Source organism: Protopterus annectens, chromosome 8.part0 (assembly GCF_019279795.1).
Source record: "Protopterus annectens isolate FY-2018-M chromosome 8.part0, PAN1.0, whole genome shotgun sequence".
Classification (NCBI taxonomy): domain Eukaryota; kingdom Metazoa; phylum Chordata; order Ceratodontiformes; family Protopteridae; genus Protopterus; species Protopterus annectens.
Window position 1 is genome coordinate 1,994,650,116 of NC_056741.1, and position 72,089 is coordinate 1,994,722,204.

Sequence of the window (72,089 nt, forward strand, 5' to 3'; positions counted from 1 at the left end):
CTTATTTATACCTTTCAACTGTACAGATTTTCACAGAATGTCCAGATTTTTGCCTGATATTTTTGTTCTGTCCCTTAAAATGTGTAGTTTTCTGGCATATCATTAAGGATGGGAGTTACTAAATAATGGCAGACTTCTGAGTTTCAGACATCATATCCTTCAGAAAATGCATGCTTACATAAGACCTTTTATTGTACTAACTTTCTAAGTTTATAATTAAAATTAAAATTTGTCCTTATTTCTGGGACTTTTGTCCCCCATAATTTCTGGCTTTGTCCAGATTTCATTGGCTAAGAGATTGAGAGGTATTTTTCTATTTTATTTATTCATAGCCTTTTGTAGAATATGCCACAACCTTCCACTTCTTGGAAATTTCTAAAAAGGAAACCCACAAACTAATAAAAAACTCATCTTATCTTCTTCCAATTTTAGCCCACTACAACACATATTTCTCAAAAACACTATCCAACACATTTAATCTTTTCCTTACAACAGCATTTATACTATTATTATTCCTCTCCTAACATCCCAAAATGCATGAGTTCAAGGACTACCAACCAGTCTCCATTCTTTGCCTATTGCAAAATCCATTGAGAAACTTTTATACAAGCAATTATTCCAAACCATCAGTGGCTTTGGTCTACTTTTGGATCGTCAGAATTGTAACTCTCTCAATACAACAAGAGCATTGTTTGCTGCCGCTGCCACTGTTTATAGTAACATAAATGATCGACTGAATACAGCAGCAGTATTTGTTGACATGGCTTGAACATTCAAGACAGTTAATCATAAAATACTTCTTAATAAATTTAAATGACAACACTTTGGAGGCAGTCCAAGCTACAGAAATTGTCCTCTGTTCTTTGCTTATGGTCTCATTCTGACGAGAAGTTTATCAGCCCCTGGAACAAAATGTAATTTTGTTTGCCTATACTCAAAACGAATTTCTGTTGCCAAGTACCCACATCAAAGACATGCAAGGTAACACTATTTGCATCTCAGAATACAAATATCTTGGCCTGACTTTAGCCTAATTCATATAATTTACAATTCACACTGATAATGGTATAAACAAGGTACTCAGGTTGCTCTATAAAAAATTCTCATTTATTGGCCACAATTGCAAGGACCACAGTTGCTAAAATGTACTTCTCCATACTCTCAAATACTGCTTTCCCCTGCTGAAATTAAATTCATCATCCTCATAAACTACAGATTGGTGAAAATAATATTTTCAGATTTGCACTTCTTGCAGACTCACACACTCAGCTGTGACTTGATTCATGACATCAGATGGTTCTCAGTTGCAGTGTTTCACTTCTGTTTAGCTCCCTGGTGTTTAAAATGGTAACATTAGAATAGTGACTAGAAGAAAACAGACATACCCTCTGAGAAGTAGTCAAATAAATAATCTTACGCTCACCTTGTTATGTTTAAAAATTGCAAATTTTGACAAAATATTCTGTTGTCCTGAAATGATATACCTTGTTTCATTGTAGGACTTATTTTTTTTATTTTTTTTTTTTTAAGAAATCATCTCATCAAAGAAGTCATGTAAAAATGATTTACAGGCAATGGCTAAATATGCTTTACAATGAATGGTTAAAATGATAGGACTGTCTATGTTTTCATGAAAGTAATATGGCAATCTACATACAGTATTCTATAATTCTTGTATATTATGTACGCACAACGCTTTCATGTTTCGTTATGCAAAACTATGGTGTTTCTTATATTTTAATTCCATATATAATCTTTCACTTTCTCTTAATTACTCTTTTACATATATTATGATCTGTACTGACGTGTGTTATTCTCTTCTTTGTAATTAATTGCATTTTCACTGTATTCTACTATTGCTCTGTGAGCCTGGGTTATAGTTGTAAAGGGTCAGTAGGCCAGTCCACCTACGTGATTTTCAGATATTAAGTAAGTGATTAAATAACTATGAAAGCCTAAGAATAAAACTTAGAAGAATATTTATGCTCTCAATTAACCTGCTGTTTGATTATGGCAAATAATTCCTGCATCAGTTTAGGATACAGTGGTACAAACTTCATGCTTTCACCTATTTATTAGCATTTTAGGCCTTATATTGTCAAAAACCTTGGATAGTTTAAAGAATGGCTCTTGATAATCACCGGTCACTGAAAACCGTATTTTGAAATCAGGCTGTGATTATCTTAATACTACTGATTTTTTATGTTTTAGCTTTTGGTGAGCTATGTGTTGCAGAATTTTAATCATGATGCTTCGGACACAAACTGACCTATACTGTTGCATTTGATTGAACAACTACACTTAGGAAAATGATCATAAGATAGTTGTTGTGTGATTCTGCCTCACCCCATTGCCTTCAGTCATAGTCAGTCCAGTAAGCTGTTGTAATAACCTATGAAAACACATAAGATAACAATAAAAAAGTACAAGTTTCTATACTTAGAACCATCAGACTTCTGTCCACACACAAATGCAATATAAAATTTGTAGTCTTACAAAACTGTGTGCCATATTAATAAATGCAACAATGCACATTCTTACAATTTGTATATACTTTTTTTAAACGGCAGTGTAGAGAGCTGTACAATAAGCAACTGCTTAGATATTTGTAAGAGTCTACTATATAAGGCTGGTATTGTTTCTATAGTGGGAGAAGTAAATCTGGAATGTAGATAATTGATAAAATAAAATGCAGTAGTCTTTATGGCTTTATGCAAAAGTACAGGTTTAATGAATGATTGCTCTTAAGTTTAGAGGCTTTCTGCATTTAACAACACTCCTTCATTCCACTTTTACTTCTACAAAATGACTTGATTAAACTATATTAAATCCACAATCTCCATTCCAAATGCATTATTATAAGACAAACAACAATCTTATGTAGTGGTCTTTATAGGAAGTTAACATTAGCATAATCTTTGTTATTACATTCATATCTTTTATCCTTTATACTGTGTTTATATTGTTTGCATATTCTGTGTGCTAATATTGAAGCTTTTCTCCTCGGGCGTCTACTGGAAATGGAAATACATCCAACTAGACTAGCCCGGTTAACAAATGTAAAATAAATAAATAAAATAAATAAATGTGCCATGCATTTTATTTAAACAGACAAAGCTGGAATAAACTAAGAAAAGCAGAAAGTCATGAAATCCAGGTTACATGATGGAGGTAGTGATAGCTTCTATGAGGTCCATAGAGAAGGACAGGAGTGACCTGAACTTGGTGATAGTGATGTATATACCATTCATTTGCTACCTTTTAGCACAAGTACATAATGAATGTAAGGTTGAGTAACACAAGTGGCGCTCTATTGGAAGTTCGAGGTTCAATAGTAAGAATCGAAAGTTATGAAAATATAAGTACAGTTTCTGAGAAAAAAAAACAGCAAACTATACAAGGACACTATCACATTAAAAGCATTTGTACAAGGAGGCAACCCCCCTGCACTGGTACCGCCACTAGTTGTATATGCTAACTGTGACATAACTGTACCTCAGATAAAAAGGGATCTCAGAGATATACTGGTTTCGGTGGTGTGCATTTATCTCTAAATTTCACATAAAGTTTCACATCTCTGATGCACGCACGCACATCCAGTCTTTGAACATACAATGGAATCTCACGAGAGTGATAGATCTGCACGGTACTTTATACTACATGCAATACAATGCCACTAGCATACCTCTTAGTGTAGTTCCAGTTAACTTCATTCCACTGAGAGACAACTCCTTTGTATTTTCCTAGTTGATTTTTCTTAAAAGAAGAAGACTACAGTATGATTTAAAACAATGATGTTTTGAGACTGCTTCCACTCATTTTATATTCCCACATTGGATTCCTGTTCAGTTCTTCCCAGTAAGTTTTCTGGCTGTTTATTTTCTAAACTTTTTTTTATATATTCTGTTCTGTTTCTCTTGGGCTAAGTTTTATGATATGTTACAGTCTTTCCAATCACTTCCATTCATTTGTTTTTTTTAACTCTTTCCCTTCAGATAATAGAGACTCTTTCTTATTGATAGCAATCACATTCATGATAATTTGATTTCTTCATTATCTCATGCTAAACCAGTGCCCTTCTCTCCCCCTTAAGGGGCTCTATGGCTACTGTTTGGGCATTACTTTTTTAACAAGGACCCTGTGGTTTTAAAACTCTGCATACTATTACAAAAGACAGTTGTACTGCAATTAGACAATGCCAAGTCAAGGTTGTGGACTTACACCCTCTACAGGCTCACATTGCACAACACTTTCCTCACTGAATTAATACATATCTTCTTTCTTATTTGCCTTTCAGCTGATTTAGCTGGATTTCTTCCTGCTCACTGTCGACCATAATATTTAAGTAATTATTTTAACCCCAATGTCATTTTCTTCTGATTCTGCTTTGTTTTACACATCTAGTATGTCACTATATTATAGCTGTATAACTCCGAAAGTATCAAATGTGGAATAGTTTAATTTAATCCTTTATACTTAATCTCACATTTACAATTATTGTATCAAGAAAAATCTTTGGTCATCCCTCTAACTTCTCTAAGTTAGCTGGAAATAATTAATTGTAGTGTCCAATCAAATGTATTTTATAAGATATTGTATGTTTTCCTATTTGCTGTAATTACCAAGTAATTCTCTGGTGTACTGTCTAAAACTGGTCTTCATTTGGCCATTCCATGAAGGACAAGTTGATGGAAGAAATGAAGACATAAATGTTTAGGAAGATATTTTTTGATCAGCATGAAATGGCCATGGCCTAAAAGACAAATGTTCTTTGGAATACTAATTCATCAAAGGAAGCAACAGCACAGAAAAACAAACAGTATGTCTGGCTTTAACTGAGAGTGACATGGCGCCAGCACTCCTATCCTAGTAACAAATGTAATCAAGACTGAGGGTATCACAACTTAGAAAGGAAATATCTGGCCATACCAACATATTTCTTCTAAATTGTGGAAAGCTATCAGTTCCTGTCTGTTTCAGATAACTTTCTTTTTGTCAGTGTTTGGCCTGTTGTTCTTAACATACTGTTGCTCTGTATGAGATAGCTTGTATCATGGTTGCTCAAGTGTTATGGTGTGATGGAATACATACTCCTGTCTTGTCACCCACTCCTCACAGGAATAACATGATATCATCTCTTTGGTAGTATGTTTTTTTTCCATATGTGTTCTTTGATATTAAAACTTTTCTGAGAAAGAATGAGGAAGGTATTTCACTTTGTCTTGTTGATTGTACTTTCTGGAAGGAGTAGCTAAAATGGAGTGAAAATAATAAAGTAAAGGGGGCAGGGGGATTCAGTGGGGTCTGTCTACCTGCAAACAATGTTTTATTTTAGGTCAAGTATATGTGTTATAAACTTATGTTTATTTGAAAGTTCAGTTTTTAGACATATTTGCAGAAAAAAATGTTTATCAAACCAGATTGTCTTGAGAATTTCTAGTAGATTCAATAAGTTGTGCTTCATTGGAACAAATTCTAGACGATAGCCCCCAAACAATGTAGGACAGCTGATCTCCCTTAAGTGGACATGAATATGGACACAATGGTTAGTCACAATAGACACAGCTGGATGTGATTAGCCTGGAGTTGCCAACTTTAACAAAGAAGATCAAGTGGCTATTAAGGCCACATCCTGCATTGTATTGTATGAGGAGCCACTCACAGATGGTAGGATGATGTATAAATCTTAAGAATTTTGCATTAGCTCCTTCCAAGTCTGCATCTTGTGTGTATTACCTCAGTCTAATTGATTTTGTCAGTTCAAACTGAGTGGGAAAAGCTTTAATAAATGTACATATGCACCAGTGTCTTTAAAGTTTTATGTTGTATGTCTTTATTATTGCCTTTGAAATTTAGGTAGTGTGGAGCAATCCTTTGACAGTGATGTAAGGTTGAAATCATTGAATGACTTGTGAATCTGAACTACTTGTACAATGTAAGTAGGAAAGGAGAAAAGGCATGAGTTAGGTAGGGATACTTGAGTTATAGACACATTCAAATTAGACAGGAAAGAAAATGAGGCCCATTTGGTCAGGGTTTCACAGACCTAAGATGTAGTTTGGAAAATGTTCAATAAAATTTTACACATGGGCAAAAAGTGTGAGTGCTGAGTGCATTTTCTGTTTCCCTTTAATCTTATCTAAATTGACATGAGGTGTTATGCCCTCAGAGTTAGCATATGAAGTTAATTATAAAGTTTAAAAGGCGTTGTTCCTCCCACGCACACTCATATGATGTTTCTTTGTGTATCTATATTTTGTGAGATGTGTTTAGATGCATTGTTACTTTCACTGTGTTGTGGTATGGAGAGATGAGCTTATCTACAAAACCACAGCTTGTAACTTAATTGGGAAAGCACATTCTAGAAAAGATGTACAATGCCTGAGTTTAGCAGGAAATTGATACAAATTTTATTGGACTGAAAAGATGGGGAGGGGGTGTTGGCTTACCTTGAAGGTTAGGATGAGAAGGAATTTCTTGTTTATCATTAAAATGTTTTTTTTTTAATTGTATTTTATTTATTTATTTAGTTGGCTATTCATTCATTTCTTATTCTTCATCAGGGCCAGGAGTTGGTAGGCAAGTTAGTCAAAGTTATATAGGTAGAAGGACAGATTTCAAAGAAAATATTAAGAAATATAGTGGCTTAGATTATATTGCCTTGTTCAAGATACCATTCAGCAAGCTTTCAGCAGAATCCATGTTAGTTACATGTTGAACTTTACTTTTTCAAGATAGCAAGGACATTTGCCCCTTACTCACATGGCTGAGCAATCACAAGGTTAGTATATTTAAAGAAACAGTGATATGGTGGATGCAGAAGGTATGTTCCCTACAAAAATAAAATGCTTAAATCACAGTTTTGACATTCTTTTTTCAATGTTTGGCAATTGTATTAATGTTGATTAGATACTATTTATCCCTGATGTTGCAATTCCATAAATTTAGCTCAAACCTACCTCCTTCAGTAGAACATAAGAACAGCTGGTCATCAATGCCACTCCATGCCTGTTGACACGGGGAGTCAGGGAAAACAGGTAGGTGATGTTCAGTATGAATTTTAAGAACACAGAAACAGTGCTACTCTCTTCCTGTACCATGCATTGTCAAAGCAGATAATGGATTTGAAGATTTTGCATATTGTTGAAAAAATTCTATAAAAAGATGGCCACAGCCTTGGGTCTTTGTTATTATAACTATTCAAATTATAATATTCATTTTCCAGGCAGTCTGCAGTCTTGGCATTTTTCTGTTAAGACATTAATTATACCATGCTTTGCTGTTATATTAATTGTCATACTGATTATGGAGTTTCCACAAATCAAGCTACGGTGATGTCAGCTGAAGAGTAGGAATTGTTTTTAAAATACTTTTTGCAGCTGTTTAATTATTTCTTTTTTTATCTCTTCTATAACTCTTGGTAATGAGTACTTACAATGGCAGAAAAATGTATTCAGTAATAAACTGTAACAGCTGTAACAAATTTTCAAAAGTCATTTACTGAAATACAGATTTATACAAACTCTTGAAATCTGTAATGTTTATGCATACTTTGTAATATCTTGTTTACCTTCTAAATTAAATAGACTATGCAATTTAAAAAACTAAGATTAGAGAGATTACTTTAGATGAAACTTTGTAACAATACCCACTGAACAGAAAATGTTAGCATTTTAGCAGAATTCGTATTTGCTATAAATTTCATGCCATCCTTCACTGTGAGCACAGAAGAATACTTAGCTCCTGTTAATGAATACCATTGAGTAAAATGTAATATGCCTCTAGCTGTACAGCTTGAATTTGGTTGAACGAGGTTAACTGTGATAAACAATTATGAAATGAATGAAGACATTCATTCCTGGTTATCTCCTGTGGGCTTAAAATAAAGCTGTTACTCTGTTTATAGTTTTGCAGAATGCCAGTCTTGCAAATTTAGAATATAACTGATCATATATTTCACAAATTGCTATTTGTATTGCACTTTTTGTTTAAGGTGAGATAAGAAACCTACAACACAGTAATCAGGTCATATGAAGCTTACTCTCTTATAAACATTTTATTTATTGTTTATATTTCAAACTGAAATATGAAGTGCTATTATTCATATGCAGTAATGTGATTAATGTCAACCTTTTACAAACAATTCTGTGTTCTGACTTTTGAAAAATATATGTAAAATAATCAATGACCAAATACTTTTCTGACATTTATAAATGCATGTTAGCATTTTCAGAAACTGTTTTTATTTTACTTCTGAATCTGCTATCGTCTGTATCCTTCAAAATCTCCTCCATCCGCCGCACAGAACACAGATTTTTACAGACTGAGTCATCCCCTGCAACCCTCAATTTAATAGAAAATCAGTCAGAAAATCCTTTAATTAATTCCTCTGCAACTGCCATATCAGGGAATTGTCTGAGCATGTGTCGCAATGCCCACACATTAATGTGTGTATGCATTCCCCGGCCTTCCCCTTTGACCTCAAAATGACACACCTCACCTCTTCCTCTAAAACTCTGAAATCTCTGGATTGATGGAGGTAATTCTCCCACCTCAGTTGAAAGTGAACCCAGATTGACCAAGTTATCTTCCTGGCGACCACACTGTACTGCTGAGTATATCCCCGCACACTTCGAACAAGTGTGCGACAACTTGCATGCTATCCATGAACAACACCCCACATTAGAGCCCCATCACACTCCTGCCCCTTCTTCTGTTAGCTTACTCCCTTTGCTAACAGCCCCAGAGCTATTCATCATAGTGGCCAACCAGATGTCAGGGTGCCTAACTTCCCATCGCCATGGCTGTTCCACTGCTTTCTACTTATGAAACCACTGATCATACCACAACAAGGGATTTCCTGCCCACAGACATTGTGCCTCATGGATCATGAGAAAATAAGCCAGAAGTGGTAATGCCAGGGAGGTCTTCTCCAACCAAACTGTCTTGTAGTAAATGAAACCCAACACCAAATCTTCCCATATACTAGCTCACAGCCTACCTACTCTCCTTTGCCCTAAAGCTGCTAAAGCTGCTAGAAGATCCTTGCTACTGGACAATGTCTGATTCCATCAGATGTTGAACCCCCTCAGCATTTAACATAAAGATATTAACATACTCCCCTTTCCCGAGCTTTTCTTTTACCAACACCAGTATGTGAGGGGTCAGAGAGACCCCCCCCCTTCACTTGACCTAAGGCCTGTATAGCTAACCAATCTCCCAGTCAGATCCTAAAGTCTAAACCCACCTTTTGTTGTTGCAACTCCTCTCTACCTGCTGACAATCTTAAATTCCAGATAGAAAACCTTAGATACCACCCTCACTGAATGTCTCACCCTTGACCTGCCCTGCTTCCCTATATCACTCCCGATCCTCTACAATGCTTGCCATTTCCCCGTGCTGCTGCAGTGACTCCCATACTCCCAGGCTAGCCCCAAACTGTAACAGGTCTGACCTGTCTACATGACCTCCCAATAATACATCATTATCTGTAACTGCTTTGTGTGTAGCTCCTCAGTTGAGGCTTCCACTGTGGTGTTATCCATCAATTTCCATGCCCACTTCTCTTGGCTCTTTGACCTGGTCTTCACAACCTGCCCTTTCCTTTTCTGACTGGTCACACTGGGTTCTTCCACCACAGGAAGCTCACTGGTTGGCCATTCCCAGAACAATTCTTCTGCCTGTGAGACAATGGACGCCCATCTCTGCCTCTGTTTCTGCACTCCTGCCATCTGCAAAAGAGATAACCAGATTAAGAACCTTGAACATATGGAAAAACACACACACACACACACACACACACACACACACACACACACACACACACACACACACACACACACACACACACACACATACTCACATACCAGCAACTTCCCCAGCACCACCTGGCTAGTGGAATATACTGTGGCATGACCCCAAGTGCCAAACTGACAGTGATAACTGCTGTCACCTTAGCTCATTCTGCTATCAAAAGCCCTCGCACCAAGCTAACCTGGACCCCCATCTACCAGTACACTACAGCTTCCTTTTTTTTTTTTTTTTGTAATAGTTCAAACCCAGCACCATGTATTTGTCAAGTTACTCCTTCCCACTTCACACCACTATGTCTCTCTCCTGGACTCCAGCCCCTGCTTTCTGTACCTCCTTCAACCTGCCTTACTACTCCCCTCACCCCCAACCCAATGGACTTCATCTAAAAATCTCCTTCCCAGCCTCCCTGACAACCTTGCAATGTCACAATTATCGCTCAGTACTACTACTCCCCCCCTGATATCTATCATTGGTCTCCTTCTGTTCCCTGCTTCTCTCTCTCTCTTTGTTTTTTTTTTTTTTTTATATAACTGCCTATTCTAGCTCTCTACCCACCTGGGCCAACTCCCAACAGAATATGTTTGCCTTACTTTAGCACCCACACCATTGAGGGATTACCAAACCTACATTAAACACCTAATTATCCCCTTCCATGAAAATCTTAGAGGGATTAAGAGGGACAGACATAAATTGCAGCACTCCCCACACCATAATTCACTGGGAAGGAGCTTCCTTCCAATAGACCACACTTTCCTTTCTATTTAATAAATCAAAAGCAATTCTACATGACAGATCAGCCAATCACATGGAATAAAAGGGATATGAAAGAATGCTATTAAAAAAACATATATGACTATACAACAAAAGAGCATAACATAATCTGCTAAGGGAGACAATGTTAATACTAAAAGGTTTTTTCTCTTGTTTCATCTCTTTTTTTTTTCTATTTTGTTACAACACTCCCACCAAAGCAGTGAGGTATTTCACACATGGACTAATAATCCAAGCTTCCCCATCGGCTTCCCTACCCTATAATGGTTATGCTTCACTTCACATGTGCGATGAGCGACCATTACACCAGGTAATTCGTGGCCCATTAAATTGACACTCGCAGCTTGGCTGTAAGTTCACCAACTACCAGATAGCTATGTGAAGTTATACCACCACCACCACCTCTGAACCTAACTTAACTACCTGAGGGAATCACCGACCAATGCGCATCCTAGACCAGGGACTGACTCACACCAGTGAGACCTCTTACACTGCATTTACCAGCTCAATTCACATAAGTAAGCTAAACTAGCAGACTGTTAACACGCTCTCCTTGTCCACCCTTTAATCCCCACACTAAAGTAAAGAAAAAACAAACCTCCCTTAACAAAAAAACACAAACTGCTGCAAATAAACCCTTTACCTATAAAAGACTCACAGTTAAGCAACTAAACCAGACAACACTGAAGTGGTTCCTCATAAATACTCCCATGAAAAGATTTGCCCAATAAGAGGGTGAGCCAAAAAAATTACTTCTCCATCACCACCAGCCTCCAAGCACTATTATTAATCCAAGGCCTACCTTTCAGTGAAGTACTTACAGGTCATCACAGACTTAAGCCTGTGAATACACCAAGTTCATGCCTAAATATGACCCTCTTACTCAACTACACTCACATAAAACCCCCTTAAGCCCCTCCTCACTCCTACCTCATTTCTTCTCCAGCCCTCCTCCCTCCTAATTTAACTCTTCCTTACCCATAGTTCTACCCGACCTCCTTCCAGTTCCTTCCCAGCCATAACCTCCATTCCACTTCCAAATTTTTAGACATCCCCCCTTTGACCATCTCCCCTTAACCCCTAAACTTCGAAGATGTCTGGATAAATTGGTTTGTTCCCAAACCTCATTTCTCATTCCTTCATTCTAAATTTGTTCTATTTTTTGATCATTTTCTATGGGTTGCTTGATTTAGCTTCTTCAGGCAACATTTTATTTTCTTCTTCCATTTGCAGTCTGTCTCTCTCACTTATTGGTGTGACTTACATGTTGTTGTTTTTGTAAAATGAGCCACTGTAAAAGTCTACTTCTGTGACTAACCAATTAAAACTTATTGATTTCCTGTCAGAGAGCCTGTTGTAGTATAAATACAACCCAGAGAAGAATTAATGATCATAGCTATACTCCCGAATGAAGAAGGACCAAATCCAAATGCAGTAAAGAGTGGATAATTAGTGATCCAGATCCAGAGATAAATGGATGTCCATCCAATTTTTGCTCAGACTGAAAATTTAGTTCTGATCCAACATAACCCCAAACAGGTGGTTCAGTTTTAGAGCTGGATTTGCCTCTTGGATATACCCATACCATCGATACACAGTCTTGTTCCAGATGTTGCAAGGGTCTGCAGACTTGTAGCCTTTTTTCTGGTAGATGCCTCGAATAACAACCAGACCAATCAGGTATGTTAAACACAAACACTCACTCTCCAACCAGAAAGAGTCAGGAATCAATACACTCTGCTCCTACTATCGTCAGGATCAGAATATAAGAACAGATTCCAAGCTGTCACCTATAAAGCAGTTATTAAGCTTTCTGGTGATCAGCAGTCTCCAGGAAATAATGTAACTGCACTCTTTCTCTCTCTCTAGGAGAAAACAGAAGCACTAATCCCAAGATGACTACTGAGAATGTAGAATGTAGGCAGTATGTGGGCTCTCCAATAACTGAACTGGAGGTCTTGCAATAGATGCTTAAAGGTAAGGTGAAAAAATGGTTTATCCTAAACACTGCAGTGTGATCTAGAGGAGTTAGATGTGAAAGCAGGAAAGTTAAGTTTTACCTGTCTAAAAAGTTAAGTTTTAGTGGAGAGTCACTATCTAAAACAGCAAGATAGATTGAAAGGGGGGGGGGTCACTTTTTTATTCTGGTACTATGGAATACAGTAGGATGGTCTATAAATTTAAATAGTTGAAGTAGAGTGATTTCACAAAATGATAATTTTGTGTTTACTCACACCAACCAGTAAAAGCAGAGAGGAAATGAGATATATGGTCAAATTAACATAAGGGGCAGGCAACTAGAAAGACAGTGATATTAAGAACACAACAGCAACCGGGTGAGAGGGTGGGAAAATTTTCTGTCTGACTCATAAGAGACAGAGCTGTAGTGTCTTTTCAAGTTTTAATATGCAGTTAAAAGCAGAATACAAATAAAACACAGTGCAAAGAAAACAAATCACAGTATACAAAAAAGAAAAAGGCAATAAAGCAATACAGAATACAACAAATAAAAAGTAAACCAACCTTTCCCTCACAGCAACTGCAGCAGAGTCTGGGTGAGCCTTTCCAGTAAAGACAACCACAAGGCATTCTAAAGTTATGTCAAGAATCTACATGGCAATACTCACATCTGCTCTGAGTTACAGCACAATGGCAATACAAATACAGAACCAACTGATATTGCCAACATATTGGCCGACAGGTTCAGTGCAAACTTTACCCCTCTTTCACCCCCTAAAGGGCCTATCACAATACCTGAGGAATGCCAAGTCCCTATTATCACAGCTACACAGGTAAAAACTGCACTGTCCAAAGCCAAGAATACAGCTTCCATGAGAACTGATAATATTCCTGGCTGTGTTCTACATGAATTATAAAGTGAACTGGAGCCACACCTGAGTACCCTGTTCAATCACAGCCTGATTTCAGGCTTTGTTCCTACCAAATGGCTCACTGCTAGGGTCATCCCACTCCACAAAGGGGGAATGACTACAGACCCAGGGAACTACCGCCCCATTACTCTGATGAGTCTGATATGTAAGGCTATGGAGCGTGATATCACAGACCTTATAAATAAGGACATAGGTAATCTCCAAACTCTGGACCCCACGCAGTTTGGGTTTGTGAAAGGTAGATCATGCCTGCTCAACTTGATAGAAGTCTTCGAGTCTGTCACCAGAGCTGTGGATGAGGGCAAGGTAGTTCACAAAGTCTACCTAGATCTTGCCAAGGTCTTCGACACCATCCCTCACTCAGGAATCATAGATAGTCTCACTAAACTAGGCATAAACCCCTATGTCATAAGATGGGTTGCCAACTGGCTCACTGATAGAACCCACACCGTGAAAGTAGTGGACTCCAAATCTGACTACCGACCAGTTACAAGTGTTGTCCTACAGGAATCAGTCTTAGTTCCTCTCCTGTTTGGCATCTACTTCTCTGATGTCCAAGCCAACACAAAGAGACTCTGGCTGACCAAGTTCACAGAAGATTGCAAACTGGGGGCCATTATTGATTCTCCAACTGATGTAGAATTTCTACAAAAAGGCCTCACTGACACCAATGACTGGTGCCAGAACCATGGCCTTAAGTTCAATGCCAAAAAGTGTATTGTCATTCCCTTTGGAACCACATAGGTGGTAGTCCACTAAACACTGAAGGTGTGATAAGAGACCTGGGGACACAGTTTGACAGCAACCTCTCCTTTGATAATCACATTGCCATTGTAGTCAGAAAGTCCTTCTATGTGGCACATCTCATTACAAAAGGTTTCTCATCCAGGAAGGAAGAGGTCATAATCCCTCTCTACTTGTCCCTCATTAGACCTATTGTAGAATACAAAGCCCCATTTGGTAAGTACCTCACTAGACACCTACAACAACTGGAAAGTCCATAAAAATACTTCACTAAGAGGATCTTAGGGCTTAGACACATGCCTGTATGGACAGACTCAAAAAACTCCACGTATACTCTGTCTCTTATCCCCTAGTTAGAGGTGATCTCTGATTGACCTACAAAGCCATGTCTGACCCCAGAGCTGCTAGATATGCTACACCTAAAGAAATCCCAATCCCTCCATGCCACACGCTCCAGGGACCTAAATCTAATTACCACAATAAACAGAACATGCTGGAGGGACAGGTTCCTAACTCAGAGACTTCCCATATTCTGGAATAAACTTCCCATTCACGTCAAGCATAGAACTTCACTGGCCCTCTTTAAGAGAAATCTTGAAGAGTGGATGGGCAATAGGAAGTTCACCCCAGGGATCACTTCAGTAGCCTTGCTTGACAGGGAAACTGGGAACTAACTTTAGGTGGCATGATGCCAGAGAATCTTCTTGGGCCAGGCTTATATAGGCACTGGTGCCATTAGCCTAGTACACACCTATGATACATGTCCAGAAGGGTCACAGCACTGCAATCCACTGCACATGTGCAGACACCTTCAGGACAGAACATGTGGATATAGGTGATTTGTAAATTGGAAAAAAATATTCACTGTATTTCCTAAACTCAGACATCACTGCAGTATTAATAACTGATTGTAAACAAAAACACTACATAGAATTACACAGCTCTAATGACAACTTTAACTTCTTGTGCAGTATAAAATTAATCAGTAGCATGACAAAAAAACTGTTGCATGTATATGCAGAGAACCCCACACACACAGATTGATAGATAACATTGGATATAGCTAGATGTGTCTACTTCAGGTTGTCACAACCCCATATAATCGAAGACCGGATCATCAAGAGGATAATATCAAAAATCCATTTCAGCGAATCACTGCAGCAATGAAGATCTTCCCACGGTAAGTAACCAATCATCCAAAAATTAAAAAAAACCTAAACCACACCATCACTAACTCGCCCAGGTAGGGGGCTGCACCCCCCACCCTCCTAACTAAATATACCAACTCCGAGATCGCACTACAGTTAGGAAAATGACTAAGTTCACCTTTTTGGCCAACAGATTACTTACACTGGGAAGATCCTCACTGCTGCGGTAGTTCGCTGAAATGAGTTTTTGATATTGTTGTCTTGACAATCCAGTCTTTGATTATATGAGGTTTTGACGATCTGTGTTATCATCACTTTGTCAGATAGTCACTTTGTTGAAAGAGATGTGCCTGGAAAAGTGCCACTTCATTCTGTCAATTGAGTGAGTGAGTGCTGTAGCTATTGAAAAAATACAACTGAATTTGTGTGGGTGCGTTTGCGTTTGTATGTGTGGGTAAGGTAAGTGTGGGTGTAGGATTTTAATACTGAAGTTTTCATATACACTAAATGTTTCATCAGTTATAGATGACAACATGTGTATGAGATTCTTTGTAGGTTAGGGTTAAAGTAAGGCTAGGGAATGGGACATACTTAGTGTTGTGCAACCCCCCCGCCACCAATCCTTACTAATGCGTGTGAACTCTAAATATGCCCTTGCTCCTAAGCTCAACCTTACACATTACCTTAGAAAATCACTTTCTGTAACACCGTTACTATTTGGACAAAGTATGTTGGATGTTAGTTATAGGATTTCCTTGACCCGTTACAAAAGCAAACTGATTTTATTTTGTGACTTTTTTTTGTTGCTTTGATAACATTTGTTTTTGACAACATGAAGTCTGATCACTAGTGTCAGATTAATTTCTGTTCATCCCTTTGACATACACCCTTATACCTGTATGTATATGTGTGTGCGCACATGTGCGTGTGTGTGTGTGTGTGTGTGTGTGTGTGTGTGTGTGTGTGTGTGTGTGTGTATGTGTGTGTGTGTGTGTGTGTGTGTTATTATTGATGTTGCTATGCAAGCACCTAGCATACCTTCTGTAGCAGGCAAGGCATGAATAAATGTGAACATGGATGCAGCTCAGTTTTTATTTTATTGTAATGCTCAAACCATAGTAATTAGCTTTGAACTGTAATTCATCAGGCATTTATACATTCATCTGAAATGTACAGGTACTATTTTTTTATCTGTGCCATAACTTAATGTAATGTAATTAGTTTACCTAGATACATTTGCTTTCTGCTTCCAGATGTGCTTAGATACTACATGCTGTTCAGTTGCATGTCTGGTTAGCACATACTGTTTATATTGCTGTGAAGTATACCAGCTTAGGCTGAATGGAATATCTGTTCTTTTTGTATTTGATTACCCATAATTAGTCTACTGTTTAATTGGTTCCATGCTTCCATGCCGTAGAGTTTTTCTGCAATTTTATTTGTTTCATTAATTCTTCATTCGGCTTAATTTGTAGAATATTGTCAATACACAGAAAATTCCTTTTGATCACTGGTTAGCACTGGTACATGTGCACTTAAGCATTGATATCATTGTTGGACTATGCCTGATCATGAATGGATTATATCTGTCTTCCTTTGCCCCAAAAAGACAGCATGAAACCTTAACCGCAGTCTTTGAATTTATACTGCATAATGTGTTTAACTGTATAAAATTTCTGTTACTTAAATACTTGCATGAATAAATGCTAATAGTTGAATTAGCAGGGAACATATTGAGTCACATGTGAAAAAATGTTGGTTATACCTAAGAAATTGGGTTAGATATCCATAATTTCAGAGAAAGTAACATTATCAATCCCTAATGTAAAAAAGATAAATGTAAAAAATGTTTAACATATAAAACAATTCACACAGCATATATTGATGGTATTAAATTATTTTCAGTGTTCACTCATTTTGATTTGGTACTGCATTACATCACATTTTGGAATTTTAAAACTTGCTAATGAAAGTGTCTTACTTTGAAAATCATATGAGCTAATTTTGCTGTACTAGCCAATTCTGTTGTAATATAATGTTTCGCCAGTGTGTATGTCTTTTGATTTATGACCAATTCCTGTTTTTCTCAAAGGCTCACTTGCATGTTTTTAAGCTCTGATGGCTGTTACATAATCTTATACAATAATCCAGCTTTGTAACTTTAGTTGTCACTCAGAAAAGCTAGTGAATATTTTCTAGTGATTCTGATTTTCTCTTACTTCACTGCAAAATTAGTCTTTTTTTTAATCCTCACATCTGTTTTAATTCATCACCTTCAGATGGGTAAAGTATGCCACTTAAATCTTCCATTTCCTGCAGAGTTTTGAACTGTAACTGATCAGGCATCTATACAAGCATCCCAAGTGGATATATCTGTGTCGAAAGCTTTAAACATTAGCATACAGTTTAATCTTGTGCAATTAATTTAGTTAGATACCACACCTTTCTGCTTCCAGATATGTTCAAATACCACATGTTGTTCCTTATTAATTTTTTAGCTGTGAATTTTTTCAAACTGCTTCACTTTTGGCAATGTTATTTTAGTCTTTGTCATAACTTTATTCTAAAAAAATGCTCAATAGCATCTCTAGAAGCAGATTCTTCAGAATCGTTTATGGAGGCATACCTCTCAAGTGTACCTCATTAAGAGGAATGTTCCTCATTTAGGGTCTTAAAACATTCATGTTCCTCAAAGTTCCACATTGAAAGGATCCATCACACATTCAGTGTTAGTAATTTTAACTGATATCCATCATAAATAGAACTGAATCATACTAATTATTTAAAAATACTATTACTTAATTAAAAATATCACATTTTAACCATAATATGAGCTTCCTAGATGAAGCTGTCAGTAAGCTGTTTGTGAGTGTTCCACATTTTGCCCATTTGTTCCACAGTATAAAAGGTAGTGTTCCTCATTTTTGAGATGGAAGGTAGAGCTATGTATGGAGGTTCATATTCATTGGTGCCTCTCTAATGTGATACCCCTTCCTGATCCCCCCAAAAGATGTATTTCGGCATAATTTGGGAATAACTACTGAAGTGCAGTACTACAATGTAATCCACATCCACTCTAAATATGAAAGAGGGTACCTGAATTTTAATGCCTCTCGACATTTCCTGAGATACTGATATAATTACCTTTCAGCCAGCAGAGCATTTTGGGAGCTCTAGTATCATCTCTTTCAGAATTTATTCAAACACTAATAATTCTATTTGAGGATAGACAGCCTAATAGATAACAAGATAGCTAGACAGAAATAGTGCTAATAGGTAATGTTCATCAATAACTGCAAATAATATTTTAAGTAGTGTATGTCCAAAGATCAGGAAAGAGTACAAAAACATGATTGTGCTTTAAGCTCTCATCATTGCAGTGTAGTAATTATTGCTACATCAAGTTTATAAGCCCTGGTGAAGGCAAATAAATTGATGCTATTTGATCTGAAAATAAACTAATCTCATCACTAATACTTTATATACTATACGGTTTTAAAATGACCTAAAACAAACTAATTCTCTCATTAAAGGTTTATATGTCATCAGGTTTTAAAAGCAGCTTTATGAAAAAGTGCGGTTAAAAGTCATATAAAGCATAGTCTGAATATTTTGTTCTGGGAGCTTGGAAAAGGGGTATTATTAACATTAAATCCACTGGCATGTATCTGTTCAAGTCTAAATAAAATATTTAAAATTAAAACTGTATTTTATTTTAATGCCAGAGGAAATAATACAACCACAATTATAATTTATGTTCCCTATAAACTTGCTTCATAACCATTTTGGTGAGCCATGCAGCTTCTTGGCTTAGGCAAGCCAGTGGACTGTTCTTTACTGACTTATTCTAGCTTATTAGTTTTTAGTAATGATGTGCAGAGGGTTATAATTAATTTCTAACCATGCCTGCTGATATTATGGGCAGGAATAAAATCAGTAAAAATTATAATCTGCCATTAGTTATACAGTATAAGACTTCAGTAAGGACTTGAGGAAAGCTTCTTACATGTTTTGATATGTAAAAGATTTCTTATTTAATCTGTTCTATCACCCATTATATTTATTATAGGGGACAGAAGAAACTTCACCAAAGCAAAAACATGCAAGCAGAAAATGAGTGAATTCAGGGCTATTCATCAAATTGCTTAGAAAGGCAAATAAACTAATATTGTAGCATTTAATTTCTAAATCTATGATTGAGCATTGGCTATAGGAAAATAATCAGAACATGAGTAGTGCTATTATAACAATAAATTACTTGAGTACGCAAGACAGTACAGCCAAATCTATATCATTTTTGATATACAAAAGGGAAAATGCTGTAATAATCTGAACACTACACATAAAAACTGAACTTGTTCAGATACGCCAATATATAGACAGAGCAATAGGAAGCATTTGATGGATGGGACAGGTGCCGCACTCAAAAAGTTGCATGACATGCAGTTGCTGCCAACTTGTAAACTATCAAACTGCTCTTTTCTCTTAAAATGTAGTGACAAATTATCGGATACTACATAATAACTCATCGCTGACTTAAAAATAATAAAACTCTGGGTTAATATATAAACCTGTATGAGCCTGTAAGAATAACCAAATAATCAAAACACTGCACTACATTATAACATTTAAAAAATAACCTTATTGATAAGAACATATGTAAAACAATAAAATAATTTTATTTATGCATTAGAGTACAAGTAAGTAATAGTTCCAAGTAGTGAGGCCTTTGATAGAATGAGAAAAGTCAGTGGGTTTGGGCCAGAATTTTAATCTGATCTTTCCTGTTGCTGTAGCAGAATAGGTTTAAAATGTAAAAGTGAATCAAAGACTTTTACTAGTATATGGGTAAGACAACCTTCATGGTTGTAAATGAGAAGGATGTAGTTTTGGAAATCTTGTCATATGAATTGCTAGCCCTATTTGTTAGAGGGGAGAGTAGCCCAAATGTTCTAGCTAATATAGCAGACAGCAAAGTAGAAAGTTAGATCATTCACTAGTAAAGAGCCATATAAATGCCACTATTAATATGCCAACTCCAAGATTATGCAAAGCTGGAAAAGGCTGAATTCCCACTTTCTGCTGTACTACAATCTCGCATTATTTCTGGGTCTATTTAAGGGTGTCTGCATGGCGCACCATGGTGCTTAGTAATGCTAACATATAGCTCAGTAGTATATGTGAAGGTATGCTAGTTTTCATAATTTCCAAGTAGTTAAATGGGTAGAAATACAGCCTAATGCTTAGTAGGTCCTGTTTTTGAGTCCATAGCAGTGATAAGATGTCTGTAATTTAATTTATTATATATGTATAATTTTAAAAACAAATTTGTGAAATATGGCACTGCTGAGCTGTGCTGAACACTGCTTAAGCATGCTAATGGCTACTTTTGTCTACATGGTGCTAAGCTTAGCTAAAACCTTGGTTGTGCGCATTTCTCACTTATTAGCTATGCTTAGCTGGATTGCATGATGCTAAGCAACCTGGCACTTTTTTGAATGTTGCTCAGTGGCATGTAAAGAGAAGAAAACAGCCTATATTAGGTGCAATATTTGGGAATTCTGCAACAGTCTTTGGAGTCTGATCAACTGGTGATATGGCAGGTGGTGCTGGTGAAGTTGTGAGATTTTGGCACAGAGATAGGGTGTTCAGGAGTCCAGGGTCTTTATTGGGTGCCTGGCACAAAATCATGAACTCAGGCTGCTGCAGGGTGGTTTCCAGGACTGTGTAAGGTGGAGGAGTGTAAGGTGGAGGCCTGGGACCAGTTGGCCAGGGAACTCACCAGTGTTACTGGTATCCCTCGCACAGGTGAGCAGTGTCTTCACCATTATAATGACCTGAAGAGTAGAAAGAGAGGAACCTTGGACACCTGGGTCCAAGATGCAAGAACTGAGAATGCCCCACAGGTGTGTAAGTGTGTTTTCCACTATTTTACCAATATGCAAGCTGAATGTCTGCAAAACTGGTGTGCATAATGGTGTGCTTCTCTCCCAACAGCTGCAGCTGAGAGGACTCACAATGTTGAGTTTCATGCCAGGTGCTTGGCCAGGTTGCACCGTGACTGTGGTATGTACAGATTTATTATGCTAACTGTAGTGGAATAAGCAAGAAAGAGTAAAGCATTTACTGCAATAAAGTATACACTATAAAAACTGTAGGGCAATAAATGGGTAAGTAGAACTGTAGTGCAATAAATGATCAATAACAACTGTATTGCAATAAACAATAAACAGCACCAATAACAATAATCAAAATGATGTTATCATAACCATTGCAGTACAGCTGCATGCATTGCTTGTCTATGGTAAGGTTGCTGCAGTTAAGTATAACACTATAATAGCTGTACAATGCTAAACTAATGGTGTGCAAATTGTATTGTTTAATGCATAGTATGGTCCACGTCTGTCTCCAGGCCAGTATCTGTCAGATAATGTTTTCTGTTCCTCCTGCTTCAGGTAGTAAAGGTATATGGGTGAGGTAGCCCACTCTGTGGGCAAATATTGCATGGACTTCACAGACATTTATCAGCAATACCAATAAAGGGATCTATATTAGAAGACCGAAGATGCAGTCTTTCGAATGCGTCTTGGTCGAACTAAAAAGGCTGAAAAAGCAAAATATCAAAGCGGCTGTTAAGCAAATTCTTTCCCTGGGAAATAATTTGCTTGGCCGCTTCGGTACTTTGCCGTTTTGGCACTGTAGTGCAGTCTCGGAGTTGGTATATTTAAGTATAGTGGGTATGGGGGGGGGGGGGTGAAGCCTCCCACTTAATGTAATGTTTGAAATTAATTTTTATTTTTTTATTTTTTGTTGGAACAGCGATTTTTTTTCCCTTGGAAAAAAATCGTTGTCCTGACACTTTGACATTGCAAGCTTTTGCTTACATAGGGTCGATCAATCACAGAAATGTGTTTTAATAAATGCAGTATGGCTGCATTCCATGCATGTGTGTTCTACTGTTACTGCAGTCAAGTATAGCACTGTAATAGTTCTGGAATGCAAAATGAATTCAGTCACATAATGCTGTCTTTTTCTCTCACTCCAGGAGCAAAAGGTATATGGGTGAGGTAGCCAATGTTATGAACAAATATGATTGTGGTTACATTTCACAGATGCTTATCAGCAATACCACAAAAGTACTAAGCAGCATTGTTGATTCCTACAGAACTCTGTTTCAAAAAGTGCAGTATGGCTGTATGCCATGCATGCGTGTTCTATTGTCACTGCAGTCAAGTACAGCACTGTAATAGTTCTAGAATTCAAAACAAATTCAGCCACATAATGGTGTCTTTTTCTCCAACTCCAGGAACAAATGCTATATGGTTGAGGTAGCAATGTTATGAGCAGATATGATTGTGCTAACATTTAACAGACACTTATCAGCAATACCAATAAAGTGTTAAGTAGCATTGTTGATACTTATATAAATGTTTATATATTCCCAGAATACATATTCTCAGAATGGTTGTATTTCTTGCATGTCTGTACTAAGCTGCTGCAGTCAATGTTACATTTTTTGCAGATGTCTCCTGCAGTCACAGCTATTGGGTTGTATTCCTATGTCTGCCAATTAAGGCATGACGGATGTCTAGTTTATGCACTGTACACAAAGATGCCTCTCAAGTGTCATGATTTCACGTAATGTAATTAAAACTACCTAATCCGTCTGTCACAGGATTACCAGAAAAATGATTACCTGGAATGCAATGTATTACCAAATCCACTTACAGAATACCTTGGTAGTTATAGAAGTCCACATTATGTGAAAGTGCTCTGTGTAGTTGTGTACCTTCATTTGTTATTGCTCAGCACATACTGACCCATGCTAACAGCTTGAAAGGTATGTACATGCTACATCAGCTAAAGGAGAATTGTAGTCACTGTCCTCAAAACTGATACTACACAACTGCAGAGTATTTATTATCAGTGTTTTCAGGGACATAGTCTGCTTTGTCATACTGGATTGTTCTCTCTCTCCCCACCCCTTATCTTCATTTATTTATTATTATGATTTAATATTAACATATTTTGTTAAACTAACAATGTTTTTGCAAAATGTGATGTATTATTGTTATGTGTTATTATGATTTAATATTAACATATTTTGCTAAACTGTTTTGTTGGCCATATGGTTTACGTTTTACTGGCTTGCTGTTAACATACTGACTGTTATGTTATCTACTGTTGTGTTACACATAATAAACATTAATATGTATTTGGATTAATTAAAATGATATTCCATTCTGTTAATACTAACAATGGTTTGGTTATTACTAACCTTAGCTTATTGCTATACCTCATTTACCACAGCACGTCAAGGTAGGTCAGTTCCTGCTGATCTGCCTACCTTGCCTCAATCGGCCATGATACCGGATCCCAGCATGTCTGGGACGCAGACTGGTGGTTCCCCCTCAGCTGTCCCTGCACTACCTGTGGTGTCAGGTAGCACCACCCCACAGGATGGGGCCCAGCCCCCCTCTGGGAGCGGTGGTGGAGGGGGAGTTATCATGCAGGATGAGCTGACGGTCTTGGTGTGCAGGATATTCTACCATGGGTTTGAATGCTGCCAGCACCGGATTGAGGGTATGCTGGCCAACCTGGTGGGACAGTCTCATCCCGGAGCCCAGCCTCCAGCACTGCTACCCCTGGGGGTGACGACAGTCTCATGGGTGGGACTGTGAGTCATGCTGCTGCTGTCTGGAGGCACATGAGACTTGGATTCCACAACACCCTCCCTAGCCAAGGTGTTCATCCCCCCCAAATGTCACATACTTCCCCTGTCTGCTGTCTTGTCTGCCTGAAAATCCATCCTCACCTACCCAAATACCTCCCACACTTAGGTATGTCCCTCCCCCAACATTCCACTCTCAACTTAAAAAAAATGGGCACCTGTCTCAAAAAAAGAAAAAAAATATTGTACCATACATTTATTTATTTATTTATTTATTGACATTTGTTAACCGGGTTAGTCCAGCTAGGTTTGTGGCCCATTTTCAGTGGAGACCCGAGGAGAAAAGCTCAGAGAAGAAAAATACAATTTAAGAATAAACAGTTTAAAAATAAATGCAAGGACAGTTTTACAATTCCATAAGTAATAGCTGACATATGGAGATATTGCAGAGAAAAAATATTTAAGTCAAGGGAATACACTAATTCTAATACTGTAGAGTACCAAAGTATATACAATATGTACAATAAAGAAAAGCATTCGGGCAGAATATATTTAGACCTACCATATGTAATAACTGACATATGGAGATATGAGACACACTAATTCTAATACTGTAGAGTACCAGGATATATAAAATATGTACAACAGGGAAATATTCAACAGATATATTTAGACAAACATTGTGCAAGTAGGCACATACTAAGCTGAGGAGAGCCTGTATAGAAGGAAAGAAATGAAGGAGTAGGAGTTAAGTTAATTTGGGGTTTGACAGGGGCATGTTTTGGAGTTAAGTAAATGAAGTTTAAGTTTCTCCCTGATGTGAGATGGGTGTACAATGCTACAAATGTCTCTAGGAAGTTTGTTCCAAGCTTGGGCCATGGAGTACTTGTAAAGGAGTTTACCTACTGCTTTTTTGGGATACTATATTTGTAGTAGTTGCTGATTTGATGTCTTAAGGGTACAGGGTGGAGAGTACTTAGTAATGAAGGAAGACAGAGCAGGACATGCTAGAGGTTTATGGACTATAGTTTGTAACATTTGCAGTTGGGCTAGTAACAATAAATGTGGGAATTCAAGCCATTTGAGAGAGTTTAGAGCAGGGGTGTCCAACCTTTTCACTTGCCGGGGCCGCATTGAGTCAACAGAATTTGTCTTGGAGCTGCATATAAAATATATCATATAGTTAACTGTTTCACTGTCGCAGGTGACCAAAGTCGATCCCCTGGCTGTATTGTAGGTGAATGTGAACAATGAATAAATGCCTAATATTTGCCCTAAAATTCAAATTCTCATTCTATTCAAATTCTCATTCTAATTCTTAAAATAACAGTTAATTCTGACATCTTAAGTTTATTTGTAAAAAAAAAAAAAATTTAACAGGTACAGAACCCTTCCATTTGTATGAGATCATATCTCTTGATTTTGCTGGTTTCTTAAAGATGTCCATGTCTTCCGTCATGTCCTCAATGTCCATATGTCTTCCAAAGTGCTCATGTATTCTTCTATTTCCAATTCCATTGCAATAGGAATGTCGCCACTGCTGGGATATTGGACCCCTGCTTTTTGTCCCTCTGTAGCATCGATGAAGTGCCAAATACTCTTCGGATGAAGCTGTTGCCACATTTGTTGCTGTTGCACTGCTATTTGGTGAGGCTGGTCTGAAGATGAAAAAAAGTGTATCAGTGGTGATGCGTAGCTTGAAAGAATGATGAGACCTACAGTTCTCTGTCCTTCAGTACTCCAAACAAACACTTTCAATCTGTGGATGGTTCCCACAGTTTTCTATTTGCCATATTAAATGGTATTATCAAACTGAGCACCCCTTTGGAAATGCACATTACATAACTATCTTCAGAATCTGTCCCTGAAATTATGCAAGACATGACTACATCTGGCACTAACAATATTTGTTGCTGTTGCACTGCTATCTGGTGAGGCTTGTCTGAAGATGAAAGAAGGTTTATCAGTGGTGATGCACAGTTTGCAGGAATGATGAGACCTACAATTCTCTGTCCTTCAGTACTCCAATCAAACAATTTCACTCTGTGGATGGTTCCCACAGTTTTCTATTTGCCATCTTAAATGGTATTCTCAAACTAAGCACCCCTTTGGAAATGTACATTTCTATCTTTGGAATGTGTTCCTGAAATTATTCAAGACATGACTACATCTGGCACTTGCGAGATTTGTTGCTGTTGCACTGCTATCTGGTGAGGCTGGTCTGAAGATGAAGGAAGGTTTATCAGTGGTATTCTCAAACTGAGCACCCATTTGGAAATGCACATTTCTATCTTTGGAATCTGTCCCTGAAATTATTCAAGACATGACTACATCTGGCACTAGCAAGATTTGTTGCTGTTGCACTGCTATCTGGTGAGGCTGGTCTGAAGAAGAAAGACGGTTTATCAGTGGTATTCTCAAACTGAGCACCCCTTTGGAAATGCACATTTCTATCTTTGGAATCTGTCCCAGAAATTATTCAAGACATGACTACATCTGGCACTGGCAAGCAGACCTCTCAACCAATCAGGTACATATTTGAACAGAATCAGGGAAAAGTCAAGAAAAACTCAGGGACAATCAGTGGCACCTTTAAAATATTAGTGACATTAAGTTGAAACATTGAGAGAATCAGAGCATATGAATTAATACACCTTTTCTGAAGTAAAAGTAGTGTCTAACTCTTAATTATTGTCATTATTCATTAAGTGTAATTCACCACCTTTCTGCCCAAAATCAGTAGTTTTAGGAGGGATTCAGAGGGACAGAGCTAAAATTTGGGTCAAAATTAGGGACATCCTTAAAAATTAGGGACAGCTGAGAGGTATGCTGGCAAGATTTGTTGCTGTTGCACTGCTATCTGGTGAAACTGGTCTGAAGATGAAAGAAGGTTTATCAGTGGTATTCTCAAACTGAGCACCCCTTTGGAAATGCACATTACTATCTTTGGAATCTGTCCCTGAAGTTATTCAAGACATGACTACTTCTGGCACTGGCAAGATGTATTGCTGTTGCACTGCTATCTGTTGAGGCTGGTTTGAAGATGAAAGAAGGTTTATCAGTGATATTCTCAAACTGAGTACCCCTTTGGAAATGCACATTTCTATCTTTGGAATCTGTCCCTGAAATTATTCAAGACATGACTACATCTGGCACTGGCAAGATTTGTTGCTGTTGCACTGCTATCTGTTGAAGCTGGTCTGAAGATGAAAGAAGGTGCATCAGTGGTGATGCACAGCTTGCAGGAATGATGAGACTTTTACTTCTTAAAAAATGAACAATTTGTATTTTTACATTTGTTCCACTGAATAACAGATGGTAGAACATGTTCAACTTTGGTTGACCCACTTACTACGGAGCCACAAAGAACATGATAATATGCGACAACACACTCTAATTTCACAAGGTTATCTCACACCTACTTTTTTGCAGTTGCCTCTCCAATATGCATGATTGCATATTTCAGCTGACGACTTGTACAGATACACCCAATGAGGCATAGCATCATCAGATGACTTGTACAGATCCAACCAATGAGGCGTAGCATCATCAGATGACTTGTACAGATCCACCCACTGAGGCGTAGCTTCATCAGATGACTTGTACAGATCCACCCAATGAGGAGTAGCACCATCAGATGACACCTTTTTGTACTTCTTCCTTAGATCACTAGATGTCTCCAACTTGAGTCGTTTCCCAATGTTTGCTGAAAATTTGAAAGGGTCTTCCAGTGTTTGTTACTTTTCACAAATTTCAACAAATAACTAACTTTATTAGTAGTGGCAATGTTTATTTATGAAAACTGTTCACAAGGGTGCAGCCAGGTACAGACCTTCAAGAATTCAAACATATTGGTCCTAGTTCTTGTTATACTTTCGTAAAGTGTCCATATCAGGAGGTTCAGGCTGTGAAGTCAAGATTGTTCTTTTGTGTAATAAACAAACATTATGAGCATAAACTTTTTAATGTGAACACTGAGCCTGTCTTTTTGATACCAGTGCATCTGTATCACTTTTGATAGAGGTAGTGGCGATGTGAAGAGTATTTTCAAGATGCTCATCTGAAATTTTAGTTCTGATTTTATATTTTGTATACTTCATACGAGAAAAAAAATTGCTTGCAAATGTATGTCCTTCCCAACAGAGATGTCATGAACAGGGCATGTTCGTGAAGTGACGAATATTTTTCTTTAGGCAGGTACAACTTATAAAAGTCCAATAAAGACACTTGCAAAAATGTTCAAGTTGTATATCTGACTGCAATTCTATGCATTCCAGTTGCAGGCTTGCAAGCAACATGTTGATGTCAACTGAGAATGGAGTAGCAAATATACTGAAATGCTGTTGGTGTTTTTTGAAGTCTTGAAATCTACTCACAAAGTCCTTTGATAAACTATTAATTAATGCATATTTTTTCAGTATTTACGTATCTTTACTCAGACAGTGTTTCAAAGTGAATGAAGTTATTATTCTTAACCTGACAGTGCCATAATTTCAGTTTCACTTCAAATGTTGTCACTGTTTGAAACATGTCATTTATTAGTAGATTTTCACCTTGGAGGCGCAGGTCGTTTAAATGAGCAGTGGTGTCTACTAAGAATACTAAATAAGCCATCCAGTTTGCATTTTCAAATTCGGGTACAGGCTTTCCTTTTGACTCCATAAAGCACTTTATTTCATTTCTCAAATCATAAAATTGTTTCAACATTTTACCATGACTTAACCACCTTACTACAGTAAAGTACACAATGTCTCCATAGCTAGTTTCCAAGGTATTCAGAAACTCTTGAAACTGGCGGTGATTTAATCCTCTGGATCATATAAAATTTATTGTTTTAATAACATTCATAACATTTTCCATTTTTAAAGTCTGTGCACACAAACTTCCTTGATGTATAATGCAGTGGCACTTCATGAAACTCACATTACTCATCTGTTTTGCATCATCTTCCATCAGTAAAAAGAATGCTGAAAACCAGAAATCTTGACCGGAAGAAATGCTGTACAACCCCAAACAATTGTAAAGTGAAAATTGCTGGTGTGTGATCCAGTTCAAATGAAAAAAACTTTCATGATAAATAAACAGTCCAAAAAGTGACAAAAGGAAAACAACTTTAATCCAATAATTCTTCAAACCACGAGCGCTTTCGCCTGGTATTACCAGGCTTTTTCAAGTGTAAAAAACAATAACAACACATGTTTGTTATATACTGCCTGGCTTAAACTCATTGGTTAATTGAATAAGGCTAATTAAAATACATTAATTGAATAAAAAAAATTAAAAACTTTTTTACATTGAACCATGAGAACCAGCTGCTTTTAAAACACACAATCTCCTGTAGCACTTATTTTGTGTGCAATGTTATAAACGCTTTTTTGCAATCTTTATAAAAAAGCCTTGTAGTCATGAAATATTTTAAAAAATACTTAAAAAGTTAGGAATGAACTGTCTGTACAGAATCCGTAATGTCAAACCTAAAAGCAGAAACAGCTGATTCTACGGGCTTTCCTGGTAACCAACAGCAATATGAAGAGAGGGAGTGTAACGGTGAACAACAAAGACATCCGGGAGGTACTCACACGTGGAAGCAACCGGTTATAGTGGACCATCTTATGGGTTCTTCACAGGGCAATTCGCCCACTAACAAAAATGACTGTCAGGATGTTCGCGCTAACAACAGCTTTAATTTTAAAGCGTGGACGGAAAAACAACCTCACTTTTCAGCAGGTACTGTGAACGCTCACTTTGAGCACCTTGATAACAAATTTGAAGCATTCAAAAACAAGTTGTATGCATACAGGAACTCGCAACTGGAAATTAACTATTTAAGGGAATGCTTAAAAGTTGAGAGAGTTCCTAAGGGGTTACGTTGTTTTCGTTTCCCCAACAATGCTTACATGGGCTCAACTTTGCATTCCCAGTTGACTGATTTGTTCAACAAAACTGGGTTAGAAATGTTAAATCTAATGGTGAATGATTATGTCAACAGGGGCAATTGTATTCTTAAAGAGCTTAACAGTTTGCATGATGTTATCACTGGTGATGATCGTTTTAACAGTTTTAAAAAGAAATATGATGACACCTTTAAGAAGGTTGATGCACATTGCTTTAAAGTGTTAGACAGAAAGGCCAAAAAGCTAGAAAGGGACTTGATTGAATATAGTGAAGGTAGGGCTTACCCAGCACCCTCAGGGAGGCAAAGAACAAACGGCAATGATTTAGGTTCTAGCGAAATGCAACCCACAAATGAGGATTCTGATTATACACATTCAGACATACCTAGGAGAAGTGAGCGACTAGCCCAAAAGGGAAGTAACAATGGACAGCAGGGTTTTCAAGTACCCCAGGGCAGACCACGGGGGAAAACGAATCATTTCCAGCAAAATGCATGGGGGAAGAGGCATTAGACAGTATTAATAAAACTCTGTTAAACACTTCACAGTTTTTCATTGAAGTAGAACAAGGTGAATGCAGAATTAAGACCATTAATAACTTTTCCATTTACAATTTCACTGAGTTGGAAATTTCCCCCCCTTTTTTTGAATTATTCACTAAAGGGTTACAATTTGTTCCACACAGGGCTAGTTTCCTTCCAAAACTTTTGATTGAGTTGAAATTATTTATCAGGAACTTGAATTTAACACTACTGTTTAAAAATCAAGGGATCCAGGATACAACTTTACATAGAAGTAGTACCTTTAATCCGCCTACCCATCTTACTCTCAAAATCTATGAAGAATTAATTGAAAACACACTGAGAGAGAATCTTGGTAACAAGCAGGCATCTCACCCTTCTAATTTTCCACAAAGATTACAATTAATTGTGGACACATTAAAAAGAGAAAGGATTCGGGTGATGAAGCCTGACAAGGGAGGGGGTATTGTATTAATGCACCAACTAGATTATGAAAATTACATACATGGTTTGTTACAGGATGAAAACATTTATGAATCTATTTCTTTAAACGAACTAAACATTGCTATTGCTAGAATGAAATATTATTTATACGATCTACTAATGCAAGGAGCTATTGATGAAAAGTCATACAACTACCTTTTGGTATCCAAACCAAAAACTCCCATTCTGTTTGGTATACCTAAGGTTCACAAAGGGGTTAATCCTTTAAAATTCCGCCCGATAGTTGCAGGAGCGCGGAGCATGACGGAACCCCTGAGTAAATTTGTTGACTTTCACCTAAAGAACTATGTCTCTGGTTTAACTTTTGTATGTAAGGACTCCTGGGAATTTTTAACCCACTTGGACCAAGACATTGACAACTCTAACTTGCTCATGGCAACGATAGACGTTGTCGAATTGTTTCCCAGCATCCCTCACAGTACAGGGTTATCATGGTTTGGCGAAATGCTAAGCAGGGAATCAAATTTGAGCAACGGTCTAATAAACTTAGTTATAGAATTTATGTCCATGGTTCTCTCTAACAATTTTATTTACTTTAATGGTGAATTTTTCCGTCAAAAAAGTGGAGTAGCCATGGGTGCGCCATGCGCTAGTGCGTATGCTAACATAGTGCTACATAAGTGGGAAACGGAGCACATCCACTCTACCAACTGGAATCAGTACATCAGATTTTACAAAAGATATCTGGATGATATCTGTATCCTATGGGAGGGCACAGAAGAGTTGTTCCATTCTTTCATCAATTACCTGAACAATACGACCACCTTTCTCAAATTTACTTATGCCTTTAATCACACCTCTTTGCACTACTTAGATGTCCATCTGACAAAAAATCCTAACAACAAGGGCTTCCTGTCTAAGGTGTACAGAAAGGAGACATATTCGAACTCCTTTCTTCACTTTGACAGTGGGCACCCTTTGTATGTCAAGAAAGGCATCATTAAAGGTCAATTAATTCGAGCATGCAGAATGTGCAGCAATCTAGACTTATTAAGGGAAGAAATTGATTTTCTAAGAGGATTGGATCCTGGATAGAGGGTACCCTCCCAGTTTTTTCCAGGACATCCTTATTGAGGTTCTCAGTAAAAAGGACAATTGTTACCCACCGTTGATAGGTTCAGGAGCTCCTTTTTCTAGAGCTCAACCCACCATAGCACACAACAATTCTAAGAGTTTTGTTTACACTTATTCAGCTGATGCATCACTTATAGAAAAGACCATGAAGAATTTTTGGCCGGTGGTTATTTCCCATGAAGATTCAGCTAGCTTGTTCCCTACTAACCTTTCCTTTGTTAGAAAAAGGAATACCAATTTGAAAGGCATTTTTGAACAAAGTCAGCTCAACAAAGACAACGTTGTTCATTCTAGTTCCAACAAGAGAAAAGGGACGTTTCAATGTGGTAGATGTCATCAATGCCCCTCCATTTCCAACACTCACAAGATACACATCACTGCCCGCAACATCACTCTTACAGCTAGTGATTACTACTCTTGTTATTCTTCGGGAGTGGTTTATTTAGGGTTATGTGTGGTTTGTACATCGTTCTATGTAGGCAAAACGGAAAGGGCATTGAAGCGTAGGATTTATGAACATCTTTATGACATCAAATGCAAAAAAGAAACAAATGCTTTTTTCAAACATTCTTTAGTATGTCCCAATATGTCCATTCGTTTCTTTGTTCTTGAAAAAGTTTGCCCTGACCAGAGAGGAGGGGACTGGGAAACCACACTTTCTTCTAAGGAATTGATGTGGCAAATTAAGTTGAACGCGACAAGACACCCAGGCCTCAGTGATAGTTTAAGCATAGGCAGTATACTTAAAGCAAATAGAAATGTTCTTTGAAGCTGTCTTACCTTTTCATCAGTTGGTTTATGCCGCGCTTTTTCTTTATTCCTTCTTTCACTTTTTTCTTTCATTTTCCTCTCTCTCTTCCCTACTCTTTTCACCCTCTTCCCTTTCTGTCCATCTCCTTATTAATTATGTGCAACAGCATTCCATTTTTTCATTTCATCTTTTTTATTTGCACTACTAGTTTGCAGCTTTGTCCTAGTTACACACAAGGTTTCCACCTTTTGTGGTCTTTAGAAAACCAGGGGTTTGCAGCAATCAATTTAGTTGTAAGATATTTCTGCTTTTAGGTTTGACATTACGGATTCTGTACAGACAGTTCATTCCTAACTTTTTAAGTATTTTTAAAATATTTCATGACTACAAGGCTTTTTTATAAAGATTGCAAAAAAGCGTTTATAACATTGCACACAAAATAAGTGCTACAGGAGATTGTGTGTTTTAAAAGCAGCTGGTTCTCATGGTTCAATGTAAAAAAGTTTTATTCAATTAATGTATTTTAATTAGCCTTATTCAATTAACCAATGAGTTTAAGCCAGGCAGTATATAACAAACATGTGTTGTTATTGTTTTTTACACTTGAAAAAGCCTGGTAATACCAGACGAAAGCGCTCGTGGTTTGAAGAATTATTGGATTAAAGTTGTTTTCCTTTTGTCACTTTTTGGACTGTTTATTTATCGTGAACATTTTTTTCATTTGAACTGGATCACACACCAGCAATTTTCACTTTACAATTGTTTGGGGTTGTACAGCATTTCTTCCGGTCAAGATTTCTGGTTTTCAGCATTCTTTTTTCTTGGTTTTTGAGTGTTTAACTTTTTTATCTTCCATCAGTGTTGTTAGCCATTCCTTCTTTCCAACCATAGCTGGAGCACCGTCAGTTACTATGCCAGACATGTTTTCAATGGTCAAGGAAAATCTTGCGAGTGTTGCTTTTAGTGCTTCATACAGGTCAACAGACTTTCTGGTATCTTGTGGAACCAGAGAGGCCAGTTCTTCAGTAATACTGAAATCGTTGTCAACACCTCGAATAAATATGGCAAGTTGTGCCGTATCTGTAACATCTGTGCTGTCATCCAAAGCTATGGAGTAAAACTTCAAAGTTGCACACCGAGATTCCAAAGTATTTTAAATATATTTGGCTAATCTTCCACACACCTAGTGATTGTCTGGTGTGATAGACTTATTTTAGAAAAATCAGATTTTTTTCTCAGGACAAATTATGTCTGCTACACTTTCAAGGCATTCTTTAATAAATTCACCATCAGCAAATGGTTTGGATTTTTTAGCAATTAAATTTGCTACAACATAACTTGCCTTCACTAAGGAATCAGGTTGAGTAGCTGATTTTCAAAACAGCTGTTTTTGGAATGTAAGATTTTTTTTTTATATCTAATATTTTTTGCCTAAGGCACACTCCTAGCAATTCACTTAATTTGGAGTGCGTTTGAATATAATGCCTTTTCAAATTGTAGTCCTTGAAAATGGATACCACTTCTCTGCATAGTAAGCAAAGTACTTTGTTATTAGATTCAACAAAGAAATAGCCATCTGTCCATTTCTCCTGAAACACTCTTCTTTCATCCGCTGTTTTTCTTTTTGTGGCAGTTTTGTTTTGGCATGATGCAAAAGCCGTGGTGAAAAGTAAAAAAGGAGTAACTAGTATTAACTACTTTATCCCTAGTTATATTTATTTTTAAAACAATGGCTAACAATTTACGTTAAAAAATAAGGAAATAAAAACAAAAACTAGCCGCAGTTGTAGTAAATGTCAGTGGTGTTGGAGGAAGCATTTTATATCCACAACGGAACACAAAAAATATCCAGGCAGGAGAGACACAAGTGGAATTCATGAAGAGCTATGAACATGTATGGTTAGCATGTAAGCAACAGCTTCTTACTGGTACAAGGATGGTAGCTTTCAATAGCCTAATCACAGCCCTACCATCAAGTTAAACACTGTTTACTTTGCATGCTACCCAAGGAAACTCATTCACTTGCAAAGAAAAAACTGGCACACACTAGGACTGTTATTTTAGTTATTCACTACAGCAGTACCAATTCTCACTGGAAAAACCACTCCAGCAGTCCAAGTATGTAAAATGTCAACATTACCAGTCCTACAATATTATAATCCACAAAAATAAGCCAACAAATTTGCAATAAACTAAAGAACTCACATTACTGACAATAAAACAATTCTGAATAAGCTACAAGAGGGTCTCACCCAAACAAATGACTTGTGCCAGAAACATGGCCTCAAGCTAAATGCCAAAAAATGCATCATCCCCTTTGGGTATGTTTTAACTACCTGTGTAGCTGTGCATTTTATTTTATTATCATTATTTTTTTGTATTTGTCAGATCGTGAAGAATTACATCGAGTATAATCACTTTGCATGTTACCAAACTAAAAAAAAAAAAAGATCCGCAGGAAAATAAAGGTTTCCATTCTCCAGTTAGCAGCTAGAGCTGCTAGAGTAGACTGAACCATTTCAAATTTTTCTGCATCTGACAGCAGACAGATGTTTTCTCTATTTATGTGAGACTGTCCTGCAATGTTGTTAAAATATTTCCTGTGATTCTGAACTCTGTTGTCACTGTGCTGAGTTATTGAGTATTGTCTTGTTCTTTTATTATTTATTATTAAATATTTAACCTTTTAATTGTGACTAGTTTGTTAGAGATATTTAAGCTCAGAGTACTTGTATATTTATTTGGTGACACTGTACAGCCCACTCCAATAGTCTTGTTGTTGGTCATACTTACCATTCGGATAATAGTAACATTGCACAGTAAGATTGGTCACCCTTTGGGAAAGGCCTTATAGTAGCTGATAAGTAATAGTTGAATAGTTGTTGGTGGCAGCTGGTACTACCTTATACTCTGGGCAGAAGGGGCCATTGCTAGTGAACCTGTACCAGCCTTCACCAGAAGTGTCTGTGTGTTTGTATATAAATCAAATCTCAAAGTGTGTGTGTGTGTGTGTGTGTGTGTGTGTGCGTGCGTGCATGTGTGTGTGTGTGTGTGTGTGTGTGTGTGTGTGTGTGTGTGTGTGTGTGTGTGTGTGTGTGTGTGTGTGTGTGTGTGTGTGACAGCTACTTGGGCAGGAACATGATGCACTGGTTGGACAGAGAGGGTGCTGGAAGTTTTGGCTTGACCACTCACCTGAGATCTTAACTCTGTAGATGTGCCAGTGGAGAGTCTTACTGGGGATCTGGAGAAAGAGGGAGAAACCAGCCCCCAGACTGACTGTGATCTGTCACCATCCTCTTTAAAGTTAATGCTGTGTCTGTTATCAGCTCTAACCTGAAGAACTCAATTCACCTCCATACAGCTCTGGTTAAGTTCTTGTCGACTACATTTCAACAACAGTGCCATTCTTTTTACCTGCAAGGGTCTTAAAAATGAAATGCAACAATCAAATATTTTGATCACTCCATTTTTGAATGAATTTGCTCCACCAAAGGACTTGGACTGACATGTCAAATGTGACAGGCATATGATTAGTGGACTAAGTCAGACCTCTCAGAAACTCAGAAGCAATTACAGGAATATGACCTTTCACTCCCCAGGTTTTCAAATCACTATTGTGTCAAGTTATCTACTTCAACTTTTTTCTGTGCATGGTTACTAACCTGCAGTCTCCTCTTTCTTTTTAAACAGCAGCAAGGTTATAACATCAGGCCTTGATTTATATTAGGTTACCATCTCACAAGCTCCTCATACAGTACACCATACAAATTCTACATCCTGACCTGTACAATGAAACATTAAGTGATAACCAGTTGCTACCCCCCCAACTTATAAAAAGTTCATTTGATGAATTAATATGATTCAGCATTATTTACCATAGAAATTAGTAAAGAATGTTACTCAGACTGTGATAGATCCTTTCATTGTGTAACAGCTTGAAACATTGACTTTTTAAAACTCAGAATGAGAAATTCAAAGCTAAGTTTTGCAGTACCAACTAAGTTACCATAAAGTAATATTGATATAACCATATACAATAATAGAATTAAACACAGCATCATTCATTATAAGTAAATGTTTACAAAATACGTTTAGTAAGATCATGCAGTAACTGCTTATGGTAGAAAACCTGCATAAATAAAAGTGAGTTATAACTGAAAAAATGCACTTGTATCCACAGACAATCAAACACTGCCAGGCAGATGTGACCTAGGGCTTTGATGATGCACAGATAGGCTCTTTTTTTTACAATATGTAAGTAATGAATTCTTTGTCCACTGAGATAATGCAAAAATGTTCACGGGTTCATTAAGTTAAATTTTCAAGCATTGGACCTACTTGCTTTTAAGAAGCATGATTGTCCTAATGCATTAATGTTATTTATTACTCTCCATACCTATTGCATACCTATACAATACAATTTTTTTGTTGGTCACTATTGCCTGTTACTCAGAGACAGTAACTGCCATCTTGTGCAAGTTACCATCACCACTAAAATTACTATCATCTTTGCAGACAATTGATAACCTGGACAAGTCACATCTACCTTGTGTCAGCCACTCACTGACATCAGCATCAGACCACCACTATTCTGAGCAGGTTACTGTAACCCAGTGTTGCCACAGTCATCTTCTGCAGGTTACTGTCATATTGTGCAGTCCAGAGTCAGCTCACTGCATCCTGTGCAGGCCACTGTTATCCAGGGCTAGTGACCATCATCCTGTGCAGTCCACTATTAACCAGTGTGGGTCACTGACATCCTATGCAGGTTATAGTGTCATCTTGTTCTGGCCATTTCCATGTAATGTTGACCATAGTCATCTTGTGCAGGTCACTGTCACTTGGTACTAGCCACTGTCACTTCTACAGGCCGCTGATACATTGTGCAGACCACTGACACTCAGAGGTAGATCACTGTCTCTCAGTGCAGGCCATTGCACCTTGTGCAGCCCTTTGTTATTATTTGCAATCTAACTGTCATCCTGTAGTCACTATTGTCACCCAGTGTAGTCTGTTTTTACACTATCCCTGCCAATGCCGCCCGCTGCCCCCTGCCTAAGTTATAGTCACTCTTTCCAGCATGCTGACCTCCTGAGCATATCACTGTCACCTTGTTCAAGCCAGCCATCTACATTTGCTGAGTTATCAGATTTTGTAGGTCTGGATTTATTTAAAAACCTAAATAGATTGGTTTATAAGAAAATAAGCACTTTAACAATACTGGTGACTATTTTTTCTCAATTATTTTCATAAATCAAGGTTATAAGAATTTAAGCATTTAATTCAGTGTATTGCTCTGGTGACTTTGCAAGCTTTGTATTCTAATTTTGCAGTCAGTGCTTATATTATAATGGGGGATGGGCAAAGTACAGGTGCTCACAATGTAAACTATTGAGTAAGCCTCTCTTTCACATCTTTGCTATTGAATGATCCTCTTGCCCCTTTTGTTGCTTCAAAACAATCCATGTTTTTCTGTTTTATAAAATTACTATTGACTTTAACAATTGCTTGTTGTAGCCATCTGTGTGGTTATACAAATCTAAGGTCAATTACAACATCAGTTTAATGGGTAAAATATGCAGTCTGAGTAGCTCAATGGGTAAAACACTTGCCTGTGGTATAGAAGGCTGTAGGTTCTATTCCCCCACCATATAGTTGGATTAACTTTCTAGTACTGACACTACACCAGAACATAAGGGAGGTGGGTTCTGCACTCCTGGGTGTGCCATCCTTTGGATGAGATGTTAAAATGAGGTGTCAGCTGTCTAACTTGGTGGAGGCTAAGGTGGATGTAAAATAAAAGATTTCATGGCACTTATCAAAAACAGTAGGAAAAATGTTTCTGGTGCCCTACAAAAATGACCCCTACTCATTATGTAAACCACTGCGAGTGTCCCCTAAAAGAGGCCAATGGCCTTGAGAGAACTAACCCAGTCAATAAAGTGTAAATACATTTGCTTGGTTTCACACAGTTAATTCTCCTACTCGAACAGACTATAAAATTGATGCTCAGAGTATACTGGACTGGATCTTGGCTAAAAATTGAGGCAATTTTATTGCTGCTGGCACCTTAGTCAGCTGAGGGCCCACCTATAAACTTTTGCAGTCTGGTAATGTAATCCAGTAACTCATCCTATCTAGCTCAAAAACATAAGACGTCAAAACAGCCTTCTGCTGAAACAGAAGAGGATTTGCATTCTTTTGATTGGGCTCAGCTATATAATTTACTTAGTCTTGATGGTTCTGTACATCTGTATAATGCTATGTCATTTAACATCTGGAATACCTATGCTCATTCACAACTAGTGCAAAACACAGACAGCAGGACCCTTGGCTTACCAAAGCTTTTAAATGGCTAATAAAAGACAGACATTGTACAGACAATTCACAAGACGTCTGGTGAAGAATATTTCAAAAATCAGTACAGAGCAATTTGAAACAAGTGCCAGTAAATAAAAGACATGTAAAAAAACTAATGATGCTACACTTCAAAGAAAAAAGTTACAAAATCCATCCATACAGCAAATGGTGAAGGGAATTCATACTGAGGATAAGCTATTCTTTATGAACTCTCACCTGGACTGAAATATTAACTATAAGTTTATATATTTATGTTATGCCTAAAGACCTATGAGCAAAGAGAAGCAGTGATCTTACTACCTGCAATACAGTGAAAGAATAATTTCTGAAATCAAAAATCATTGAACTATATCTATATACTATCCACCACTTTACTTTATTAAGACAACTCTTTTTGTTGTTTACCCAGTACCAGTCCTAATAACAGAAACCTACAGAAATGCACTGTCCTAGAAATATATAAGAAAACAAAATAATACACATAAAAAAGGAAGCAATATGCACAAAACAGATAATTACAGGCCAATAAGCATATTCAATCCTTTTCACAGAAGTCTTGGAAAGAGTAGCTCCTCTCCAAAGCAAGCTACATCTTGAAGACCATAGCATTTTATTATAGACTCAGTGTGCTTTTACAACTGGTCATAGCACTAGCAAGTTGTGACAGTTCTGAATAAGATATAAACGTGCAGCGACAAGGACAATCATGCGTCCAACTTTTCTTGAGTTCTCCAAGGCATTAAATATGGTAGATTATTGTCTGTTACTAGACAGACTCAGTCAGTGGTTTCAACAGCAAAGCTATAATATAAGACAACTAGAGAGCTGCTAGTCCAATTACACAAAACCTACATTCTGGCAAAATTCTCAGCTAACCATATTATGTTAACATGAGTTCCACAAGCATCCATCATAGATCTTCTTTAGTCCTTATCAGCGCTACAAACTTCACATGTGACTGTAATTTAATACAGTATGCTAACAATTACAGTACATAAGTCTTTTCCTTTTTCCAGCACAGTGTCTATCTATACTAGCTTACCTGTTAATGCAGTCAGGAGATGCTGTACTGTACACTTTTCAAATGAGAAATCCCTCTTCATCAACTCTTAGGCGCGATCAACAAATCCTCCTCCTTCTTCAGCTCTTCTTTGCCGCGAATACACAGACTCCTATATCAGCGTGAAAAACTAACGGAAGGGTGCTTTTGGCGCATGTGCACACCAGTTAAAGATTGCAGGTACAAAAAAAAGCGGAAAAAAGTTAAATTTGAACTTAAGGGTCATGGGCAGCATGGAAGAGCTCTGAGGGCCAACACTACTGGTTTAGAGTGATGAGTATTATAGGGAGAGTTAGTAATACATTGAGGTATCTTATAATATGTTTGCTGGAGTTTGTTAGTAGTTTGAATATGGGTGAGCACCGGAGCAGCATAGAGAAGGGATGGAAGGAGGAGGGCTTGAGCAAGGGTGAGTTTGGAATTAGTTGTTAAGAATTTCTTATGGCGATATAGTAAGCCAAGCTTTTGGTTTGTCTTTTTTTATACATTGTAGAATGTGCAAGTTAAATTTGAGTTCATCATCAATGATGACCCCTAGGAGTTTAGTGTGGGATTCTGGTTGAAAAGTAGTGCTATCTGAGGATGTAATGGCAAAGGAAGATTTATGGTGGGATAAAGATTGAGGGAGAAATAGTAGGAGTTTGGTCTTTTTTGAGTTAAGGATGAGGAGATTGGTAGATGACCAGTGTTCAGTAGCTAGAAAGACCTGTTGTGGGAGATCTTGGAGTATGGAGATGTTATTTGAGGTAGTAACGAGCATAGAATCATCTGCATATTGGATGAGGGAAAATGTACTGCAAGCTGTATAAAGATGATTGGTGAAAATATTAAAGAGAAAGGGCCCTAGAATGGAGCCTTGTGGGTCCCCTGATGGGACAGATAGGAAAGGAGAGGGAGAGGAGAGCTATTTTGCTGATTGCTGCCTGCAGGATAAGTAACTAGAGAACCAAGCAAGGGAGGAGGAACTCATATTGAGGTTAGCAGGTTTGGATAGTAGGAGAGGGTGGGAGACTGTATCAAAAGCTTTAGATAAATCAAGGAAGAGATAAGATATCAGTTTGTTATTATCAAGGGCTTCAGCAACTTTATGAGTGAAGGATAGGAGGGCAGTAGTTGTGCTGTGTTTAGGACAGAAGCCATGCCGTGTGGGAGTAAGAAGGTTGTGTTCAAGAAGGTAGTTGAGTAGTTGTGAGTGGATGCATTTTTCAAGAATCTTAGAGAGGGGGGATACGATGGCTATAGGTCTGTAGTTAGAGGGGTCATTTGAATTTGCACCTTTATGCAAAAAAATAGTGTAAAAAGATTTCCATGAAATAGGGACAGTAGCCTTCTGTATAGATCTGTTTATAAGTATGGATACTGGGAAGGCAATAGAATCAGCAGCAAGTTTAAGGAAAGAAGGAGGTAGGTTATCTGTGGAGGGAGAGCAGGGTTTGAGTTTCAGGAGAAGTGATCTGATGTAGGAAGTGGAAACAGGGTGCAAAGAAAAAGGCAAGTTGTTGGATGGTTTGGGAGGGTTTGGCAGAGGAGTAGAATTACAGGTGGGAGGCATGAGTGTTTGAATAGTATCAATGAAGTGGTTATTGAGTACAGTAGTGTTTCAAGAGATGAGTCTGGGTAGGGGGAGGGGTTTGCAGGGGAGCCAGGGGAAAGAATATTATTAATGGAGGCCCAGAACTTTTGAGGGTTGGTTTTGTTATTAAGTTGGGCAGTGTTATAGCAAGACCTTTTGTCATTGTTGGTGTGCTTTATGACAACATTCCTCAGATGTCTATATCTATGGAGTAGGGGTAAGTCCTTAGATTTTGTCCAAGTTTTCCAAGCATTGTCTCTTTCTAGCATTAGGGACTTTGTTTCTTTTGAGAGCCAGGGAGCATACTTGGATTTTAGTCTGATCTTTCTAGAGGGGGCCAGTGAGTTAAGGGTGTCTAGGAAAATATTATTAAAACTATGTATGGCATCATTTAGAGGAATATTTTTGAGGATGGACCAGTCTATCGAAGATAAAATAGAGTTAAATTGGACAACATCTAAGTTAGAGAGTTTGGGAAGTTGGGAGGGAACACGAAGGACAGAGATGGGTAGGTGGTCGCTAAGTTGGTCAGGGTGTGTTGTAGGGTTGAGGTATAGTTGAGGGGAATTCCTGAGTATCCAGTCAATTATTGAGCTAGACTGTGGGTTTTTGTGGTAATGAGTTGGAGATGATATAAGTTGTTTAAAACCATGGAGGTTAATACTAATTTGGGAAGAGTCTATTTTCAGTTTGGACCAGTCTAAGGTGACATCACCCAAGATGCGGGTTTCATATGGAATGTTGAGGGAAAACTAGGATAGGATAGTTTCAAGGATTGCTAAGTTGTTCCCAGGAGGGATATAGATAGAAGCAATAACTCTCCATTTCACACACGTGTCCACAAGACACATGTAATTTGATCCAAGTGACTTGACAATGCAGTTATGTTGTCCTCACCCCTCTCTCTGGGGTTGAGAGTTTAAAGTCATGTACAAATTCTGTCAAAGTGCACAGTTGTTTCTGTACAGCAATGGAGAGCTATGTTTTTTTTCCTACACCCTTCCTGCACATCCCTAACTGCCTTTCACTATGTTTTTTTCCTACTGCTTGCACCCCATTTCACCACTTTCCTATTTCCCCATTTTTCTTTTCTTAATATTTTTTAGGGCATTGCTGCACAATGTGTCATGTCACTCAGCTAAACTAAGCTCAGCTAAATAGAGCTATATCAACTATATGCACTTTTAAACTTATAATACAAACTTACAAATTAAACAACTGTCCCATATTCTGGACCTTAGACCATCCCACCTGCAGACCAGTGCATTAACCTGCCATGCCACACAACTCTTAATTAAAGTAGGTGTTTTAAACAAAACATTGTAATTGCCAGTTGCAGTCATTAAGTGTGTATCAGTGGATCTGGGCACCACACCATACAAACTTGATTAAAAAGTAATGGAAAAAATGGGAGTGTTCCTTGGATTCTGGTGCAATAGTACACCACTAGAAAGTGAAAGACATAATAATGATTAAAATAGCAGGTAAATGTGCCCTTCAGCAGCAACCTGTAGAAAGACACCTGCTAAGACATCAATGGCAAAATACATGTTCAGCTGGATCCCTGGTGCACTCATACATCCATATAAAGCCATGCACATACTGATTGATGTAGAAAATGTATGTCACAGCCTATATTTGTGCACATATATCTTGCAAATACACCTTCTGTAGCTATGACTCAGTAGCTCAGTCTGTTATTACCTTGCAAATGGAACATTTTCCACATACAGTTCTGGGTTCATAATCCAGTGGTGTGTAGAAGTGAATGTGCAGTATTGTGAAAGCAGCAATTAATGACCGAGTCATGCACTCTTTATCCACACAATGCATTTCAAATGACATGTCTGCTTTTTACTGATGGAAGTGACAGGCCTGCAGGTAGGAATACTTCTTATATCCCTATGGCAAAACTATAAGTGCATAAAGTGTCACATCATGCATTAATATGTATTCACAGAGAATGTCATGCAGGTGCTGCAAATGAGGGTTTCTAATATCAGAGTGCACCACACAATCCTTCCAAAGTCACTGTGCAGATTATCACAGCTGCACAGCTAACATACACATTGGAAGTCACTACTTGTAACAAGGCCTGCCCTGATACATGCTGCAAATTACTACCAGACTTTAACACATGTCCTGGCAGTTGCCCAAATGGTGGACATATTCTTATATTTATACCCCACCTTACTCAAGGACAGACCAAACAGGTTGCCTAGTACTCTGTTAGTGATACCATTAACTATCATACTTACTTTAAACACATGCCTTAATTGGAGTGGAAAGGGTAGCGTCACTCTGGATCTGCCTCTACAACAAGGCTGACACAGTTCTCACAGTCCTCCAGAGTGTTGACACTGTCTGCCTATGTCTATTACCTGCAGCAGCAGCTGCAGCCTGTAGCACACACATCTCTATGTAAATGTTTCCTGCTGCAGAATTACCCTCTGCAACAAGGTAGTCTCCTCATCCCAGTAATGTCCAGCACAGCATATCAGAAAGGGGCCCTGATGTACATAAAGGCCTTATATATTGTACAGTGGTTGCATGTCATTGGCTGATGATAATGCAAATCAGCTGTGTTGGCTGCAGTTACCATTTCAGAACCTCAGATTGGTTTAGAGGCAATCACCTGCTGATGAGAAGCATGCTTAAAAGGCAAGCAGCTGGCTATGGTGAATTATTCTGTATGAAACTTTCTTCATACAGAGCATGCCTTTGTGGAAACTTTACTATCGCCACATATTAACAGAGGAGTACTGCACTCCATCAGATATGTAACTGATTTTGTGTACAACAGGATGTACATGGGTGAATAGACTTATGAGGAATATGGATTACAGCCTTAAGCCTGTCTTAGATCTGTGATAATGACATGTTGTTGATCCCCTGCTGTCTTCAAGGGTGCATTGTCATTTGTCATTGTGGCACACTGGTCTTGTTGGACTGTCCCTTTATAGTGGTTGTGATAGCACACTTCAGTTTTTGTGGCACTGTCTTATAACATATTAACGGTCGACACACCACAGTAGACTCGAGTGTTGGGTGTATGATCATACAGCAGTATCTGTCATGGCACACACGGGAATACCTGACTATTGCTACTATCTCAGTTTTATCTCCACACTTGGTATGTTTGCACATGGTGGAGTATGACATGTGTGAGCAAGCAGTGGATTGTGCCAGCCATTTTGTCCTTGCTGTATCTCTACATAGTGTACTTCCACATATGTGATCCTGTAATGTGCTCCCCTTTTGTTGTCTCTCAGGAATCATGTATCCTAGATGCCATGCACCCTTTTGTAATGCAGGAAATGAAATTATAGTGGCAGAACTAAGAGAACATTATCGCATGCTACTGTCCAGGGGAGGCAAAACAGAGAACAGCAGGCTGCATTGTGGGCAGACCTTGGTCATGATGTGAATGGCATGGGCCATCAGGGCTGGACACCTGAGCAGGTTCAACACCATGTAATGGACATGATCAATGCTGCATGACAAAGGGCAGCAGATGTAGCCAGAGATTGTGCCATCACTGGTGGAGGTCCTGCAGCAGAACAACCACTCTCTACCACTGTGCAATTCTTGGTGAACCTAAGCACACATGACAGCTCCCAGGCATCCATCACACCATACATTGTGGAGATGGGTACCACAGTTTCCACAGAAGAGCGTGCAGGTAGGCTTACTGTTATCAGCATTGTAATACTGTAGCAGTCAGTGTGTCAGGCTGTACATAATTTTACTTGGGTGCCAGGTCTTTGTTCTTTGGGGGGAGGAGTTAACTTCAATTAGACTCTCATAATTAGAATGTGACCAATACAACAAGTAACAGTAGCTTCTGTGCTTCTGTGAATGTGCATAACTATTGCAGGTAGATAGCCCATGTGGGCATGGCAGTTGTTTTGCAGGGGTATACACACACACACACACACACACACACACACACACACACACACACACACACACACACACACACACACACACAGACACATGCATGTGCGTGCAAGCACAAAGGAGCCTGGATTGAGATTTAAAACCCCTACTTATCAAGTTTTACACACTACAGATCACAGTATATACCGTACATGCCATGGCTTAAGTCTGATGCTACTCTGTCAGCTGGTAGTCTTACGGTGGATGACATCATCAGGCCTTGTAGAAGAGGGCAGTTTGGAAACCAGCAGCAGGCTACAGGGCCAAAACGTGCATAGCCATTCCAGGTAGATAGCCCATGTAGGTATATCAGTTGTTCTGCTGAGGGATACACACACACACACACACACACACACACACACACACACACACACACACACACACACGCACACACACACACACACATGCACCAAGTAGCCTTGAGTGAGATTAGAACCCCTACCTATCTAGACTTATTCAGTATAGATCATAGCACTTATTTCACATGTCACAGGTTGCATCTGTTGTATATGTGATTGCAGGCACAGTCTTTGTGTATTACACAAACTAGGCTTGTGCTGAACAGCATCTGTGGCCTGCAGAGTGATATTGCTTCATACTGTTACCTGCATCTACTATCCTAGCAGAGGGATAACTGTTATTATCCTAGCTATGTGTGTATAGTTACTAGTATGGTCATATGTGGCTGCTTGCAGTTAGATAGGCAAACCTGTGGGCAGGAACAATGCACCCTGTTAATGTGTGTGTTGACAACATTGTACATTACACCACCTGCTCCCCTGTGTCTCTCTACGTGGTGACATCCAGCAGGTACAGGGGTCTGTAGGTATGTGGATTATGTACTGTTGTGCCCTTAGTTTGGATCCTTTGAGCAACAGTATGGATGTGTGATAGTGCAGATTTACACACCATTATTAGGGTATGTAGGACAATATGACATTCACACACATATTTGTGTAATTAACTGGGATGTCTCTCGCTCTCTCTCTCTCTATATATATATATATATATATATATATATATATATATATAGATATATATGTAGCTGTTTGTGTGCATGATATGTATATGTGTTATGTAGATATAGGGGGAGAGTCTATGTATCATTGTGATATATATATATATATATATATATATATATATATATATATTGGTATATATCTATTTGACACTACATAGAGATAGCTATACAATGCTTGTGAGAGAGAGAGAGACAGTGACAGATGGATATGTATACGTATATGTCTGTATGTATAAACATATCTATACATAACAGGTCATTCTGATGATGGGGCAACAGAAATACACTATTTTTAACTCATTTTAAATAAGTGTTTGGGCAGGCCCAGTAGGACTGTCAGTACTTGTAAAGTGACTCCAGGCCATAACTAACTGCACTGCAGTCTGGGATTTTGTGTGTTACAGACCATACGTTTCAACTGTCCAGAGTTTCACAGAATGTCTTGAGTTTTGGCTCATAATTTTGGTCTGTTCCTCATAAATTGTGTGTTTTTCTGGCAAATCACTTGGATGAACTGAGGACTGAAGTCACTAAATAATGACAATACATTTGAGTTTCTGACTTCAAATCCTTCAGAAAAATATCTGTTGAAACAAACCCTGTTACTCTAGCAACTCTTTAAGTTGAGAGCAGTATTTAAAATATGCCGCTATTTGTGGGCCTTTGTCCCCCCATTTTGTCGGGCTTTGTCCAGATTTCTTGCCCTAAGAGGTTGAGAGGTATGTTACAAATGTTGACATCTGTCCCTGTTTCTGTAGTACTGCACTTCACTCAAAATGTCCACAGCAGTCCCCAGCTGTCTGCTGTACTTAATATGTGACCAAGGTTCATAATGTTACACCACACACAGAATGACAGTATGTGAAAACACCAACATAACAATACCTCACGTGCAAAAGATGTGAATACTTCCAGATTAGAACCATCAACACCATCACTCATACTACTTTTCCACACAGGCTGCCAGACAGAAAGGAATCAATCATCAAACATTCAGTAGCATAAAAATGTACATTGTTATTTCTGCTTTATGTAGGACATACAATGTGTGTTAGACTTAGAGTACTATGTTACAGCCCTGCGATTACCTGGTCTGCTGAGATACCATTGCTGACTTACTGTTAAAGCAGTTATATGGGAAAACTGCTGTGTTGGGGTTGAGGAATAACAATACACGATCTGCTGGGATAGACAGTAGTCAAAATATCATGTAACCCTACTATTTAACATCTCCCTTGACTGATGTAGTGATTATTCCTGCCATGAGGCCTAATGATTATTAGGGGACATTCCATGTGGATGTTACAGCTGTCCAAATAGCCTACTATATTTTCTTGCATAAATGCAGCAGAGCCATACATACAATACCATATTATATTAATCCTGGCAAGTAGTGCGTGGGTTAGAGACTTGCCTTGCAAATGCAGCTGTTGAAAGAACTGTAGTTTAGGACTGACTCTGTGTGATACAAGCAGTACACAACAAATACATGGATAGGTACAAGTTGTGTGGGTTGCCTGGCATCAACAGTTTTACTATATGTATGTGAGTAGGAGTAAGGTGCCAGTCCCTGAGGCCCTAGGTTGTCAGTGAATGTGCTATGCATTGTCTCTTAGCCACAGACAGGGCATGCTGGGCATACCTACATCTGCCTACAGGGACATCATCAGGAGGTTCCTCCTACAAGTCCTTCTGTGAGTGTGGCTGTGGTGACCTAGTCACTGGTGGGGGGCTGTGTATACCTTCCTTTTGCTAATCCTGCTTCAGCCGTTTCCACAGGATCATATTGTGTAGCATAGCACATACTGTAAATATCTGTGCATGTGTGGCTGGATTGTACCGCAGGGCTCCACCAGATATATTGAAGCACCAGAACCATGACTTCAGCAGCGCAAACACATGCTCTGTGATGTTCTTAGTTTGTGTGCATGCCTCATTATGGGGTTCTTCCATGGGTGTGTGCATTTATGATGGGTGTCATCATCCATGGTTCTAGTGCATAGCCAGCATCCCCCAGTAAATGGCCATGTGGGATGTCCCCCCTAGCAAACATCTGGTACAGCTGTGATGCATGCCAGATATGGGAGTCATGATAACTGCCAGGGCTGCCAGCACACGCATTCATGATAATGCCCTGGACATTGCACATGACCTGGCAGTTGATGGAGTGGTACCCATTGTGGTTGACATAAATTCTACCCTCATCAAAAGAAGAGCACAGTGTTGCGGGTCCATGGATAATTTATTGTAGAAAACACATCCACAAATGAAATAAAACGTAATTAAAATCCACAATGGTAGACATCCAAAATGGTTAAGCGCTTTCATCAAATAAATTGACTTCCTCAGAACACAATGACTAATAAAGTTCAGTTTTAAATACATGAATTCTAATTAGTCAGAAATTCAAAATGACCAAGCATGTTCAATGACAGCTCCCTCCTCATGAATAAATATTCCCTCCTCATAAATATGTTAAATACATAGTTGTTTAAAAAGAAAGAAAATAGCAGTCTCATCATAAAATACACACACATGAATATTTCATTTCAATAAAAAACTTGTAATGAAAATATACACTACAATACATTAAAATGTTACTACACTAAACCTGCCTTTTCTTTTAAAATAGGCATAATAGAGATATGTTCATTAAGCCCTGGAGGGGAATCAGCAGCCAGCCACAGTTGCCACAATAATTCCTTTTTATACAAAACATTTTGCCAGTCCCCACCCCTGGCTTCAATGGTGACAAATTCTAATATACCAAACTTGTAAGACTGAAAATTACTACAGGTGACACTATGTTTAAACAATGCACTAGTATCTTTTTCATTTTTGATATCATACAAGTGTTCGTATATCCTATTTTTCAGTTTTCTTTCCGTCTTACCTACATAAAAGGAAGAACAAGAGCTGCACTTAGCTATATGTACAAGTTTAGTTGAATCACAGTTGCCACTCATTAAAAAAATATTGCTCTTGTTTTGATTGTCAAGAATAATAATATTATCTTTTAAAATATATATACAATAGGAACATTTACCACAAGGTTTACTACCCCCTCTCTTAACCCTGGTGTTGTTCAAAGTATAATCCTTCTCCAATATTGTCTTGATATTGGGTCCAACCCTGGTGGAAAAAATAGGTTGTTGGCCCAATATACGATATATATCAGCATTGGTTCTAAAAATATTCCAGTTTTTTATTAAAGTTCCTTTTATGTAAGAATACAGGGGACTATATTGCACCACACAGGCATGCTGGAAATCAGGTTTATCATGAACTTGGGTATCTTGACTAACAGGTTGGGATCCTAACCTACCCACACCAAGCAATGGGGTATACACCTTGCCCCATTTATTTAAAACCTCTTCAAGAATAGGGTCAATAAAATGTACAGGATACCCTCTCTCTAAAAACATCTCCCTTAAATGTTGAAACTCTACTATAACATCATCTTTCCTAGTGGTCATTCTAACAACTCTTATAGCTTGACCCTTAATAATACTCTTTTTCTGATGTATAGAATGATGGCTAGTGTAGTGCAAGTAACTATTACAGAAAGTCTTTTTACGATAAATTTTAGAAATAAAATTATCATGCCCTTTAATGATTACGGTGTCCAAGAAGCTAATTTCTTGGGAATGAAACTGATAAGTGAATTTAAAATAATCTGTTGTTTGATTCAAATACTGGACAAACTCAACAATCAATTCAGACCCACCACCCCACACAATAAAAATATCGTCCAAAAAGCGACCATAATATTTAATATTAGAAAAAAAATTATTATTCTGAAAAATATACTTATATTCCCAACCCAGAAGCACCAAGTTAGCATACAAGGGTGCACACGCAGCACCCATTGCAACACCTTTTAATTGGTGAAAATATTCACCTTCAAAAAATAAATAATTTTTCTCCAAAATGAGATTCATAAGCTCACATACCAACAGTACTTCATCTGAGCTCAAAAAAGAATGACAAAATAGGACCTCTTCAAAAAACACAAACCTTCTGCTTTTGGGATACAAGAAAATAAGTCCTGAACATCTTTAGTCAAAATGACACAGTCCACTGACCATAGTTCTTTCTTAAGCTGTCCCAGAAAATCCCAGGAATCTCTTAAAAGGTGTGGAAATTTATTCAAGACATGTTTCAATTTCTTATTCACAAAAACCACCAAATTGTGGGTTTTAGAGCCTGCTGCTGCCACAATAGGTCTAAAAGGTGGTTTGTTCAAATTTTTATGTATCTTTGGTATACCGAATATTACTGGAATTTTCGGAAACGTATTCATCAAAAAATCATACTCATACCTAGTTATTCTCTGATCCATAAAATATTCATATAAGTAGCTATCCAGTCTACTATATGAAATGTGTATTTCATTCCTTGAACATGGAGAATAGCTATCAACCTGGAATAAAATATTTTGCATATCATTAGTATAATCTTCACGGTTGTACAATACCACCCCCCCACCTTTATCAGGTGTCATAATTCTGATCTTTTTGTCCTCCCTCAAGCTATCCAATAATTGTTTCTCCTTGGGGTTCAAATTGGCAAACACCCTTCTTTTTTCACCCCATATTTTGTATAAATCCTCCTTAACTAATTTTTCATATGTTGTAACTAACGGATGTAGTGGGGAGTTAAAGGTACTACTTCTCTTCACAGTAACACTCGGTACCTCAAGATGAGTTTTATCTGAAAACATAATATTTAAATTTAACTTTCTAAAATATATCTGTAAACCCACCAACACTTGACCTATATCAGGTATTTTAGTTGGCACAAATTTAAATCCTCTGGAAAATAATGAAAATAAATCCTTAGTGACAGGTACATCTGAATAGTTATATATATTAAACCCATCCAAACTGTATAAAATGTTGTCCACACTTTGTATTTGAGTCTCAGAATCTACCATTTGTTGTGTCAGTAGGTTTGTTGGGCTGCCCTGCTGTAAGTTTTGTATACTCCTTGTCTGCGATTTGCTATTCTTTCTGAGCATCTGGGTAATGGAAAATCCTGTGGGTCAACAAAACATTCTGGCTCAAATTCCTCAAAACCATCACCACTTGGTTCAAGAGTAAAATTAGAGCCCATTTTACCCATACCTACTTGTCATTACCACTTTCTCTATTATAAAAAAACAGTTTATCAGTTGGGTAAACTTGTTCTAATTTATACTGTTTGATATCCCTATCCAGTTTGTGGAGCTTTTTTTAAAAAATATTATCACATTTCTGGTCCACCCTGGAAATAATTTTACAAAACAAACTTTCATACTGGTCAAACAATAAATCAGATATAATTTGTTCATGTAAAAAATTCACTTCATCATGTAACTTTTGTTCCATTCCCTCATATAAAGAAACAGTTTTACCTAACAATTCTAAACCCCATCGATCAAACATATCTGTAAAACCCCCTTACAATATCAGCATCATAGTATATACCATAAGGAAATTTGAAAAGTCTCAGGCCTTGCGGAACTAATTTTTGCTTAATATATTCATTTAAATAACAAACTTCCATTTGGCACATCTTAAATTTAAACAACTTTTTTTTTGAAACTATATATCATGTCTTTAATAGAATTAAAGTCAAACTGTTTGTTTGTACTAGGTGCAAATACACCTGTACTCCGCTTTGAATTTGGATCATTAAAAACAAAATGTTTCTGAAATAAATTACTGAAACATTCCTTCTTGTTTCTGATGGCATTTTCATCATTACAAAAGCGAGAGTCACTTCTTTTACTGCCATTAAATTGTTCTCTACACCCTGGCAGTGCATTGTTAACGCCAGAATTAAATTCAGAAAAATTATTGTCATTAGCCTTAGCACAAACAGTACCTGTATTGGAGCCTTCTGCACAGCGAGTCCGTTTGTTATTAGAAGCTTCAACCGGTGATGCCAAAATATCACCCTCAAAATGAACCACACAATTGTTGTTATTAGGTTTTTTAGAATGACCTGGTCCCATGCCATCCTCCGATGCAAAAGCACTGTTAGTATAGCAAGGGGGACATCCTTGTCATTCCTCTTGATGTATTTGCGCCGTCGTGATGACATCATCGATATTCTTAAAGTAGCAATGTGATCCACAAGGCTCTAAAACAGGTATATTGTCCTTACTTGTAACATTGCCATTTTTAGAGTTATGTGGAGGGAGAATAACTGAATCCTTGTTAGAATATTGTGAAAAAAGCTCGATTAACTTAGTTAATTCACCCTTTAGTTCAGCCACATCCTTCATCAAGGAAAAGATTTCAGACTAGCTGGAATCCATTATTGGAGAAAAGCTGAAGGGTTCCGGAGACCCCATAGCAACAACCACTAAACAAAAAACAAAATCCAAAAAGTAGTGGAAAGTGCTCAAAAACAAACCAAATCAAAAGAAGAGCACAGTGTTGTGGGTCCACGGATAATTTATTGTAGAAAACACATCCACAAATGAAATAAAATGTAATTAAAATCCACAATGGTAGACATCCAAAATGGTTAAGCACTTTCATCAAATAAATTGACTTCCTCAGAACACAATGACTAATAAAGTTCAGTTTTAAATACATGAATTCTAATTAGTCAGAAATTCAAAATGACCAATCATGTTCAATGACAGCTCCCTCCTCATGAATAAATATTCCCTCCTCATAAATATGTTAAATACATAGTTGTTTAAAAAGAAAGAAAATAGTAGTCTCATCATAAAATACACACACATGAATATTTCATTTCAATAAAAAACTTGGAATGAAAATATACACTACAATACACTAAAATGTTACTACACTAAACCTGCCTTTTCTTTTAAAATAGGCATAATAGAGATATGTTCATTAAGCCCTGGAGGGGAATCAGCAGCCAGCCGCAGTTGCCACAATAATTCCTTTTTATACAAAACATTTTGCCAGTCCCCACCCCTGGCTTCAATGGTGACAAATTCTAATATACCAAACTTGTAAGACTGAAAATTACTACAGGTGACACTATGTTTAAACAATGCACTAGTATCTTTTTTCATTTTTGATATCATACAAGTGTTCGTATATCCTATTTTTCAGTTTTCTTTCCGTCTTACCTACATAAAAGGAAAAACAAGAGCTGCACTTAGCTATATATACAAGTTTAGTTGAATCACAGTTGCCACTCATTAAAAAAATATAGCTCTTGTTTTGATTGTCAAGAATAATAATATTATCTTTTAAAATATATCTACAATAGGAACATTTACCACAAGGTTTACTACCCCCTCTCTTAACCCTGGTGTTGTTCAAAGTATAATCCTTCTCCAATATTGTCTTGATATTGGGTCCAACCTTGGTGGAAAAAATAGGTTGTTGGCCCAGTATACGATATATTTCAGCATTGGTTCTAAAAATATTCCAGTTTTTTATTAAAGTTCCTTTTATGTAAGAATACAGGGGACTGTATTGCACCACACAGGCATGCTGGAAATCAGGTTTATCATGAACTTGGGTATCTTGACTTGTATCTTGACTAACAGGTTGGGATCCTAACATACCCACACCAAGCAGTGGGGTATACACCTTGCCCCAATTATTTAAAACCTCTTCAAGAATAGGGTCAATAAAATGTACAGGATACCCTCTCTCCAAAAACATCTCCCTTAAATGCTGAAACTCTACTATAACATCATCTTTCCTAGTGGTCATTCTAACAACTCTTATAGCTTGACCCTTAATAATACTCTTTTTCTGATGTATAGGGTATCCTGTACATTTTATTGACCCTATTTTTGAAGAGGTTTAAATAAATGGGGCAAGGTGTATACCCCACTGCTTGGTGTGGGTAGGTTAGGATCCCAACCTGTTAGTCAAGATACAAGTCAAGATACCCAAGTTCATGATAAACCTGATTTCCAGCATGCCTGTGTGGTGCAATACAGTCCCCTGTATTCTTACATAAAAGGAACTTTAATAAAAAACTGGAATATTTTTAGAACCAATGCTGAAATATATCGTATATTGGGCCAGCAACCTATTTTTTCCACCAAGGTTGGACCCAATATCAAGACAATATTGGAGAAGGATTATACTTTGAACAACACCAGGGTTAAGAGAGGGGGTAGTAAACCTTGTGGTAAATGTTCCTATTGTAGATATATTTTAAAAGATAATATTATTATTCTTGACAATCAAAACAAGAGCTATATTTTTTTAATGAGTGGCAACTGTGATTCAACTAAACTTGTATATATAGCTAAGTGCAGCTCTTGTTCTTCCTTTTATGTAGGTAAGACGGAAAGAAAACTGAAAAATAGGATATACGAACACTTGTATGATATCAAAAATGAAAAAGATACTAGTGCATTGTTTAAACATATTGCCACCTGTAGTAATTTTCAGTCTTACAAGTTTGGTGTATTAGAATTTGTCACCATTGAAGCCAGGGGTGGGGACTGGCAAAATGTTTTGTATAAAAAGGAATTATTGTGGCAACTGCGGCTGGCTGCTGATTCCCCTCCAGGGCTTAATGAACATATCTCTATTATGCCTATTTTAAAAGAAAAGGCAGGTTTAGTGTAGTAACATTTTAGTGTATTGTAGTGTATATTTTCATTACAAGTTTTTTATTGAAATGAAATATTCATGTGTGTGTATTTTATGATGAGACTGCTATTTTCTTTCTTTTTAAACAACTATGTATTTAACATATTTTTGAGGAGGGAATATTTATTCATGAGGAAGGAGCTGTCATTGAACATGATTGGTCATTTTGAATTTCTGACTAATTAGAATTCATGTATTTAAAACTGAACTATATTAGTCATTGTGTTCTGAGGAAGTCAATTTATTTGATGAAAGCGCTTAACCATTTTGGATGTCTACCATTGTGGATTTTAATTACATTTTATTTCATTTGTGGATGTGTTTTCTACAATAAATTATCCGTGGACCCACAACACTGTGCTCTTCTTTTGATTTGGTTTGTTTTTGAGCACTTTCCACTACTTTTTGGATTTTGTTTTTTGTTTAGTGGTTGTTGCTATGGGGTCTCCGGAACCCTTCAGCTTCTCTCCAATAATGGATTCCAGCCAGTTTGAAATCTTTTCCTTGAAGAAGGATGTGGCTGAACTAAAGGGTGAATTAACTAAGTTAATCGAGCTTTTTTCACAATATTCTAACAAGGATTCAGTTATTCTCCCTCCACATAACTCTAAAAATGGCAATGTTACAAGTAAGGACAATATACCTGTTTTAGAGCCTTGTGGATCACATTGCCACTTTAAGAATATCGATGATGTCATCATGACAGCGCAAATACATCAAGAGGAACAACGAGGATGTCCCCCTTGCTATACTAACAGTGCTTTTGCATCGGAGGATGGCGTGGGACCAGGTCGTTCTAAAAAACCTAATAACAACAATTGTGTGGTTCATTTTGAGGGTGATATTTTGGCATCACCGGTTGAAGCTTCTAATAATAATAATGCAGAGTGCTCCAATACAGGTACTGTTTGTGCTAAGGCTAATGACAATAATTTTTCTGACTTGAATTCTGGCATTAACAATGCACTGCCAGGGTGTAGAGAACAATTTAATGGCAGTAAAAGAAGTGACTCTCGCTTTTGTAATGATGAAAATGCCATCAGAAACAAGAAGGAATGTTTCAGTAATTTATTTCAGAAACATTTTGTTTTTAATGATCCAAATTCAAAGCGGAGTACAGGTGTATTTGCACCTAGTACAAACAAACAGTTTGACTTTAATTCTATTAAAGACATTATATATAGTTTCGAAAAAAAGTTGTTTAAATTTAAGATGTGCCAAATGGAAGTTTGTTATTTAAATGAATATATTAAGCAAAAATTAGTTCCGCAAAGCCTGAGAGATTTTAAATTTCCTTATGGTATATACTATGATGCTGATATTGTGAGGGGTTTTACAGATATGTTTGATCGATGGGGTTTAGAATTGTTAGGTAAAACTGTTTCTTTATATGAGGGAATGGAACAAAAGTTACATGATGAAGTGAATTTTTTACATGAACAAATTATATCTGATTTATTGTTTGACCAGTATGAAAGTTTGTTTTGTAAAATTATTTCCAGGGTGGACCAGAAATGTGATAATATTTTTTAAAAAAAGCTCCACAAACTGGATAGGGATATCAAACAGTATAAATTAGAACAAGTTTACCCAACTGATAGACTGTTTTTTTATGATAGAGAAAGTGGTAATGACAAGAGAGGTATGGGTAAAATGGGCTCTAATTTTGCTCTTGAACCAAGTGGTGATGGTTTTGAGGAATTTGAGCCAGAATGTTTTGTTGACCCACAGGATTTTCCATTACCCAGACGCTCAGAAAGAATAGCAAATCGGAGACAAGGAGTATACAAAACTTACAGCAGGGCAGCCCAACAAACCTACGGACACAACAAATGGTAGATTCTGAGACTCAAATACAAAGTGTGGACAACATTTTATACAGTTTGGATGGGTTTAATATATATAACTATTCAGATGTACCTGTCACTAAGGATTTATTTTCATTATTTTCCAGAGGATTTAAATTTGTGCCAACTAAAATACCTGATATAGGTCAAGTGTTGGTGGATTTACAGATATATTTTAGAAAGTTAAATTTAAATATTATGTTTTCAGATAAAACTCATCTTGAGGTACCGAGTGTTACTGTGAAGAGAAGTAGTACCTTTAACCCCCCACTACATCCGTTAGTTACAACATATGAAAAACTAGTTAAGGAGGATTTATACAAAATATGGGGTGAAAAAAGAAGGGTGTTTGCCAATTTGAACCCCAAGGATAAACAATTATTGGTTAGCTTGAGGGAGGACAAAAAGATCAGAATGATGACACCTGATAAAGGTGGGGGGGGGGTGGTATTGTACAACCGTGAAGATTATACTAATGATATGCAAAATATTTTATTCCAGGTTGATAGCTATTCTCCATGTTCAAGGAATGAAATACACATTTCATATAGTAGACTGGATAGCTACTTATATGAATATCTTATGGATCAGAGAATAACTAGGGATGAGTATGATTTTTTGATGAATAAGTTTCCGAAAATTCCAGTAATATTCGGTATACCAAAGAGACATAAAAATTTGAACAAACCACCTTTTAGACCTATTGTGGCAGCAGCAGGCTCTAAAACCCACAATTTGGCGTTTTTTGTGGATAAGAAATTGAAACATGTCTTGAATAAATTTCCACACCTTTTAAGAGATTCCTGGGATTTTCTGGGACAGCTTAAGAAGGAACTATGGTCAGTGGACTGTGTCCTTTTGACTGTAGATGTTCAGGACTTATTTTCTTGTATCCCAAAAGCAGAAGGTTTGTGTTTTTTTGAAGAGGCCCTATTTTGTCATTCTTTTTTGAGCTCAGGTGAAGTACTGTTGGTATGTGAGCTTATGAATCTCATTTTGGAGAACAATTATTTATTTTTTGAAGGTGAATATTTTCAACAATTAAAAGGTGTTGCAATGGGTGCTGTGTGTGCACCCTTGTATGCTAACTTGGTGCTTCTGGGTTGGGAATATAAGTATATTTTTCAGAATAATAATTTTTTTTCTAATATTAAATATTATGGTCGCTTTCTGGACGATATTTTTATTGTGTGGGGTGGTGGGTCTGAATTGATCGTTGAGTTTGTCCAGTATTTGAATCAAATAACAGATTATTTAAAATTCACTTATCAGTTTCATTCCCAAGAAATTAGCTTCTTGGACACCGTAATCATTAAAGGGCATGATAATTTTATTTCTAAAATTTATTGTAAAAGGACTTTCTGTAATAGTTACTTGCACTACACCAGCCATCATCCTATACATCAGAAAAAGAGTATTATTAAGGGTCAAGCTATAAGAGTTGTTAGAATGACCACTAGGAAAGATGATGTTATAGTAGAGTTTCAGCATTTAAGGGAGATGTTTTTAGAGAGAGGGTATCCTGTACATTTTATTGACCCTATTCTTGAAGAGGTTTTAAATAAATGGGGCAAGGTGTATACCCCACTGCTTTGTGTGGGCAGGTTAGGATCCCAACCTGTTAGTCAAGATACAAGTCAAGATACCCAAGTTCATGATAAACCTGATTTCCAGCATGCCTGTGTGGTGCAATACAGTCCCCTGTATTCTTACATAAAAGGAACTTTAATAAAAAACTGGAATATTTTTAGAACCAATGCTGAAATATATCGTATATTGGGCCAACAACCTATTTTTTTCCACCAAGGTTGGACCCAATATCAAGACAATATTGGAGAAGGATTATACTTTGAACAACACCAGGGTTAAGAGAGGGGGTAGTAAACCTTGTGGTAAATGTTCCTATTGTAGATATATTTTAAAAGATAATATTATTATTCTTGACAATCAAAACAAGAGCTATATTTTTTTAATGAGTGGCAACTGTGATTCAACTAAACTTGTATATATAGCTAAGTGCAGCTCTTCTTCTTCCTTTTATGTAGGTAAGACGGAAAGAAAACTGAAAAATAGGATATACGAACACTTGTATGATATCAAAAATGAAAAAGATACTAGTGCATTGTTTAAACATAGTGTCACCTGTAGTAATTTTCAGTCTTACAAGTTTGGTATATTAGAATTTGTCAACATTGGAGCCAGGGGTGGGGACTGGCAAAATGTTTTGTATAAAAAGGAATTATTGTGGCAACTGCGGCTGGCTGCTGATTCCCTTCCAGGGCTTAATGAACATATCTCTATTATGCCTATTTTAAAAGAAAAGGCAGGTTTAGTGTAGTAACATTTTAATGTATTGTAGTGTATATTTTCATTACAAGTTTTTTATTGAAATGAAATATTCATGTGTGTGTATTTTATGATGAGACTGCTATTTTCTTTCTTTTTAAACAACTATGTATTTAACATATTTATGAGGAGGGAATATTTATTCATGAGGAGGGAGCTGTCAATGAACATGATTGGTCATTCTGAATTTCTGACTAATTAGAATTCATGTATTTAAAACTGAACTTTATTAGTCATTGTGTTCTGAGGAAGTCAATTTATTTGATGAAAGCGCTTAACCATTGTGGATGTCTACCATTGTGGATTTTAATTACGTTTTATTTCATTTGTGGATGTGTTTTCTACAATAAATTATCCGTGGACCTGCAACACTGTGCTCTTCATTTGATTTGGTTTGTTTTTGAGCACTTTCCACTACTTTATAAATTCTACCCTCCTCACCGGGTGGTGACATGATGTGTACATGAGTGCAATCTATGGCACCCAGTACCTCGGGATAATGTACGACATGGTAGAAGTGTTGCATATTGCTGGCCCTTGCCTCAGAGGTGAGGGGAAAAGAAATGTGTTCACTGGCATGTGGTAGCATGGCATCCATGAACTGGTCGAGTACCCTGGATGCTGATGCCTGTGAGACCCCCTTCATGTCCCCAGTTGGTCTTTTGAATGTACCTGTAGCTAGTATCATAAGGGCTACACATACCTTTGCTTCCACTGGGATGGGTTCCTCTCTGTTGGCTCTGGGTCTAAGTTGATGGTGGCAGAACTCAGTGAGTTCTTGTAGTATGTCCCTATCCATCCTGCAGCACTCTACAATCCCCAGATCATGTAGTCCCAGGAAGGTTACCCTGGGCCTGAACACTTTTCTCCTTCTCTGTCTAGGCCTATTGTCAGCAGCAGCAGCATTGACTTCAGCATCTAACACATAAAGATGTAGCAGGCCTGCAGCAACCTTTAGCATTCTTTCAGTTAACTTCCCAAGTCTGTACTCCAATGGTGCAGAGTATGGGTAAAGAATCATATTGTAGGGTGTATGCATACTTTATAATGCTCTGCTCTAGGCACTGACTCTGTGATTGACTACCTATGATGAATTGCACCTGCGTAGTATACCATTAACATCATTTAATGGCCCTAGTTTAAGTTAAACAGGGGGCCAAACTAATTAATATGTCATTGGGTTTTATATACAGTCTACACTGTGCAAATGCATGCCCCATAGGTAAACAAAGCTTAGCACTTAGTGCTCACCCTCCCCAATTTCCATGCTCAGCACAGCAGCACAGTGTGCAAACATACGGAAATATGCTCCCCTTAGCTAAATAAAGCTTAGACATTAGTGCACACACCCCCTGAAAGGGCACGCTCAGCATGGCGGTGCGTCTCTGTAAACACCAACGTAGTTCTCTGCCTACATAGAGAGGATATGTGAACACAATTACCTCTTTATGCTATTCAGTAACCCACCTCATTTGCATTGGGATCCATGCTCACAGCCTGGAAACTATACACTTTAAATCCCTTCCATGTTAGCAACAGCACCAAAGCACCTTTGCAGATACTGCACACAGGGTCCTGTAATACATTTCTGTCACATAATATTAATTTTGTTTTTTCCAACTTTTTGTTTTTATTTTTTATAAAGCATTATTTCGCATTGCAGCTCACCATGTAAACATGCCCAGATTATTAAAAAAAATAAATGTAATTTAACTTGTTTCCTTTAATTTCAGACACATGAAGGATAGTTTCACTTATATCTGTATGTGGTATGCCATTTCTGTCCATCTGTTTACATTTTTAAAGCCACTTTTGTCTGTCTACATTCCTGTACATGGAATTTTTCTGTGTACACTACTGACACTGACATGGGGTTTGCAGAGCTGCCTGGCTGCTTGCTGGATTGCTCTATGTGCCTCATTTGCATGAGATTCACCTGGTTATGAGGTGATTTGCATGCCATGGAAGTTTCTGTGTTGGCGTGATCATGCTCGCTGCTCAGCAGCACTTACTGAATCTAAAAATGTTTGCAGCCGTGTTCACAGCCATGTGAGTAGCTCAGTGCAATGCCTACATAGGAAAAAGTTGTAGGCTTTATTAAATCCCCCCCATGTGTGTGTCATGTTTAATACAAAATTAATGTTTTATATTACAGAAAATTATTCTGTGCACAAAATATGCTGCAGTAGTCTGGAAAGCAAAATTATCTCAAAGCAGTGGCATGCATTTTGATTCCTAAATGTTGGCATTGTACCATGTATTCGAACATGAAATTGTGGAGCTGACCCTAATATTAGTTGGCTTCCTAGTTCTGTTCTCAATGAAGGTTTTATAGCATATTAGCCATTTGCTTTGAAGGAAATTAACAGTTAAATGAATGTTTGCTTCAATTGCATGTTGAAGGTATGTTTCAATAACTGCGCATCAGTTTGTCTAACACAAAAAAAAGAACTGTAATTGGATGCAGCCACATACAGATTACAAAGCAGCATATTCGCTTTGAACTTTATTTGATTATCATATGCTCTTCTTTGATGTCTGCTGCCATTTGCATATGACTGCATTTAACTTTAGGCCCTAGGGTGAAAAAAGCACAGCTTATGAATGTACAACTTACTCAATAAATACAACTGACTTTGTAGTTCCGTCACCTAGTGTCTAGAATGTGTTGCTAACAGCTATGCACACTAATTGTTGTTGCACATTGTATGCCACATTAAACTATATTCTACTAAGATTTATGACACTCATTGTTGGCATATCTACATGCAGTCACATTCACCTTTTGGATATTTCCACATGTATTGAATTACATCTGATAAAAATCATCTAAACAACATCAGATTATCTGACAGATGTTTTAATGAATAGCTGCAGGTCATCAAAGTATGAACAAACATGTTTAGCATTCCTGAACTTGGAGAAAATGGATGGATGGAAACAGATAATAGTTGTACCTTATTATTTCTCTTGGCTTTATATGTTGCACATTTATACCAGAACTTAATTTTACTTTGTCATCTTGTTGGCAATGAATTTCTACATTTTGCAATTAAACCATTACTCATAAATAAAATGTTAATATATACGTTCCTGCTAAGGATAAGTGTGCAGCTATTGTGTGCAGTTGGCTGAGAGTGTACTCCAAAGAAAGAAATGGGACTGATAAGGAATTGTAATGCTGAGGCTCATTATTATGAGTCCTGAAATGCCAGACTGAATGAACAAAAATGTGGACTTACATATACCGAGTCTGAAATTGATGTTTCTTGGAATATTCCCTTTTCACCAAGGTATGACAATCTTGGAGTTAGTATATGTAAGTCTGGAAGGTCTTGTGCTTTATTATGGTGACCTTTAAAAGAAAAAAGTGAAGTTTGCTATTCACTGTTCCCCTGTTTTTGGTCTTTTTGTTCTAGCATTTGGGAGCTCAGTATTATGAGTCTTAACATTTCAGTATGGAGGCACAAGGCTATATAAGTTAGTCTGCATGTTAAAGTACAGCAGGTTACAAGTAAATGTGAAAATAAATTACATGGTTAGGGAAGAGAGGACTTATGGAGCTGCAAGAAGCTTTGGAGTGTCTGTTTGCTGAAACAGACTGCAGGGTTTTGAGGACTTCAATTTTTTGAAATATAAGATGCAGGGTGCGGAGGTCATTAACACTGGTATGGTTGTTATATGTGTTTTATACTGAGAAGATGCAGAATAAATCTCATGATTCTCTTGCTTTATATTCAGTACGGTATCGTTGGAAAAGGGTCTATACCACTTTATCGAATTGCTAATCAACGAATAGCAATTCATCAAACCTCTGTTTATCGAATTGCATTTCAGCGAATGATGAAATCTTTCCCATGGTAATGAAGCACTTCATCAAAGGCACACCAAAACAGAAACCACACAAAATCAAACCCACCTAACTGGGGGGGGGGGGGGGCTTTGCCTTCCACACCTTCCAGTATATATACCAACTCTGACATCGCACTACAGTGGGGAAAAAGGCAAAGTTGTGGTGTTGGCCAAGTGCTTCCTTACCCAGGGAAAGATTTTGTCATTTGCTGAAATGCAATTCGATAAACAGAGGTACAATGAATTGTTATTTACTGAATAGCAATTTAATAAAGTGATATAGACCCCATTGGAAAATGAGATCTGCTGCTGCATTATGGAAAAGGGAATAGAAAAAGGGAGGTAGATGGTAAAGTTTTATGCATTGCCTGTGGGGATACAGTTTGTAAGGAAGACTGATTCTACTCATGCTGATTTCTAGGGTGGTTTTATTGTTTATTTACTTTTTATGTATTCATAAGCTTATTCTTTGATATCAACTTTTCTTTTTCATATTCCTGGCCATTTGTATATTTTTGATACTGTAAATAAACCCCCATGCTGTTTTTATGAGTTTCTTCATAGGATCTTTAATATCCATCTAAGCTGCCCCAGTTTAGCAGAAAGGACCTCAGTTTAACTTCACATTTAAGGAACTGTTTTGTTTCCTCACCTAGTGTATTTATATATAAATAGAAATATATATCTCTATCTATCTATCTATCTATATATATATATATATATATATATATATATATATATATATATATATATGTATCTGTATATATATATATATATATATATATATATATATATATATATATATATGTGTGTGTGTATAGATAGATATAGATAGATATAGATAAATATGGATCTATGTCAGATAACCGAGTCGTCAGAAAATCAAAATTTATATGGACGAGACCATATGATCTTCTTTCCAAAAACCTGATCAGAAAAAAACCCCCCACTAAAATCTACTTTTTTTATGTTTATGCAGGGTCCCCCAACACCCCCTGCAAATTATATATATACCAACTCCGAGAGCATACAACAGTGAAGAAAAGGGTACATTTCCCTCTCCTCACTGTACCACGATATCCACTCAAAAGCTTTTTGAATTTTCAAAAATGTTGAGTTTCTGAAAACTCGATCAACTGCTAGGGATGTGTGTATGTGTATGTATATATATATATATATATATATATATATATATATATATATATATATATATATCTATCTATATACGTATATATTTATGTATGGTTTATTATTAAATGTCCAAAGTGCCAGTGCTCGACCGCATGTGATCGAAAGGCAGTTTTCAAATGGGCAGAATGTCGATCCAAAATATATTATCACTACAGCAAATGGGTAGTGTAATTTTATTATCTGAGTTTGGCATTATGAATGGAGATTGTGGTTCAGTGAGGAACAGGGAATTAACCCATTTCCTCACTGAAGTGGGATTAAGTGTTGATATATTTAATTTGTAAGAGGTGTGGGGTCACAGCCCCACACATGTGGAGGTGCAGGGGGGCATAGCTCCCCTGAAAAATAGTACAATTAATGTGCTGTTGACTGTAGAATGTAATGGTACATTAAGGTGCATAACATGGGCGACTTGATGTCACCTCCTGCTATGGCAAATACATCAAACTATGGATGTTGATGTATTTATTTTTGCTATGGCTGCTGTTTAGAAGTTCTGAATTCAGCATTTCAGGTTGTTCGTTGTGACTGATCAATGAATGCAGTTTTGGAATTTTAATAGTACACCGTATGCATGTATGCATATATATCTATCTATATATATATATATATATATATATATATATATATATATATATATATATATATATATATATATATATATATATATAGTGGATATAAAAAGTGTACACAGCCCTGTTAAAAAAACAGGTTTTTGTGATATAAAACATGAGATCACAATAAATCATTTCAAAACTTTTCCCACCTTTAATGTGACCTATAACCTGTACAATTCAATTGAAATACAAACAAATCTGTTAGGGGAAAAATATAAAAAATAAAAAACATACAATAAGCTGGTTGCATAAGTGTGCACCCCCTTAAACTAATACTTTGTTGGAGCACCTTTTGATTTTATTACACCTTCTTGGGTAGGAGTCTTATCAGCATGGCATATCTTGACATGGCAATATTTGCCCACTCTACCTTGCTAAAGTGCTCCAAATCTCTCAGATTGAGAGGGCATTTCTTGTGCACAGCCCTCTTCAGATCACCCCACAGATTTTCTATTGGATTTATATCTGGGCTCTGGCTGGGACTTTCCAAAACTTTAATTTTCTTCTGGTGAAGCCATTCTTTTGTTGATTTGGATGTATGCCTGGGGTCATTCTTATGTTGTAACATGAAATTCCTCTTCATCTTCAGCTTTCTAGCAGATGCCTGAAGGTTTTGGGCCAAAAGTGATTGGTAGTTGGAACTGTTCATAATTCCCTCCACCTTGACTAAAGCCCCAGTTCCAGCTGAAGAAAAGCAACCCCAAAGCATAATAGTGCCACAGCCATGTTTCACCATGTAAATGGTGTTCTTTTGGTGATGCAAAGTGTTGTTTCTGCACCAAACATACCTTTTGGAATTGTGGCCAAAAAATTCAAGCTTGGTCTCATCAGACCATAACACATTTTCCCACATGCTTTTGGGAAACTTGATGTATTGTTCTGCAAATTTTAGCTGGGCCTGGATGTTTTTCTGTATAAGAAAAAGCTTCCATCTTGCAACCCTACCCCATAGCCCAGACATATGGAGAATACGGGAGATTGTTGTCACATGTAGTACACAACCAGAACTTACCAGAAATTCCTGCAAGCCCTTCAGTGTTGCTGTAGGTCTGTTGGCAGCCTCTCTGACCAGTTTTCATCTTGTATATTCATCAATTTTGGAGGGACGTCCAGTTCTTTTCAACGTCACTGTTGTCCCATATTTTCTCCACTTTTTGATGACTGTCTTCACTGTGTTCCATGGCATATCCATTGCTGTGGAAATCTTTTTGTACCCTTTTCCTAAATGATACCTTTCAATAATGAGATCCCTTTGATGCTTTGTAAGCTCTCTGTGAACCATAGCTTTTGCTGTAGCAGGCAACTGAATAAATGTCAGGAAAATCCTACTTGGACAGCTGAACTTTATTTGGGGTTAATTAGAGTCTCTTTAATTGATGGTAAGTGTGTACAAGAAGACTGAATACTGTAATTAAAACAAAAGGTGTTTCAACAAAGTATTAGTTTAAGGGTGTGCACACTTATGCAACCAGCTTATGGTACATTTTTTTATTTTTTATATTTTTTTCCTCTGACAGATTTGTTTTTCAACTGAATTACAGGTTATAGGTCACATTAAAGGTGAGAAAAGTTTTGAAATTATTTATTGCAGTCTCATTTTTTTATATCACAAAAACTTGGCATTTTAACAGGGGTGTGTACACATTTTATATCACTGTATAACTATAACTATATATATATATATATATATATATATATATATATATATATAAGTGTGTGTATGTGTGTGTAAATGTGTATATGTATATATATATATATATATATATATATATATATATATATATATATATATAAATAAAACACCATGAATCTAGGAATATGTAGCTACATGTTTATGTCATTGAGTACAGCAAAATTAGTTTGAGAATCCAAGTTTTACCTATTTTACTTGTTCATAGAAGCCTTCTTTTCAGTTCAGAAATTATCTTTGGTAAAAGCTTATATATGAAAATTACCTAAAATAAGTACTGGTAATGATTTACACTTGGAATTGTATTTGTCTCTGCAAAGAAGTTAGGGAAATGGCATGTGGGAATTGGCATGCATACATTAATAAATCCATAATTTAGTTTAATTCCATAGCCTAGAGCAGTATCTTATGGTTTCAGTGTGAAACAAATACCTACTCTAAAAACAGGAAGTATGGAAATCATACCTCTCAACTGTCCAGGTTTTCACAGAATGTTCAGAATTTTGTGTCATATTTTTGGTTTGTTCCTCATAAAATTTGTGGTATTCTAGCACATCCTTGAGGATTCACTAATTCACTAATAATGGCAGACATTTGAGTTTCAAACTTCATATCCTTCAGAAAATGTATAGTAACACAACATCTATTATTCTAACACATTTCTAAGTTTATAAGAACAATTTTTACATTTGCCACTGTTTTGGGCCTTCGTCCCCCTATTATTTTTGTCTGTGTCCAGGTTTCTTGTGCTATGAGGTTGAGAGTCAGAAATATAAGCACTCAAGACAATGTAAGCAGCAAAGCACGAGACACAAATAAACTGACTCATGAGAAAGTGTGGGGGTGGTTAAGAGGAAGCTTTCTTAAGGTTTGCTATAATATACTGCATATTTAATATTTTTATTGTTGCTCACTTGATATTTTATACTGGTTTCATTAGACAGTATTACTAAAGTATCTGAATAATCCTATTGAGCTCAAGAATCTCATTCACCACAGAGCGAAATTTGATTACTGTTGGATGTTAAGATGCAATGACACCGATATATGTATCACATGATTTGATAACAAAATTAGAAGGAGTTAAAGTCATAAATTGCCCTCTATCAGATCACAATGCATTAGTTTTTGAGATACACCTAGGACCAGTTCATTCAATCCCTATCACTAGAATACCTTCCTATATAACAACATTGACAGAGTTTAAAGAGTTTTATGAAGAAGAAATAAAAACTTTCCTTGAAGTAAGTAATACAGAGGGTATATCAGAAATATATATTTGGGACTTCTTAAAAGCATATATTTATGGCAAAGTCTTATCCTGGTATTGTAATAAAAAGAAAGCGTGGAATAAAGATATGGTAGAACTTCAAAATAAAGCAGACAAGTTTAAACTAGAAATACAAAAAGGTAATACAGATCTAGTACAAGAACTTGTTCAAACTAATAATAAATACTCTGAAGTACTACATCATAAGATTATGATTAACCTAGAGAAAATCAAATTAAATTGTTATACTATAAACCCTGCTTACCAGAGACAATTAGCAAATAGAATAAACAAGATTATTAAATCTAAGCAAATAAAAGAACTATATAATCCCCACACAAAGAAGAATGTTACTGATTTAAATAGCATTTTAGAAACTTTTAGACTTCATTACAATACACATAATTCTTTAAATCCTAAAGATCTATCTTTCTAGGATATTAAACTATACTTCAACAAAATATTCTTACCAGGTTAACACAAGAGCAAATAAATATTGTAAATAAATAAATTACCATGACTGAATTAAAATCACGAACTAAACAAAAAACTCAGGATAAACAAAGCCCCTGGTCTTGACAACATATTACCAGAGATGTACAAACTACTACCAAACCAAGTCTTACCTTTACTTTTAAAAGTATACGCTATAGTTAAACAAGATATAAATATACCTCCCTCTTGGAAATATTCATTAATTTCCCCAATAATAAAAACTGGTAAAGATGAAAAACTTTGCTCTTTATATAGGCCCATAGCCCTACTAATTATAGACTATAAAATGTTTATGGCAATCTTTGCAGACAGGATCAAACATTTTCTCCCCTCATGAATGCATGAAGATCAGGCAGGCTTTATAAAAAGAAGAAATACATATGATAATTTTAAAAGAATCTTGACAATAATTGATCATAGCAACCCTAAAGGCTTAGATTTAGCCATAATCACCTTAGACATCAGTAGTGCCTTCGATTCTGTTGATTGGCACTATCTATTTTTAGTCTTAAATGAATATAGATTTCCTACAGCTTTTAATACCTTAATCAAATCCTTATATGAAAACTCTATAGCATATATCAAATTAGGATCCCGTAGATCAGAACCCATTTCAATTATGAAAGGGAACAAGCAAGGCTGTCCCTTGTCACCCTTGTTATTTGCTGTGCTGATAGAGCCTTTTGCAAACAATATTAGATTACATTAAAAAATTAAAGGTATACAAATTAATAGAGTATTAAACTTAAAACTCCAAATCTTTGCTGACAGTATACTCCTGACTTTATCTGATACTAACCATTCATTACAGGCATTATTTAATTCTATGACTATTTATCAAAATATTTCAGGATTACAGTTTAATGAAAATAAAACTAAAATCTTAATCTCCAAGTGTAAGAAAAAGTACATAAGTAAAAATTCACTAAATATATAGTAAGAGATGGCAAACTTCCTTATCTCGCTATTTATCAATTGGATGATTTAAATGAATCACGTATACTTAATTACAATATAATATTAGATAAAATTGAACTAATGATGTCCAACTGGAATAAATGCTTATTTACAATGGGAGCTAGATTATTCCTGATTAAATCAATAGTTTTTCCCAAGGTGCTATACCTTATACAAGTTTTTTCACTCCCTTCCCACAAACATATTATTCAAAGATTTAGTAAATTGATACTAAACTTTCTATGGCTTCCATATAAACCCCACATTGCCTTGAATAAACATCTGCCAGACTGGGAGGATGGAGGAATAAACTTACCAGACATTGAGACATATGTCATATCTTCTGTTGTTAAAAATATAACATCATGGTTAAACACATCTTACTTTCCCATATGGAAACAAATTCAGGAAAAGATCTGGTTAGAATATAAGCACTCTCACAATCAAGATATTTTTTTTTATATTGTCAAACTCCCTTACTTGGATGCTTTAAGACTATATACTAGAAAATAAAAATATTAAGTTACCATCACAATATATAAACTTTACATTATATATCTTTAAGAAATTTGTAAAAATAAAATCCAAACATTAACTCGTGGTTTTTCCTAATCTTTCCTACAGTCTTTATATCTAATAATCTTGAAACATTCCAAACACATAAAATGAATGCACTTAAAAAAGGAAGTTTATTTTTTTGGTATCAATTAATAGGGTTAGGAAAAGTTTTATCTAATGACCAAATAAAAAATAAATAGATACAACATAAACAAGGATTTGTGGTTACTTCTTCAAAGTCTGAGGCAATATCTTATAAACAAAATAGAATTAATGCAATCTTCTGTTAGACAAGACAAACTAGATTTATTGAATACATTATAATTATTACAAATCAACCCTATCAAGGTAATGGTTATTTATCTAACATTTAAAAAATTGTTAAAAAAACAAAAATATATCATACCAAAGCATACTGGAATTATTATACACTAATAAATGATCATCCCCCATCTGAAGATTATAAAAAAATATTCTTAAATCATCAAAACCTTCAATACTATCAATTCATTGGCAATTATTTACTTGGAGATTCTTAAATAGAAGATTTTTTACACCTCACAAATTATCATTAATATTTGCCAATGCGGAACTATGTTGGAGATGTGAGAAAAAGTTAAAAGCTGATTGGCAACATACTTTTTATGAATATAAATGCCCCAGTGTATACTGGAAAAATGTTTATTATCTTTTTCAGACTATCTTTAATGACAATTTCTAATCAAGTTAATGATCCTGTTTAAATCACCTATACCCAAGTGTATTCCAAAAAAACATTTATCAATCCTTTGGACATTGTTAGCTATAGCACAAAAGATCATCACCATTCTTTGGAAAAATGTGACTTTTCCTACCTTCAATGAATTCAAAAATCTTGCCTTAACAGTTGGCTGTATGGAAATCTCTACTTTAAAGAATAGAACCAGCAGACCTACATCATATTACAACACTTGGATGACAGTAATAGAAATACTTGAGAAAATGGACAAAAATACATGATATTATGATTTATTCTTCACACAATGTTTAATTTTGTCATAATCTGTGTAGACACCAATGTAAATAATTTACAATGTTTTGAAGTTATTTATTTTTATGACTGTATATATATTGTATATTTCTTTTTTCATATACTGTTTGTAAAAAGATGTTATTTTAAAGAAAAACAAAATAAAAAAATTAAAGAGAAAAAAAGATGCAGGGACACCAATGGATGCTATTTATTAGGGTTCCTATCATGTCATTGAACTTTTACAAGTTCGAACCGTATATGGTTGAGACCATATGTTAGAATTTGTAAACGTTTGAGCGTGTGAATGGAAATCTCCATAGGTGGAGATTTTCATTCACTTCAATGTGGTGTGATCTTGGACTTGGTATATTTAAGTAGCAGGGGGGTGTGGGGGTGCAGGGGGGCTTTTCCCTACTTACAGCAGTTTATTTTGTTGTCCATTGTGTTTTTTTTAGGTAGTCGAAGTTATGTAACTTCGAACATAATGGTTCGACCATTAGGTGTTCAAAGTTACGTAACTTCGACTATGTGATATAGACCCAATTTATTATCAGTCATTCGGATACCATGCAGGTGTAAAACTTGTTAAACTATACGGTCACTAAACACAAAAATATTGCAACCTTCTTTGAGGTGATAAAAATTGACTAATCATAAGGGGAAGTATATCAGAGGATTCCAAGATGGTCACTGACAACTAGGCATGCATTAGGCTGCTGCTCCAAAATCCAAAAAGAAATTTGCTACATAGCCACATCATCCTATATGTAAACCAACAATCCTGCACAACTCCTGCAGCTATAAGATTTAAGAAGCAAGAAAATAGCTTTATCTCATAATATAAATTAAAACTTTTAAAGTACCTTTTAAGACAACAGGGCACTTGAGACGGTGCCCACGTGGCAGGGCCTCTTCAAACAACAGGGCCTGG